At 39.3% G+C, this 72,089-nt stretch overlaps 1 protein-coding gene and 1 long non-coding RNA gene across 2 annotated transcripts; one reads left to right on the plus strand and one right to left on the minus strand.

Moving 5' to 3' along the window:
• Window positions 1-10,598: 10,598 nt before the first annotated feature.
• loxl1 (lysyl oxidase-like 1) lies at window positions 10,599-41,649 on the minus strand. Its single transcript, XM_047362987.1, has 7 exons — window positions 40,141-41,649; window positions 35,209-35,317; window positions 33,054-33,191; window positions 23,797-23,953; window positions 22,864-22,959; window positions 22,406-22,521; window positions 10,599-15,054 (listed from the first exon to the last, which is right to left on the minus strand). The coding sequence occupies exons 1-7, from the start codon at window positions 41,198-41,200 to the stop codon at window positions 15,048-15,050; spliced, it is 1,683 nt and encodes a 560-aa protein (XP_047218943.1). The 5' UTR covers window positions 41,201-41,649; the 3' UTR covers window positions 10,599-15,047.
• Window positions 35,274-36,886, plus strand: LOC124866934. The gene is made up of 3 exons (XR_007037955.1): window positions 35,274-35,396; window positions 35,487-35,643; window positions 36,536-36,886. It is a non-coding gene; the product is annotated as an uncharacterized LOC124866934 (long non-coding RNA).
• Window positions 41,650-72,089: the final 30,440 nt, after the last annotated feature.

Here is a 72,089-nt window from a genome sequence, read left to right on the forward strand (position 1 = left end):
CATTCAAATAAACCTTCTGTCTTTGACCAAAACAGTGTCTATTTATTTTATGCATTCAGGATTCTATTTATTTCACATATTGCCACATTACAACCACAAACTTTGAAGTGATTTACAATTTGATGTGAAAAACAAACACAAAGTAATGCAGTATGTGAAGTGAAAAGAAAAAAGGTAAATAGATGCCCTTATACTTATATCCTTAAATGAAAGTGACAGTTGCCTTCCGTAGTAACCTAATTAGTAAATAGAGTCTATATGTGTGTAATGTAATCTCAGTATGTGTTTCTGTACATGTGTTTTGTGAAGGCCTCAGAGGTTTGTTAGCGAACATTTAGCGATCAAAAAGCCTCTTGAATACCGAGAAACACACAAAGCAGCTCAGGGAGAGGGTTGTGGAGGGACAAAGTCATCGTTTTGCAAGATAGAAGTCTTAAACCTTACCACTCAAATTTCCAGTCAAGTCACAAGTAAAGACATGTAGCTGCAAGTTAAGCCCCAAAGTAGACACATGCAAGCCTGGAGTTAAGTCCAAGCCAAAACATTACATTTCCAGTGTTAAACTAGAAAATTTGACCAAATGTAATTTAAATTCTGAAAAATAATTAATATTTAGCAGAATTTATAAAAAACATACTTAAAAGTTAATTTTGTTTGCCAGAACAATCAGTAAGAGGAAATTAACCTCAAATAGGTTTGTTCCTTGTTTTTACTTTGAATATTAACCAAACTAAGCCCACAGGGAAACATGGTGGTGGCAGCATCAAGCTCAGGCAATACGTTTCTTCAGCAGGAATTGGGAACATGGTCAGCTGATGGGAAGATAGACAGAGATAAATACACTGCTCAAAAAAATAAAGGGAACACTTAAACAACACAATATAACTCCAAGTAAATCAAACTTCTGTGAAATCAAATTGTCCACTTAGGAAGCAACACTGATTGACAATCAATTTCACATGTTGTTGTGCAAATGAAATAGACAACAGGGGGAATTCTTTGGTGATTAGCAAGACACACTCAATAAAGGAGTGGTTCTGCAGGTGGGGACCACAGACCACTTCTCAGTACCTTTGCTTTCTGGCTGATGTTTTGGTCACTTTTGAATGTTGGTGGTGCTTTCACACTCGTGGTAGCATGAGACGGACTCTACAACCCACACAAGTGGCTGAGGTAGTGCAGCTCATCCAGGATGGAACATCAATGTGAGCTGTGGCAAGAAGGTTTGCTGTGTCTGTCAGCGTAGTGTCTAGAACCTGGAGGTGCTACCAGGAGACAGGCCAGTACACCAGGAGATGTGGAGGAGGCTGTAGGAGGGCAACAACCCAGCAGCAGGACCGCTACCTCCGCCTTTGTGCAAGGAGGAACAGGAGGAGCACTGTCAGAGCCCTGCAAAATGACCTCCAGCAGGCCACAAATGTGCATGTGTCTGCACAAACAGTTAGAAACCGACTCCATGAGGATGGTATGAGGGCCCGGCGTCCACAAATGGGGGTTGTGCTCACAGCCCAACATCGTGCAGGACGCTTGGCATTTGCCAGAGAACACCAGGATTGGCAAATTTGCCACTGGCGCCCTGTGCTCTTCACCGATGAAAGCAGGTTCACACTGAGCACATGTGACAGATATGTCAAAGTCTGGAGACACCATGGAGAGCGATCTGCTGCCTGCAACATCCTTCAGAATGACCGGTTTGGCAGTGGGTCAGTAATGGTGTGGGGTGGCATTTCTTTGGAAGACCACACGGCCCTCCATGTGCTCGCCAGAGGTAGCCTGACTGCCATTAGGTACCGAGATGAGATCCTCAGACCCCTTGTGAGACCATATGCTGGTGCGGTTGGCCCTGGGTTCCTCCTAATGCAGGACAATGCTAGACCTCATGTGGCTGGAGTGTGTCAGCAATTCCTGCAAGTGGACTGGCCTGCCCGTTTCCCAGACCTGAATCCGATTCTGCACATCTGGGACATCATGTCTCGCTCCATCCACCAACGTCACGTTGCACCACAGATTGTCCAGAAGTTGGCGGATGCTTTAGTCCAGGTCTGGGAGGAGATCCCTCAGGAGACCATCCATCGTCTCATCAGGAGCATACCCAGGCGTTGTAGGGAGGTCATACAGGTACATGGAGGCCACACACAATACTGAGCCTCATTTTGACTTGTTTTAAGGACATTACATCATAGTTGGATCAGCCTCTAGTGTGTTTTTCCACTTAAATTTCGGGTGTGTCTCCAAATCCAGGCCTCCAATGGTTAATAAATTAGATTTCCATTGATGATTTTTGTGTGATTTTGTGTCAGCACATTCAACTTTGTACAGAACAAAGTATTCAATGAGAATATTTCATTCATTCAGATCTAGGATGTGTTACTTGAGTGTTCCCTTTATTTTTTGAGCAGTGTATAAGGCAATCCTGGAAAGAAAATGGTAAAAGGTTGCAAAAGACTTGAGACTGGGGGAGGTAGTTCACTTTTCAGCAGGTAGATATAAAACATGCAGCCTGAGCAACAATAGAATAGTTTAGATCAAAGGACATCCCTGTTTTAAAATGGTCCGCTCAACATCAAGTTCTAGATTAAATCGAGAATCAGTGGCAAGACTGCAGTAGAAATTAAAGTTCACAGACATGTCCCAAAATGCTTTTGCAGCTGTAACTGCAGTGAAAGGTGGTCCTACAAAATTCTGATTCAGGGGGCAAAGTACAAATGCCCACCACACAGATTTGTATGTCTAAAAAGGTTTCGATAACCATGTATCATTTTTTTCTGCTTCACAATCAGTCACTGTTTTGTGTAAAATCCAGATTAAATAAATTGAAGTCTGTGGTTGTAATTTTACAAAATGTGACAAACACAGAGGTGTATGAACACTTTTTCAAAGCTCTGTATATTGTGCATTTGATTCACTGTGTTGATTTATTACTAGAAGTGAAACATTTGGTAAGTCTGACAAATGTGGTGGGGTCAGCTCTGTGTTTAGGATTTGCCATTTTAAAACAAATGAGCCATCTTCACGTAAATCACAACACATTTTTACACACTATTAAAATATCTCTGACTGTTCTCTGTGTTCTAGATAGTCTTGTCTCTTCTACCTCAACTTTTCACATAAAAATCCATTTTCCTCTCCACATCTTTATGCCTTTAATTAGCAAAGCAGAGCTACAATTACGAGATGAATTACTTGCAGCTTTGATATTGTTGCCACAGAATTTCCTCGCAATGGTCTCTGCAGAAATTAGATCTTGATTCTGGAGGTAGGTTTTTTTTTGGCCATGTCAACACACAGTTTGGTCCACATTCTCTCTTTTCACTTAATGAAGTTACCTTTGCATAAACCCGCTGCAGTGAGGAATTACGCTGTAAAGTAATGCATTTCATCCATGTCTCACTGTTGGAGGCCAACGTTTAAAGTTAAGGGGAAAGTGATCTGAACTTTTAAGAACAGTTTGAAACAAGGTACACTCATGTAAAAACTAATGTTTATTAAAAAACAATGTCACTTTCTTTAAAAAGCATGTTTGATTGCTGCAGACATTGTTTATTAAAAGCTATCCTGAATAATAGAAAACCGCCTCAACACTGGTCAGGTCTGTTAAATAAAGATGTATTCAGCAAAAGCATCTTTAAGCTCTTAAATGCACATTGGAGAGACAAAATACCTCAGAAAGAAAAGTTTGATTAAACACAAGTAAAATTTTTAATTTAAATACAAACACTCTACACATTATGTGACCTGGCAACCAAGTGACCCACATGCTGGCTGTGCCTAAAGTGGGGCAGGGATGGTGAGAATTACTATAGCTGAGTCTAATGTCAAAGTCAGGAATAAAAGGAAGATGTGAAAAATAGAAAGTAAATAAAAAACAATGATATTAGTATTCTCTGGAAGGAACAATAAATTACAGATTGAATATGGATACGATCTTGACAAATGCAGCTGCATCTTGATAAATTGCAATTTTGATGATAATGGGAAAACCCCAAAATTCAATCCTTAAAAACAAATAATTATATGAATTCAATAAAAAAGAATAATCAATACTTGAATGTTTTATTTGGTTATGTTATAGCCTACATGACCATGGGAGAGACTGCTGAGTTTATAGCTGTTTAGCAGAGCAATTGACACTCTCCACATAATCGCTGGCTATTCGTAGATTTCTTTATACAATTATATTACTATAAAATTAAGTTCAAGTAAAAAATGTCTAAGAAAAAAGGCATTTGAGCAATAGGGATAACTGCGACCTTCAGAGGATTGTGAAGCGTTGCCCATTCAAAGGGGAAATTGGGGAAACTGACAGGATGTGGACTGCAGAGTTAATGCGGCAAGAGCTAGCACACACAAATGTCTTCAGGAAATGGGTTATAAATTGACACATTCCCTGTGTTAGGCAACTCCTGAACCAGAGGCAACCTCAGAGGAGTCTGACCTGAGGTGAGGAGAAAAGTACTGACCTGTTGCTAAGTGGTCCAAAGTCCTCTTTTTAGATGAAAGTAACTTGATTTCGAAATCAAGGTCAGGTTTCCACAGTGAGTGATGTTTAGGGGAGTCGTCACCTGAAAAGTTGGTACACCTTGTTTTATATAGTCCAAAGTAAGCACAGTCATCTAACAGGAAATTCTCTGCTGACAAGCTTAATGGAAATGTTGTTTTCATTTTCCAGCAGGACTTGTTTCTTGCTCAAACTGTTTAAATAGCAACGGTATCAGTGAGCTTGATTGGGGATTTCTAAACATAACACTTGTGGGTGAGTTTCATTTTTGAATATAATTAGAGAAAGAATTTTTGCATATGAAATTAATAAAGCATTAAGGTGTCATACTGCAGCAGGTTTGTAGAAAACTTGCAATGGTGGTAATCCTACAGCCAGTAAGGCGAACCTCTCAACCAGTGTAACTTCAAATAGTAACATGGACTTGATTCGGCAAAGAAAACAGCGACAAACTTAAAAACAGTTGTATATGTAGATGTTTACAATATCTCATTATATTCTACAACTATGAATATTCACAGTTTGCTGCTATTAGCCATTTTTTCACTTTCCTACGAACTCACTGGTTTATGCCATCTACCTACTAGAGATAGAGGTACTATTACTGGTAATAATATGACAGAACATCATTCAAGAAAATCTAAACAGTTCTTTTTAATAATAATTAGAAATGTTATCACAGCCCTATATTCACCATAGTTTCCATTGTCTGACCTTTTTATCAATATCATTCAATTGTAATGGCTAAATGGTATCTTTTTAGCTGGAAAATAAGCCAAGGGATGTTCACAATGGAAAACCCCAATTTGTTAATGGCAGGCACTCAAGTAGTAGGTGTCTCCTTGTGTTTTTCAGTTCTCAGCATTGGCAGTGTTACACCGCTGTCTTCCAGTCCTGTGGTTCTTTTGTGTATTCAGTGGTGTATTGTGCCTGAGAATGTTGGAAGATGTAATCAGTCTTGCTTGACTTCACTTAATCTGTTCCCTCAATTAGGTTGCAAGCTTGCAACTTTAGAACGCTTGCTGCTTTTTCATAGCTTTTCTGGTAAAGTCAATGTGGCTTGTTGTTAATGGAAATGCTTGTCTTGGGAATGTGTTTACACCTCTCCTTTCAGATCCTCTGGTTATCGACAATGGGGCATAACGCTTCATTGCCCTAACAAAGTATAAACATTAACATATGGAAAGGATTAGCTGGTGCATGCATTCTAAAATACTATTTTCTTCTTTAAAACCCAATATGTTCTCATATCAAATGCATTTTTTACTGTACTATCTAAAAAAGGATCTGCAAAGCTAATAGGAGGCTTGTGCACCAGACATTATAAGACAATATACACTGCCCAAAGAAGTTATTTGAACAATATGAAAACACATCAAATCTCAACTGGAACAAAAATCATGCTGGAAATCCATAATTACATGGAATGTGTAATGTGTGAGAAACAAATGCCATCATGCCGTCATGTATCTGTGTTTTTGTTTATTTCCTGGTCTGGTCTCTCTTTTCCTTCTGTTTATCACACCTGTTCCTAGTCTTCCCTGATTGTCTGGTCTCGTCTCTCATTGATTCCCCCTGCTGTTCTATTTTGTATATATGCCTTTTTGTTTTTATTGTTTCCTGCTGGATCCTTGTCATAGATGTCCTCGTCTTACCCTCGTCATTGTCCTCTTTCCTGTCTACATCTGGTGGCTCTCTGTTTTGGTCTGGTTTAGTCTTGTAAGTTCCTGGTTTCCCTGGTTTCCCTGCCTGGCTCAGTGAGTAAGGAAATATTAAAATTTGCACTTGGACTGTGGCTCTGTAGGAAGAGTAGTTGTCTTGCAATCGGAAGGTTGTGGCTTCGATTCCAACTTCCTCCTGCTGTATGTTGATGTGCCCCTTGGCAAGGTACTTAACCTCAAGTTGCCTACCGATCTGCATATTGGTGTATGAATGTGTGAGCGTTAGTGAGTGCGATTGGGTGAATGTGGCTCTAGTGTAAAGCGCTTTGAGCAGTCTGTATGACTGGAAAGGTGCTATATAAATTAAGTCCATTTACCATTTAGTCCATTACTTACCTTCATTTGTCATCTCCTGGCATCCTTCTCTGCACTTTGGTCCTGCCATAAACCCAGCTTCACGACAGTAGGATCCAGCACCGAAAAGGACCAAGCAGGGAGGATGGAGCAGGTGTTCGAGAAGGGGCAAGAACTCTTCGGGCAACTTTCGCGCCTCCTGAATGCCAGCAGCTCTCCCTGGCAGAGACTCGAGACTCTTAATCAGCTGTGGGACTGACTGGAGGTGTGGGGAAAAGTTTTCCTTGGTGGTCCGAGGAAGAACCGCTGCCTGGTTCTCCAGGGCTCCGCTGCAGATCTGCACTGCTTCACCAAGGGCTCCAGCAGTTTTTGACACAGCTCTCCTGGGACCCAACGGTTTCTGCACCGCTTGCCAGAGCTCCATCGTGGTTTCAAGCCGTCTGAGCTCCACCGCCTGCTTCTTCATTGCTGTCTTCTGGACCGTCTGCTCTGAGGGCACTTCTGGTCCCGACTGTGTCTTCCAGGACACTGTGCCTGCCCGGAACAACCTCCGGGCTGTCCGCCTGAACTCTGGGTGTGCATGGGACGACCTCCGGGCCATCTGCCTGAACTTTGGGTCTGCAAGTGACGACTTCCGGGTCGCCCGCCCGAATTTGTTTTGGTTTTTGCCCGCCTGGATTTTTGGCCTATGTTTTTGTTTTCTGGCCCAGGCCTTGTTTGTGTTTTGTTTCGGGCCTGTTTTTGTTTTCCTGGCCCTCTTTTGGGTATATTTTATTTTTCTTATCCTGCTGTTCTATTTTTTATATATGCCTTTTTGTTTTCATTGTTCCATGCTGGGTCCTCGTCATAGATGTCCTCGTCTTACCCTCGTCATTGTCCTCGTTCCTGTCTACGTCTGGTGGCTTTCTGTTCTCCCTGTTCTAAGCACAGGACCTACTAGAGGACATCGGGCCATCATGCCACCCTCATAAAATGTGTTTCTAATGGTTTCATCATAGACAATTATGCTAGTGACTTGCTGGAGGTCACTTTGTAGGGCTCTGGCAGTACTCATCCTCTTCCTCCTTGCACAAAGGGGCAGATACCAGTCCATCTGTAGGGTTAAGGACCTCCAAAGGCCCTGTCCAGCCAAAAGGTGTCTGTGGCCTCTACCTGCAAAACTGTTTCTGTTTTTGGGGTTGTCTTATTGTTGCCCCCTTTAGTGCACCTGTTGTTAATTGAACTAGCACCTAAACAGCTGGTACTTATTAACAACCCCCTCTACTACTTAACTGATCAGATTAATAACCCATAAGTTTAACTGACTTGAAATTATACTCTGATTAAACATTGTTCCTCTCATAAATGTGGAGGTTGGAGCTGGACCAAAATTCAGACAGGAACTTAGGAGCCACAAGGTGAGCTGAAAGATGTAATAATAATAAAACAAAAAACTTACAAAGAAAACTTAAATGAACAGACCATGAAACTCAAAACACCGACACAGGCCAATCATGAGAATTCTTTTTATTTTTTTAAGGAGAGTACTTTCTCATTTAGTTTATCTACAGAATGCATCACTCAAAATGTTACTTCAACATATATTTGTCTTGAACTGGATGAGTAACAAAACTGCACAACCAGCAATCTGATTCCTGCAATCAGTGTAGTATAACATGTGGTTTTGTCCATTTGCACTGACAATTCCTCCTGCCGCACGCTGCTGGTTGTTAGAACCTGTCCCTTGATTATCCACTTGCAACAGTTTCTTCCAACCATGCCCATGTTGAAATCAAGAGCACATTGCAAATTCCATATCTCAGCGATTCTGCATGTGTCTGTTGGGTTTTGCGCTGTACACCCCTTGGGGTATTTTCATATGCTCCACTTAGAATCTCTCACTGTTTGGATTCATTTGAGAAATATCCTCTGGCATGTTTTTGAAAATTCCCAATTGCATATTTGTCTGTGCCTTAATCTTTTGTATGTGTGCAACTCAATGACCTTGACAGCCATTATAGGAGCAGCCGCAGTGATCGTCATTACCAAGAGCAAGAACCTAGAACTGAAGCTAAACAACAGAGACTCCTGGTTGGCATTGCTGCCTATAGCCCAATGAGGAATATTGTTATAGTGTTATTTGAATTGCAGCTACAAGAATATATGTAGGAACAAAACAAACAAACAAAGAGAATGTCCCCTTTAAAAACTGCGAAACCTCATATATTTATTGCTTTGTTTTACAGAGAAATCCTGTGGCAATACAATGTATAATTTAGCTTTTCTCCTTTATCAAGCATACAACCTCCTGTCCTATAATTCCAGCACACAGTCTGTTATTCCAATAACAGTGCAATGCAATAGACAAACTATAGTAATACATCATACAAACTAGGACACTATTGAGAGAGCAGCAATGGTTGATTTTGTGTGAACAGCTTGAACAAACAGTTCAAACCAAGAAGAGGCTTGAAACAAATGGGGGACTGGGGTTCTGTTGGGACAGATAGCAAATAAAGAGAACTGTGGAGCAAAACAATCAGATCAAGGGTTCTAATTCCTCTGGGAGGTAGGAAATTCCTGTGTGAGGAATGTCTGTACTGGTCAAATGCCATATTTCACAAGTGAAACTTATTACACTCAGTCCCCAGTTTAGTAGGTAAACTGCTTAGTTAGATGCACTGAAATACAACTGCCATAAGCAATATACCTGCGTGCAGATCATTATGTGCATCCTCCTCCTTTTTTTTGCCATGAAAATAATTATTAAATGTTTCTGGTAAAGTTTTTATTGTTCTTTATTGAAACTTTTTAAAACATTGTTTTGGTATTCTGCAAGTGTCCACATATTTTGCACTATGGAATGTCTATCTATATGTTTATATTAACCCTTTCTTTTTAAATATTTCTTATATTATCACCTACCTGTTGGGGATTCATAGACTGATAATACAGTTCAAGGGAAACAGAACTTTTACTCTGAATATTGGAACAATTTCGGAGCAAATCAGATACCAATATCACCAATATTAGCTACAATAGTATTTTTCTACAGTGCTTATCTCACACACCATAGACCTGGACCTGCCAATAAGCCAAGAAAACTATTGCTTGCAAATATGCAATATAGCTTACACGTCGTCTTCCGCTTATCCAGGAGTGGGTTGCAAGGTTGCAATCCAAGCAGCAGACTTCCCTCTCCCCAGACATCTCCTCCAGCTCCTCTGGGGAAATCCCAAAGCTTTCCCAGGCCATTTGAGAGACATAGTCCCTCCAGGGTGTCCTGAGCCATCCCCAGGGCCTCCTCCCAGTAGGACGTGCTTGGAACATTTCTAGAGGGAGGTGTCCAGGGGGCCGCCGAAACAGATTCCCAAGCCATCTTAACTGACTCCTCTTGATGTGGAGGACCAGCAGCTCTACTTCAGGCTCCCCCGGGATGGCATCCTATCTTTAAGGGAGAGCCCGGGCACCCTGTGAAAGATACTCATTTAAGCTGCATATATCCGGAATCTCGTTTTATCGGTCACGACCCAAGGTTTGTGTCCATAGGTGAGGGTAGGAACAAAAGAACAACCAGGAGATCGGAGGTCTCTGCCTTCAACTGCCATCCAATCCTCTTTGCACCGGTCCCCCTTTGTTCCCCCTGCAGGTGGTGGGCCCACAGGGGGAGCAAAACAATAACGTTCAACTCTTGTTTGGGCATGGCCCGACTGGGTCCCACGAGGAATAACCTGGTCACCAGACGCTCACAGACGAGTTCCGACCCCAGACCTGGCTGCATGATGAGGCCCCGGCAACGCTGTACCAGACGACCTCACATGCCTCATTCTGTTGGTTGTCATGAAAGCTTCTGAACCACTCTTTGTTTTGTAAATTTTTTTTTTTGCCACATGGGGCCCTCCTCTCATGTGGAACCCTGGGAAGAAAGCCAGATTGGCCCAGATCAAATCCAGCATTGGTAGAACGATAGCGGGTATATGGAGTTGCGTGCAGCCAACAATGCTAACATTTACCATGACAAAAAGACAACCTTGGCAAACTTTGTAACTTCCCCCTGTCAAGGTTTGTGTAGCGGAGGACCCCTGAATGCAGACAAGCAGGCAGGATGACGTTAAGTAAAGGTTTAATAAACAAAACTTACTTCAGTGGCAAAACAGAAATGGGCAGGCTGGCAAGACAGGCTTGGCATGAGTAAAGGACATGACATGAATAGAGATGAATGATCCAAAATGTTTCCGCGAGTAATAAACAGAACAGATGTGTATATATGGAGCAAAAACCAGGTGAAACGAGGAGACTGAATGCTAGGTGCAGGTGAACCGAATGAAGATGATTAAAAACAAGAGACAGAAAGTGACTGGAGCAAAACAGAGACTCTTGAATACAAATTTAAACACAACTAGTAAACCATGAAACTAAAGCATAACCGGATCCAAAAAACATAACTTAACAAAACATGAACTAGAAGACAAAAACTAAAGCATGACCAGGAAAATAACAGAAGCATGATTCAAAACCTATCAAGAATAATAATAATAAGAAGAAGAACCCAAAAACACCCACAAATCATGACACCCCGGTTGTCGTTCCACTGAATGTGAGAATCACAGGTCTTTGCATTATGTTTTGTGAGCATATGTTGTGATCTAATAACATCTGATGGGTGGTCAGGGCCCCTTTTGAATTATTATTAAAAATAATTGAGATTTATTGTTGGCACAAAAATATCACATGTCTTTTATTAGTTATTGTTTTTAGGAAACAAATTTTCGACGTAATATTTAGGAGGTTGTTATTACATTGGTTAAACACATTCTTTTCACAAAGTCAGTAACACTTTACAGTGACACTCTTATAACATAGTTCTCTGATTTCTGGGTAACCACAGAGCATTTAGGTGTGTTGTTATGGGATACACTTCAGATGTTCAAATAAATTTACTTTAGCTAACCTGTATGTTGAACCAGTGCCTCACTCACTTGTTGCACCTGCTTAATCCTCTTCAGGGCTGCGGAACTGGGTGGAGGATATGCAACTAGATGTAAAAACATGTAAACTCCACACAAAGGGTCTAAGCCAAGATTTGAACTATTGAGCTTCTACCTGTCTGTGTGAGAACAGTGCTAACCACCAGATCCACCGTACAGCTCTGAAATAGTATGCCGTGCATTAAGCTGTGAGGCATGGGCTTCTGACCAAGCATTCTGCATATTTCAATATAGCACCTAAAGCCTAAGAACTGTTCACAAGCTACCAAATATCAAATCAAAAGTTCTGACCATTTAAAGTACTAAATGAAAGTTCTACAATAACAACGAGTATATCTGCTCTAAATTTAACAACATAGAAAATGTTTACCAAAATGAACAATATCATTTTGCTACATTATTTTATCAGTACATTGATATAAAGCGATTAATTTGAAAAGGCTTTCTTCATAAAAACACAAGCAATTGCATTTGCAAAAGTCAAATTATAAAGATGCTGTTATTTCTCCGCAAACTCAGTTTTACATTTATGTTACAGTTCATTTATACAGAACCATTGAATTATCTTTCAGATAATTACCTCAGCTAACATAATAGGGTTGCTGAACCATAATTGCTTCAGAATGTAAATATTTCTAATAAATGTCAACCACTACAAAAATGTTTGCAGAATAATCTGCCTCTATCTGACAAAATAAGGCCAGCACAGAGAGTAGATTAATGTGCATAATTTTCAAAAGCCAGCAAGGGGCAGCTTCTTTATTTACAGAATAAAACAGAAACTCACATTGAATGAATGGGCGTGAAAAAATGGTCACACTTATCATTATTATTAGATATAGACTATATCTTTAGTTTTAGCCAACCATTTCAAGTCTTCCAGCGGAACAATAGCTTCATTAATGTTTTGCTACACTAAAACGGAAGATATAACACTGTGCTATAAAATGTGATGATTTTATCAGAACCAGTTTGATGGGGAAACAATGTAAAAAGTAACAATTTAAAGTAGATGTAAAGTATGTTTCAGTGATGATTGAAAGTGAAGTTTTTTATTATAATTTGCAATGAAATTGTTTTGTTTTATTGTTCAAGTAATAGAATACATAGCAAAAGTTTTAAGCAATCAGTTGCATCTGTTAGTGTATTGCCACTGCCAAAACACGATGAAAATAATCTGTTTAAATTGGAAAATATGTGTGAAAAGGAATTTTAGATTGTACCGACATCTGTCAGAAGCAAACAACAGCACTTTGGATTTAAACAAGCGAGCTGCGAAGTGCTATACATTGAGTTATTGTTACTGCTATCACTGTACACCGATTCTAGATATAAAAATGTTTTAACTTATTTCAACGTATGGTGCAGAACACAAATAACATGCCACCTATATCAATAGCAGAACTGCAATCTTTTACTTGATTTTAGATTCAAATCTAATTATTGATTAATTATTATGTGATCTCTTTTTTACATTTTTACACATGCTAATTATTCTTTACTGGCTACTTGTTTTTAGAACAAACAATCTATTTTGTTTTAAATTGAAACTGATTAAATGACAAATGATTTGAAGCAACCACGGCACACTCTTTTTATTATTGCGGTTATAGTTGCTATAATTACATATCTATTGTAAAAGTAATCAGATGCCTTGAACTTCTCCATATTTTGTCACATAACACCCACACCTGCTACAGTATTTTACACCTTTTTTATGTGATACACCAACACATGATACATGGTTTTTAAACTGTTTTACACATACAAATCTGAAAAATGTGGAATGCATTTGTATTCAGACTCCTTCAGATACTTTGCTGAACAACCTTTAGCTACATATACAGCTGCAAGTATTTTGGGGTATGACAGCTGTGCACATTTAGATATTGACATTTTTGCCTATTCTTCTTTATTAAATAGCTTAAGTTCAGTCAGATTCACAAAACAATTGTATTTATACTGAGGTTAAATTACACTAAGGTGGACCCTGTTTTCAAATTAGTTTACATCTTAAAGCATGTGATTGCACTGGATTTTTTTTAAGGGTGGCAGATGAAAATGGGCTAAATAGGGGAGACCCATGGTGCACAGGTAGAGCATGCACCCCATTTATGGAGGCTACTATTTCTAAACCCAGCCTGCAAATAAAGTATTACACTTTGTTGCTTACACTTTACAGTTACGCACTATTTTCTGTTGTTCTATCACAAAATCTCAGAAAATGATATGGAAGTTGGGACTTGTAATGCAACAAATCTTTAAGAGGTGTGAATACTTTTGCAAGCCGCTGTAAGCAAGATTTTCTTTTCAGCTTTGAATTTTACCCAAGGATATATGTTACACAACATCTCACATTACTATTAACATAGGTATTACTTCGGTACTTTGTTTTTCTCAAAATGAACAAAATTCAAGTTGTACTCCTTGTTTGTATTTAAATATTGTTGTATTAGGACAAAGCAGTTGATACCAAATAGACCAGGCCTAGACACGTACAGTTTTTAACTTAAAATTGTTTGCATTTGAAAGGTCTTGGAAACGGTGACTCGCTCAACAGGAGAGGTAGGAAGAGGTGACGATCTGCAACTCTGCACTTTCTGCATTATACACATATCTGCATTTGTGTTTTTTTAACAATCAAGAAAAAATATAAAAAAATACCTATTACAGTAACAAATAAAAGTGAATAGGCAAAAAACAATCAGTTACATAAGATTATCACCATCACCAAAATCATGCATTGGTTGAATATCTGTATAAACATTCTTCAAAAGGTATAGATGACCTATCTGCTATCTGACCAGTGTGAAGCACAAACAAATGTGTAAGAATTCATCAAACATACTGCAAGTTTTGTTTTCTGGAGAGCACCCTTTTTGCCAAGAGTCATGTTTTACACAGCCTGTTACGAATAGTCTGTCTTTTCCGGTGGCTAACACTTTGAAATTAACACATACAAATAAAACCTGCTGTCTTCTTTTCACTGTTAACAAAACATTTACCAGTATGTGGCCAGAAAACCACAGGATCACATCATGACCTGCCAAGGTAATTAAGAGAGAATGAAAAACATAAACTGATAAATTGTAGCTCTTCTGAATCACTGGGCATTTCTGTGTGCTGCCACATTGCACAGATGAATGCTTTTGCCTAATTTCATTTGTTAGAATAGATTATAGCTAAAATGAGACTTAACTATGTGGAAATATAGTAAACACCCTTTAAAAGTGAGTGATGTGAACTATCATGGAGCAAAACCAGGCTGGTCACATAGCAATTTGAAATACATACAAGCAGAGTGCTCTTCCCATAAAATGCATGGCTGTGTGGACTGTTATTGCTTTATTAGGATACCAGTGTGTAAAATGTTTTATGTCAAAGTTAAAGTGGGAATGTTTAAACCTCCACATTGTCAAAACTAGTGAAACTTTGATTTGCTGTTCCCCAAACAGCAAACTAAACAGAGACAACAAAATAAAAAAAAATAAAAAAAAAGTTTTAAACAAGCACAATTCAATGGAACAGCAATCAAGGTCACTAAAGCAGCAGTCCTCCTGTGCTGGATCAAGACCTACAAAGGAAAGCATACATTGTAGCACTTGTGTTAGAGTTGTAGTACTCAGGCTCAGTGCAGCATTTCTGTGCAATATGGTGAATAAAGATTCACAAAGATTTTCTTTCTTCAAAATACATAAAGATACAATATAAACCTTTTTAAACACTTTATATTTTCCTCTAATTATTGGTTTACACAATTATAGGATGTTGTATTTCTTCTGAGCCTGTTAAAACTGAACGAGGTGTCTTTCAATTATGAAAAATCTAAATGATTAACGAGTGTCATGTCTGCACAGCTACAAAATGAGCACTTGTTACAAAGTGCAAGATGTGCTTTTTGAAAACGCAAAGATAATGTGTGTCTTTTTATGCAACTAACTTAGAGAACATAAAGGAATTTCTAAGAAAATGGTGTGGTGAAAGTGACTGAAAGTGAGATGTTACAAAAAGAAATAAAAAAATTGCATTCCTGCACAGACAACAATGTATTTTACTCAAATGATGCCTAAAGTTTGATTTTGGAGCCATGGCAAGCTTGCAAAGCCTGAATCAGATGCATGACTGATTTGTGCCACCATATAAATGATTAGCTAAACAGAACACAGATGTTCAAATGCACTTCACAAATGTGGGCATTGTCTTACACAGTATACTGAGAAGGTAAAACAAAACTTACCAAAGGTGTGGTACGATGACAGCCTTCACAGTGTCTTAAATAACTGTGTACCATTGACTTTTTTATTTTTGCAATATCTTCATAATTAAAGCTATACCTGTCAAATGTAGCATTTAGTTCCTACTATTAAAATAGTTTATTTCTGAAGTATTAGATGTGATGATAAAACACGTTTTAGTTTCTTAATCTTCTGATACAGTGATTCCTTTATTGTTTCCTGTCTCCGCTGTTGGAGTGGGCGTTTTGACGAAATAGAGCTTTAAACATGTGAACATGTTGATGATCTGCAGAAGTGGGGAGACAGTAATATCATCTTGATTAAGGCCCAATAATTCCTTTATTGTAGAAATCATAGAATTAAATGAACAAAAAGGAATCCACTGTAAAATGCAGAATATTATAAAATGTTTGTTTATGGACTTGAAAGAACCAGAATTATACCAAAAATATGAAAAAAAAAAACAGTAAAATAAATTCTATATTGGCCATTAGATCTCCCTGTCAGTTTATTGTGACGTGCTCAGCCATGGTTGAGCTCTCTCTCAGACCAACAGCCGTGTGGACAGGCAGAGCGCAGCATGCTGCTAAAACACTTTCCATTAAGAATTGGAATGTTTACAGCAAAGAGCTTAAACTATGAAGCAGGAGAACAACATTCTCTGCAAGGTTTGTCCACACTGGATTGACTGAAACCACAAGAAGACATGTTACAAGCTGAGCATCAACAAGTCATTTAAAACAAGTAAGCTACCCTAGCACTGCAGTAAATTCCCCTTTAGGCTAAAGGCTTTCTGCAGAAGCCAGATGCACATTTACTGAAGACTTTGTCGCCATATGTAGAAACAAAACTGGCAACCATTTTTAAAAGTATTGTTAGAAAAATATATATATTTTTTAATGGTTTCTCATTTACGAAACCGACTCTTCCTTTGCACTTATATATAGGGTTAGGGGTTATGGTTATTTTCAAAGCAAAATTCTAAATAAATAACAAAATTTTAACAAAATTATCTGATATTTGTGTTCCAGACTGTTAAAAGTTGATAAAAAAAAAATTCCTTTGTACTTTTTATGTAAAGGAAAGGTTTCCTTAGATAACATGGAAATCCGGACAAAGTAAAAAACTTAATAGGTTTTTTAAGGAAAAACAAACAACTGAATGTGAAACAAAAAAAATTTTAATTGATTCAGTAGGTCCTATGTAGGGCAGATTTTGTCCATTGCTGCTTGTTTTATGTCCCTGTGTACACTCATTTGTACCTTACCTGTGTTAATGTCTTTGTAGTTTGTCATTTAAATTAAAATTTAGTATTTCAGTGTGGCTAATCAGACTGAGTGTACTGCAAGTCTGAGGTATTAAGGTAATAAATGTAGTGATACAAATTGGCAAAATTACAAATATGAATGAAAATCTGTTTAGAAATGCACTTTTGCTTAATGCACTGTTATATTTATTTCTTTAGGACATAACCTTCTACATAAGGAAATTGTGAAAAAAAGTCCGACTGATTTTATTGTAAAACATTGTGATATTGTGTTTTCACCATACAACCCACCCTTAATTATCTGTTTTTACCTACAAAATTAAAAATCGTAACAGGAGTCTGACTAATCCCCGACAGGTTCTAGATAAACCATTGAAAATATGAGAAAATGAGAGGTATAATGCACTTGGCAAATACTTAATATGTGCACATATCTAACATCAGTTCTGATAAAAGTACAATTCTGATAAGATTTCTTTTAGAAAACAGACATTTTTAAACTGAAAGTTTTGGTTTAACTTCTATTTTATACATCTATAATTCCACACTTGAAAGAAGGTATGCACTCATATGTCAGACCAGGAAGCAGGGTCGTGGTTTAACACCCCTCTCTGCAGCTTCTGTACTGCTACCCACCCATTACCCTGAATAGATTAAAAAATAATGTAAAAGGAGGAAATCATGAAAATCTCATAAAAATAAACACAACTCAGACTGAAAATAAAAATAAAACAATTAAATGTGGCCTACTGAACATAAGATCTCTCTCTTCAAAGACTTTGCTAGTGAGTGACTTGATTTGTGACAATCAGATTGATTTATTTTGCCTCAGAAACCTGGTTGCAGCAAGAGGATTATGTTAATATAAATGAGTCAACTCCTACAAATTATTTAAATTTTCACATTCCTCAAAATATTGGGGGAGGAGGAGGAATAGCAAACATCTTTCAGTCCGACTTATTGATTAGTCCCAGACCAATCAATAACTACAACTCTTTAGAATATTTAATCCTTAGTTTTCCTCATCCAAATTGCAAATCACTTCTGTTTGTTGCTTTGTACCGTCCACCAGGCCCTTACTCTCATTTTTTAGATCAGTTTTCAGACCCTTTATCTGATTTAGTGTTAAATACAGTGACAGCTTAAATATAGCCTTTAATGCTATCTTAGACTCAATTGGCTTTGCTCAAAACATTAACAAACCTACCCACCTTTGTCTTCATTCTCTGGACCTTGTTCTGACATATGGTATTGAGTGTAAAGACATAACAATATTTTCTCATAACCCTCTCCTGTCTGACCATTTTTTAATAACCTTTGAGTTTAAGTTAACCAAGTACTCCACACCTGAAAGAAAATTTCATTATAGTAGATCATTATCAGAAAATGCTGCAACAACCTTTAAAGAATCTGTTCCACATTTAATTTCCTCATCACACAGAAAACCTTATTACAGAAAAAACACAGTGGAGGGAAATCATTTTGTTTCTTCCCCTTCAGAAATTGATTATCTTGTTCATAGTGTTACTTCATCATTGCGTGGTGCATTAGACAATGCAGCCCCCTTGAAAAAGAAAGTAATTATTTATAGGAGGCTGGCCCCCTGGTTTAATTCAGAGCTGCGTATTTTAAGCACAATGTTAAAAAATTGGTGAGAAAATGGCGCTCTACACACCTAGAAGATTCCTACTTAATCTGGAAAAATAGCCTACTGTTGTATAAAAAGACACTTCGCCAGGCCAGAACAGCTTATTTCTCATCATTAATAGATGAGAACAAGAATAATCCTAGGTTTTGCTTTAATACAGTTGCTAAACTTACACAGAGTCATAGCTATGTTGAGCCATCCATTCCCTTAGCTCCCAGCAGTCATGACTTTATGGGATCTTCTTAAATAAAATTGATTCTATTAAAAATAAAATCTTTGACATACTCCCGAAGATGATTACGTCATCCTCAGCAAGTGAGACAACATTGGAAGTAACTGTAGAACCTCTTTGGACAGTTTTGATCCTGTGGAGCTTCCTGTGTTATCAGAAATATTAGCTTAATCTAAACCTTCATCTTGTATGTTAGACACAATCCCGACCAAATAATTTAAGGAACTGATTACCAGCCCCATTTTAGATATGAATAATCTATCCTTAGTAAATGGATATGTGCCACAAGCTTTTAAGGTAGCTGTAATTAAACCTTTACTTAAGAAACCTTCGCTTGATCGAGATGACTTGAAAAAGTACAGACCTATATCCAATCTTCCATTCTTATCTAAAATTCTTGAGAAAATAGTTGCTAATCAAATGTGTGAGCATTTACACAGCAATGACCTGTTTGAAGAGTTTCAGTCAGGCTTCAGAGCTCATCATAGCACTGAAACAGCTCTGCTGAAAGTCACTAATGATATTCTCCTAGCCTCAGATAATGGACTTGTGTCTGTACTGGTTCTGTTAGATCTCAGTGCTGCATTTGATACACTCGATCACAATATTCTCTTAGAAAGTCTGGAATAGTCTGTAGGGATCAGGAGAACAGCGCTAGGCTGGTTTAAATCTTATTTGTCTGACAAGTTCCAGTTTGTTCATGTAAATGATAAATCATCTTCAAACTCCAGGGTTAATTTTGGAATACCACAGGGTTCACTACTTGGGCCAATTCTCTTTACTATATATATGCTTCCAATAGGTCAAATTATCAGGCAGCATAGGATAAATTTTCACTGTTACGCTGATGACACTCAGCTTTACTTATCCATAAATCCTGATGAGCCCAACCAGTTAGATAGACTACAATCAAGTCTTGAAGACATAAAAACTTGGATGACTTTAAATTTTCTGCTTCTAAATTCAGACAAGACAGAAGCTGTCGTCTTTGGACCGGAGTCTTTAAAAAAGAAACTGCTTAGTCACTCACTTAACCTGGATGACATTAAATTGACCTCTGATAATAAAGTAAAAAACCTTGGTGTTATAGGGCTGCACGGTGGCGCAGTTGGTAGCACTGTTGCCTTGCAGCAAGAAGGTCCTGGGTTCAATTCCCAGCCTTGGGTCTTTCTGCATGGAGTTTGCATGTTCTCCCGTGCATGTGTGGGTTCTCACCAGGTACTCTGGCTTCCTCCCACAGTCCAAAGACATGCCTGTTAGGTTAATTGGTCACTCTAAATTGCCCTTAGGTGTATGAATGAGTGTGTGCATGGTTGTTTGTGTGCTGCCCTGTGATGGACTGGCGATCTGTCCAGGGTGTACCCTGCCTCTTGCCCATAGAATGCTGGAGATAGGCACCAGCTCCCCCACGACCCATTATGGAATAAGCGGTAGAAAATGACTGACCTTGGTGTTATTTTTTACCAGGACATGTCATTTAAATCCTATATTAAACAGGTTTCTAGGATTTCCTTCTTTCACCTCCGGAACATTGCCAAAATTAGAAATATCCTGTCGAGGACTGACGCTGAAAAACTAGTCCATGCATTTGTTACTTCAAGACTGGACAATTGTAATCCTTTACTATCAGGATGTCCACAAAATGCAGTTAAAAGCCTTCAGCTGATTCAAAATGCTGCAGCAAGAGTTCTGATGAAAATTAAAAGGAGAGATCATATTTCCCTTACTTTAGCTTCCCTTCATTGGCTCCCTGTTAAATCCAGAATATAATTTAAAATTCTCCTCCTCACATATAAAGCCCTTAATGATTTAACTCCATCATATATCAGAGATCTGATTGTTCCATATGTTCCTAACAGGGCACTTCGTTCTCAGACTGCAGGTTTACTGGTGGTTCCTAGAGTCTCTAGAAGTACAATGGGAGCCAGATCCTTTAGTTATCAGGCTCCTCTCCTGTGGAATCAGCTGCCAGTTTTAGTCCGTGAGGCAGACACCCTGTCTACTTTTAAGGCTAGGCTTAAAACTTTCCTTTTTGATAAAGCTTATAGTAAGAGTGGCTTAGGTTATCCTGAGCTATCTGTGTAGTTATGCTGCTATAGGCTTAGGCTGCTGGAGGACATAATGACCACTCTCACCCTCTTCGTTACATTCTCACACTACTCACCAATTTTGCATTATTTGCTGTTATTTCAGCTTTTAACTTTATGTTCTCTCTCTTTTCTCTTCCTAGAAGCTACACCTGGCCTGACTCTGTGTCTACCTGTGACACCTTTCTGGAGGGGGGCATCATCCAAGCTTCTGCTGGCAACAACTTAATGCTCACCCTCTACCGATGACCCACATGGCCCTGTCTTTCAGTGTTTAACCCTTTCTCTCTCCTTGACCTAGCTACTAACTGAACTTCAAATGTGACTAACTCTATGTGCTCTCTTTCAGACTCTAACCTTGAAAACTGGCTCAGAGTTTATCTGTTTTTTCTTTCTAGATGAAACAACTAAAGGAGCTACATCCATTAACATTTACTTTTCCTTCCCATTAAAAGTACTCCTAGATCAGTGCTTCTGTGTTCTTTTTGTGTCTCTGCTCTGTTCTCTCAAACCCCCAGTCGGTCGTGGCAGATGGCCTCTCACATTGAGCCTGGTTCTGCTGGAGGTTTCTTCCAGTTAAAAAGGGGAGTTTTTCTTCTCCACTGTCGCTACATGCATGCTCAGTATGAGGGATTGCTGCAAAGTCAATGCCAGTGACTGTCCACTGTCTCTACATGCTCATCCAGGAGGAGTGACTGGTACAGGTCTAATCCAATTTGAATAAATAACTGAATCTGACTGCACTGTCCAATGGTTAGGATTAATTGGAATGTATGTACCTGACTTTTGTGAAGTGCCTCGAGACAACATGTGTTGTGAATTGGCACTATATAAATAAACCGAATTGAATATGTCATTTGAAGGTATGTGGCAATACTCTAAGCTTCTGCCTAAAGGATAACATTTTCTCACTGGCAATGTTTAAACTGAACTAGTAAGTCCAGCTTTCACCTTAGACATGCTATGACAAATCGTATCTTAGTCTTTATTGCACACCTAAGAGAGGGTGGCTTGAGTACTTGAACCTTTATAAAGGCTCTTTTCAAGAGGATCTGGGAGTAATTTAGAGTGCAATGATACATTTTCTAATAGTGCTATTTGCAAGTTCATCACCCTTGGAGCCCCTTTTGAGGGAAAATATAAAACTTTGAGAGGCTGTTAATCTTTGTGGGAGAATGAGAGCATAATACATTAAACCATCAAACATTTTAGCCAGGAACCTATTAAGTTCCCTAAGTGTCTCAGAACATTATGAGGCTCCTTGTATAAGGGCATTCAATCTCTGCTCTGTTATACAGATGAGTGTAAATGATTCCACTGGACGAATATTAACTTAATAAAAAAAAAAACAAGCACAAATTTCGATGATGTAACAGTTGCAGTTTAAGGTCTCCCAATTAAAGTTGAATAAAATCTATTGTATTTGTGAAAGCACTCTGTAATATGTTTTACTTACTGTGCTAACTTGCAGTTGTTTGTTGTGACAAATCGTCCGGTGTAGTGAATGTTGCACCTCACTACATTGTTGGTGAAATCCGACTCAAGCACCAAGAATTTGGGATTCACCACAAGCTGGAGAAATAATAAAAATTTTGGAAGTGAAGCAGTTCAGAATAATGTAAAATATCTAAAACAAACAACACATACACAAACAAGACCTGGCACTGCCCTGGAGTACATTTTAACTCCATATTTTTGAGAGGGATACAAAAGATGAATGGACAAACAAACAACACAAGAAGCAAGTAAACTGCAACCTGAGAAACGTCTGTTACCTAAAAGCTGAAAGCTTTATGAAACAGATCTATTTGTTTTGGTGGCCTTGACCTTCTCTCACTCCCATAAAATGCAACCATGCTTACGGTCTACAAACTTCACATGTTCATACACAACCAGTTGTCACTAGACTATCACCTTTAGTATGTAGTTTCCAGGTTTGATGTCGGTGATATCGATCCACTGGCAGTCAATATCAGCATTGTATGTATCGTAACAGCCTGGGCTAAGACCCTGAAGAAGCAGTGGGGAGAACAGAGGCTTGTAAAGAATACTGATTGTAGTGAGCTCCAGAGTTCAAACAAAGTTCTTCTTAAACAAACCCTAAAAACATTTCTTTTTCTACATTTCTCATGTTACAACCACACAGTTCAATGTATTTAAGAGTGATTTTATATTTTTACATCTCATGGAGCATTGTTTTTTCCATCATCTGAAAATGAGAGTATGAGAGTATGGCACAACTAACAAACAACCAAGACATGGTCATCCCCTTAGCTGGCTATTTAATGAAAGCATTAATTTTAGAAGCAAAGTGGCCAGTGGTTATTCTGGTGGAGGTAAAGAGATCCAAAGCTAGGCTGGGAGAATCTGTTGTTAGGACAACCATCAGTTGTGCGCTCTACAAATCTGAGCTATATGGAAGGGTAGCAAGAAGACACCCATTACTGATGCTCTGGTCAGATGAAACCAAAATAATATTTTTGGCCTACAAGTGCTCCCTGTACATGCCTGGGTTCTTTCTGGGTGCTCTGGCTTCCTTTCAGAGTCCAAGAACATGACTTTTAGGTTAATTGGTCTCTCTAAATTGTCATCAAGAATTAGTGTTTGTGTGCATGGTTGTCTGTCATGTGTGTCTTTGTGTCTCCCTGTGATGGACCGGCGAACTGTCAAGGGTGTGCCCTGCCTCTCACCCAATAAACAAAATAAAATAAGCAAAAGTTCAAAAGGTATAAACACTGTTGCATCAAACCATAAAAAAAACATTAAAAAAACACACACATGATTATGGCTCTATATTCACATAAGGCCATTTTCAGCCAATTATTCTACTTTTGTTTGTTACATTACCTGAGTGTGAGAAGTGCAGGCATAGCGCTTTAGGTGACCAAAGTCACAGGTGGAGTCCTCCAGGCAGAAGCTAGCCTTGTGTCCTTCTGCCACTTTACGGCCAGTGCTGACCTCCAGCAAATCATAATGGCTGAACTCATCCATGCTGTGGTAATGTCTGTCAAAACAAGCATAAGAACAAAATATATTGCGAGGGCGAGGCAAGGATTATTATTTTTACTTCACAACAAGAAGATCCTAGTTTCAAAACTGGTGTGTTTCTGTATGGATTTTGTAGGATACCTATGGAATTTCCAGGTTCCTCTGACAGTAGAAAATCAAATATTTGAGGTTATTTGAACATTATACATTGTTGTCTTTTTATATTCCTTTCTCGTCACCCTGTGATGAACTTGCAACCAGTCCAGGGTGTGCCCCACCTATTGTTACAAATTGCTAAAAATAATATCATAAATATTGTGCCCAACATCTTCTTAATCAGCCTCTAAGCTTACCTGTCTTACAGTAACCTATCATGTGTGTCAAAATAACAATTGCAGTCAATTAAGTACTTTTTTTTAAACATACAATTGTAATGACAGCTAATTTCTTTAAATGAAATGCATACAGTTTCAAATGTAACTTTTAGTGGTCACAGTAGATTTATGTTGTATGTATTGAACCTGTTGACCTTAGATGGTAACATCTTTGTAAGCAATGCTGCACCTGAAAAGAACAACATCATGACTGATCAATGCGTACTGGATATTGATAATTGCTTTTATTAAGGTATGGCTGAAGCAAGGAATTACCACCCTAATGGTGCATACATTTTGTTAATTAGGTTGTACCAGTCTGCAAGATCAGAGCTGTCTGTGTGTGGGAATTTATGTGCAAGCATGTGTGTTGCTATTTTCAAGTATGTGCATACACATCTTTGTTTGCATCGGTAAATATGTTTGTACAGACAGGCATGTTGCAGTGTGTTTGTTCGTAAATGCTTGTTTGCACAGCTGTAGGAGCTTAGGAAAGCCTGGATACACAAGGCCACTGATCAACTCAGCTGAACCGTAGTATGAATCATGGCGTTACTCTTGGCGAGACACTGAGTAAATGAGCTGGTCCATTTCAAATCATCTGAAGTGTTAACTGCTGTATGCATTGGTGCTCTCCCAAGTATCAAAGTGACCCCAGGTTGGTTCACACTTTTACAAGCCTGCTGTGCTCATAATTACAGTACTTGGTTGCAAGTGCATATTTGCACAGGGAACGACAATAGTATAATTCAGCAGTGATGGTGAAAGTTTTACTTTTATTCATTGCTTTTGATGATTTTATGCACATCATTGTTAATAGTGGGATGTGTTTTCTGTCCCTTTGATGTGTGTTCATATTAGAATACCATTCCTAAGAATCATAAGAGAAGTCAAGAAAGCCAAGTAATAACAAAATAGATCTAAATGCATTGAGAGCTGAAAGGGCTTTATGGAGCAATGTAAAATATAAAGAGCATTTCTTTTCATTTCAAATATCAACATAAATAAGTCTACCCAACTCTTAATTTTGTGGGGTATTTGTGGGGTTTCTTCAGCATAGATGTAATAAATTAGATCAATATCTGGGCTTTGACTCAGCCCAGGGCTTTCCATTTCTTTGTATTCTTTAGTTGATTGTATGTTGCAAGGTCCAGTTCTACCTCAGCTCACAGTTTTAAAATACATTTACAGACGGTCTAGCATTTTTCTCTGACAGCTTTCCAAATATGGCAGAATTCTTCATGATCTATAATAGTAATTCAATTCAATTCAAAAATACTTTATTAATCCCAAAGGGAAATTAAATGTTGTTGTAGCTCATTATGAGGGTTTCTTCAAAGAGCCGTTGTAGATGCTGATGGCTGTGGGCAGGAAGGATCTTAAGCTGGCCAAGTCCAGCCACAGCAAAGGATCCGTAAACCATGACACTTCCAGGTCTATGCTTCACATTTGGTATGTGTTTCTTCTCCTGAAATAGTGCATTTGGTTTCAACCAAACATTTCATTTCTTCTGGTGTCTAAAAAAATGCATTTAAACATATGTTTCCAAAGAGCATCAATCCATATGTTCTTGTGTTTATGTTCGCTTTGGCAAAATTTACTATTGCAAGGTCTTTTTTAGACAATAAATGTTTCCTCCTTGGACAACTTCTATGACTTAAACTTGGACAGGGTTGCTCTTGCACGTCAATTGTAGCAAGACCCGGCTGTAGGTCCCATGATGACATTCTAGGGCAGAGGTCACGCATTAGTGGACCAGGGTCCGGTTCCGGACCCACGTGCCATCCAATCTGGACCCAACCTGATTTTAAACATTTATATATTACTGCATGTTGTCCAACAGTGTCTAACTTCACTTGCACCACATTTCGTGTTAATATGGTATGGCTCTGCAGAGCATCTGGCCCTGGGCTGCACGTCAGGTAATGAGCTGCTTCAGTCAGGGCTGCTGCTGCTATCCTAACCGCAAAACATTTTCTGAAACATTTTCTGAACCTGCCAATTACAGTGTTCCCTTGCAAATGCCAGTCAAGGCCCATGGTGTCAGGCAGTGGGCACAGGGCCTACTAGAGGATGACAGGCCTTGAGGCCACCTTCATGAAGTCTATTTCTGATGGTTTGGTCATAGACCATTAACACCATTGGCCCACTGGAGGTCACTTTGTAGGGCTCTGGCAGCACTCATCCTGTTCCTCTTGTGCAAAGGAGCATTCTGCTGATGGCTTAAGGACCTCCAATGCCCTGTCCAGTTCTCCTTGAGTAACTTCATGTCTCCTGGAATCTCTCCCATGCTCTTGGCATGTATCGATGTGCCACCCTGGTGGAGCTGGACAGCCTGTGCAACATCTGTAGGGTCCAGATATTGCCTCATGCTACCAATATTGAAATTCACCTAAATCAAATGCAAAACTACTGACAGCATTAACAAAAAAAAAACAAAAAAAAGTGAGGAAAAAAGGTCTGTGGCCTCCACCTGCAAAATCATACCTGTTTTTAGAGTTATCTAATTATTGCCTCTTTAGTGCACCTGTTGTTAATTACATTACCATCAAAGCAGATTACTGTAGCAGATGATTAACAACCCCCTCCTCTTTTTAACTGACCTGATCAATATTCCAGAAGTTTCACAGACTTGATGTTATACTCTCATTAAAAAAAACATCTCATGCCCATTTGCACGAAAATCCTGCATTAACTCCTAACTACTTCTTGACTATATTTTTTTATATTAATTCCCAAACTTCTGTTCAAATACAATAAAAGTTTAAACTAGTACATTTTATTTTCATTTTACTCGGGAGTGTTAACAGCACAAAGATGTGCATCACAATATAAAATGATACTGAAAAAGTATTTTAAGATATTTTACATGTACTTATCATATTAATTTTTCATGTGCTTTGATCATTTAAAACGCAACAAAATGGAAATTTTAAAGCTCATTAGGTTGCAGTGATGGGACCTGATAAATAGATATGACAACAGCAGTGACATGTATTATTGAAATGATTGCTCTTGAAATAAAACTATACTCCTGATCATCATGCTAAAAGTGGTTTATCGTGTAGACTGAGTAGAGATTTAACTGGCCCAATCATTTTGTTGAAAAAAACAAAACAAAAAGCACTTAAATGAACTTAAATTAAATTACTTAAATATTACTCGAAATGAATATTTATTTTACTGCTGTCCAATATTTTGCATAGGTTTTTTTCCATCATGTTGTAACTACTCTGTATTTATAATACATATGATGAAGTGCAGTTGACTTTTACTTTTGTCAGTGAGGTAAGTAGCTCCTACAGTCTCTTACTGTGAAAGAAACTCAGACTGAAAGAATATTGCCTTTTTCGCCTTACTTCATCTCCCAAGTCTGAAAATAGTTATGGTTTTACTGGAAAAGTCATTAAAGATTGTCAGATGACTTTTAAGGGAAAGTGTGTCCATTCCACCAATAGTAGAAGTGAACATTCAAGGACTCATATGTTCTGTGAGACAAGTGACTAAAAAGAACATCCAGGTACAAACTTGCCTAGTGTTATTGGATGCAGAACACTATTGTTTCTTCAGGTCTCGGTGTCTTGGTAATTTATTCTTTTGGCCACTTGTCTCTGTTTACATACAAAACGTCCCAAATCAATCGTTTAGGTTAGTAGTTTTAAATTAGCATAAAGTACTATGAAGGTATTTTACAAAATAATAAATTTTCCTCAAACAAGGGGTGGCCAAGTCCAGTAGTGGAGAGCTACTATCCTGCAACTTTCAGATGCACCCCTTCTTCAACACGCCTGAGTCAAATGAATGGTTTATTAGCAGGTCTCTGCAGAGTTGAAAGACAAGAAATGTAACCATTTTACTTAGGGTTGTTGGAGCTGGGATGCATCTAAAGTTGCAGGACAGTTGCCATTGAGGGTAGTAAATGAGCACATCGATGTCCACTAAAATTGGCAGGCCTGGCATGGAGCGTACTACTTAGAGAAGTAATCAAAATGCCTATGGTAACTCTGAAGGAGCTGTAGAGGTCCACACCTCATGTGTGAGAATCTGTTGACAGGAAAACTATTAATCATGCACTTAACAAATCTGGGCTCTATGCTCTGATTTGCAGTTTGCCACAAGCTGTGTAGGGGACACCACGGATCTTTTGGTCCTACGAGACCAAAATCAAACTTTTTGGCCTACGTGAAAAATGCTATGTTTGATGTAAAACATACACTGTGCATTACCCTGAACACACAATCATCATCGCAACAACACTGGACATACAACCAGAGCTACGACAGCATGTTCATTTGTTACAGTGGACCTATGACATGTATAACCTAAATCCAATTGAGAAAACTACCTGAAAATTCATATTAACAAACATTCTTCATTAACTTTGACAGAGCTTGAACAATTTTGCAAAAAAACAAATTGTCAAAAATCGCAGTCTCTAGATAGTCTGCTGAAAAATCTGGTAGACGCATACTCAAAAGATTTAAAGCTGTAATTGCAGAAAAATATAGTTCTACAGATTATCAACCTTGGATACCTGAACACATATGCATGTTACACTGTTCAGATTTTTTTTCTAAATCTATTGAAGACCTGTTATCATTTTCCTGCCATTTCACAATTATGCAATACTCTGTGCTGGAGAATAATGTAAGATCCCAATAAATTACATTAAAGTTTATGGTTTTAACATGATAAAAAGTTAAAATGTTAAAATGTATGAATACTTTTCAAAGGGCCTCAACATAATGGGAGGCACATGGATATAGTCATTCAAAAATTCTTCTGTGTGTTTGAAGGCCTAAAAGGCCGGGATACATTTGGCATATTGTGTTCTGGGAATTGGAATGAATTTCAAAGGCAGTCTTAAAATTATTATTTTTAACATATGTGGACATTTAAGTGTATGAGAAAGAGAGAGAAACAGACAGAACCGGAGGTGCAAAATGACAAGATGCCTGGATGGGTCCCCAGCTTCCTTGGAATCCTGGAACCCCTTACTGGCTATGTAACCTGCTGAGAATGTAGTGCTGGAAGGACACATTGTATAAAAAGAACGGCTTGTAAACATAATCTACAAAAAAAATCTGGTCTGTATTCATGGTTAGAGGTATTTTCCACTTGTGTTACACCAAACACAAAAGGATGTTTTAAAGGTTTTTCTGACCATAGAAAACAGAGGGAACAAGAATATGTTCCCTGAAATAAGAGCGCAAATTAGATAAACCATAGAGTTCAGGAACAAAAAATAACACATAAAAACTGCCTATACTTTCCACACTTACTCAAATGAGCCATATGCAATACATGAAAATCGTTGTCTTTGTTGTAAAAAAAAGTATTCACAATTCCAACTTTTTACAGCTTTCAATACTCAGGACAGTGCTGCTTCATTCCCTAGTTATGCTACTTCAGTGCAAAAGATTGGGGTGAATACAGTAAAAAGCAACAATGTCAACTACACAGCTTATTTGACAAAAATGTAGGGCAGGAAAGTTTATTGTAAGAATCTGGGCTAGAGCTTTTCTTTGTAACCAAACAGTCTGTCCCAGAAACCCACATCCATACCACCATACTTTAGTAACCTTATGATCTGGTGTGATAGACTGACAGGAAGAAATGGACTGATTTATAATTTTGATCACACAGCCATTGAAATTATTGCCTTTGCTTTCAGTCTCCCGGGAGCCACCGTGTACATGTAGATTGCTGTCAGACAGTGACAACTTTGCCGACCTCCGATCACGCAGTCATTATTTCTTTAAGATGAGAACAATAAATGAGAGCCTGGATCTCACATTAGAGGGTGAATTTTTCAGATGAGATGAAAGTCACTGTTTAATGTATGTAATGTCAGGAAAATATGTCTGCTCTGTGACCAAAATGCTTGAAAAACTGTTTTTTTTGTTATGTTAGCTCAGGACAGAGTAAGGTTTTAAAATCCTGTGCCATGCTTTTAAAACCAAGAGTGTAATCATGGCCTGGTTGTATTTACTGTCCAATTTTAGTTTTTTGAGACTTAAAAAATTCATACCAGGTATTTATGTAAAATTCAACATTGAAATAGATAGGTCTGTTAGAGAGAAAAATATAAAATAAAAAAGCTTCAATAACCTGGTTGCAGCTGCAAGAGTGCACACTAGTAAGGTTATACTGAAGCACATTTTGATTTAACCTGAACATCCAGTCTTGATTTCACATCTGCCATCAATTATAGTGAATATGATGGACCTGATATGAAGTTCAGCTGTCCTAGTAGGAATGTGCTGACATTTGCTCAAAGGACACAGTATAGCTAAAGCCATAGTTTGCAGAGAGGTCAGAAATAACTGAACTAATCTCAATGTACAAAGGTAAAAGTAAAGGAATACAAAACAATGTTACAGCATTATTATACCATGGTACATTACTGGAGAAAATAAGGGACCACAGTCACAAAAAACGGACAGTTTTTCAAAACTGCTTAAACGCATGTCTTGTTACATGATCCCCCTGGTGTTTTTGTCAAAGTAGATGAACTTGAAAACAGCTCCAAATAAGTCAGTCTTGAGCCAAAGCCTTTAGGTGTTTGCTAGAAAGTAGCAGGTAAGCGTGAATTTAATTTTCAAACAAAAGAAAATTGAAGTTTTGGAATGGCATAACCAAAATTAAATCTGACAGAAAGTCTGTGAGGCCACCAGAGGAGGGCAGTGAGGACAAAATATGTCCTCACAATCTGAGGGATTTGGAAAACATTTTAGAGTATGCAAATATTACCAAGCCAAGATGTGGCATGCTGATAGACTCCAATCAAAAAATAAAATAAAAATAAATCTAAAACAAAAACATCATGGTCTGAGGTTTCAAAGTCTCAACACCTGGGATTTAACCAAGATTGCATTCACTTTTGAGAAACAATGAGCTATCACGGTCATGGCAAAAAGAATGCACACCCTCCCTTCATTTTAGGGCTTTACTTATTATTAACTTATTAAGATATAATAAATATAATCTGGTCTTTTCAAGGTTAATTAATTACTTAAATCTAACCCCGAGTATACAAAAACACAAAGCAGATTCCACATTGCCATTATTAAGCAAAGATGTAGCCAAAATGGAAAAGCTGTGTGAGAAAAAATCTAAGTACATCTTCCCTGCTGACAGAATATAAAAGAGAACGTTACATACACATGCTACTAATCAATATCTCTGATCATCAGCTCACTACAAAAGCTGACATTTTGGTTGATTGTTGGTCTGGAGCATAGTAAGTGTGTACAATGGCAAAACAGAAAGACATCAGCGGTGACTTCAGAAAAGCAATTATTACTGGCCATCAATCTGAGAAGGGTAATAAGGCCATTCCCAGACAATTTGAAGTCTGTCAGTGTAGAGATTATTCACAAGTGGAAAACATTTATGACACCTACCAGTCTTAGGACTGAACGTCTCTGCAAATTCACCACCAATCAGAGAGTGTAATGCTCAGGGAAAACAAATTGCAGAACTCTATCTCTGACTCTATACACCCCAGTTGGCATGTTGAATATTACATGTTATGAAAGTAAAATTTGAAAAATAATGAAAGTATTTTTCCTTCCAAACTAGCTAAATATACATAGCTTTTTGGAAGGGTTGCCATAGGAAGGTGTTTGTTCTTTTGAAAGAATGTGACAGCATGATTAAGGTGGGCAAACTTACATCTCAGTGAATCACAAGAAATCATGAAAAATGTCCTTTGGATAGATAGTAGAGCTATTTTGCCATAATGTGCCGCACCTTTGACAAAAGCCAAACAAGTGAGCACAAACACTTTACACTAGCTATCAAGCAAGGTGGTGGAGGGTGATCATTTGGAACTTGCCTTGCAGGCACAGTACCTTGGCCATGAAGTCAATGAATTCTCTGTATACCAAGGTTATTTTTGGGTCAATGTTACACTATCTATCCACCAGCAGAGGCTTGGCTAAAACAGGGTCATAAAAACACACAATGATTGTAAGCAGACCAGCAAATCTATAAAATATTTTTTCAAGGAGAAAGAATAAGATGGCTATAATGTTTGACTCAAAGTCATAAACTTTGTTGAAATGTTGGGGTGGGACCATAAGAAAGTACAAAAACAAAAACCTGCAAAATGTAAAACTATAATTGTAAAACACCTTGTTAAATATGGTTTATTAGGGGCACCCTTTGGCCATAATTTAACACAATCTGCATGAGGGAGAAGAAAAGGAGTGAAATAAAAACATTTGAATAAGTTTACAAATATTTCAAATGCTACAAGATGACATAACTGATATGCTAACTGGCAAATTATGTTGTGACCTGTATAGAAGTAGTTTATGTTGTGATTTAGAATTTAGTTTTGAATGTGTAGGTGATGTACTATAAACATGAGTTAATTGAATTATAACTTGCTGGAACTGAACTTAGAAAGTAGTTCTTAATAAGAGTGAACTTGGGCAATGCAACCTGCAGTGCACAGCAAAAAAATTGCTTGAACAACTAAAGGAAACAAAAAAAAATCTAAATGTACCCTTCAATGTAGATATAATTCATTATCCACCACATTGAAGTTTTGAAATAGAATTATTCAGAGAAATCAAACAACTTTATCTTTTGCAATACATCTTCTAAGTAAAAATAAAAATATCATATTAACAAAAATCTTATAAGCTGCATGGTGAACAGTTCTGTATTACTGCATACATGTAGCTGACTATATCAAGTATGTTATGGACCAGATGAGGTTTAAGGACTTACTGATGACAACTGTGCCATTCCCAGGTATGACGAGGCCTGTTGGGCATGAAGTCAGCCGTGCCTTTATTCTTCACCCTCTGTGGAAATCGTAGCAGTACCCTTACATCATAGTCAGTGGTCTCAGGGCCATAGGCAGAGCTATAGGATAGACACAAGTGTGGAGGGAAATAAATCTGATAAGGGAACATGTCTAACTCCCTACCTGAAGAAAGTCTGCATTTCTGTTTCTCATAAGTAAATTAGTGGACGTAAAACAGTCAGTGCAGAGAGTAGTATCACTACTGAATTATTTATTCGACAGATTACATCTATCTCTTCAAACACACTGTTTTAATATGAGGGGAGAAAACAGAACATTATAAATATTCTGTTGTACAAATCACTGTTTTTTTGTGAGGAAAAGGAGGGATAACCTTGAGTTCACAACCACTGAAGATGTTACCAATTCATCTTCGGACTGTTGTTGTCATTAGAGTGTATGGCAAATTAACGACAGCCCATCTGCGGGTGATTGCAGCAAACGTAGAGACCATATAAAGAACTTTGAGGGATGAGTTTGCTTCTGATAGGAAGAGGGCAAACTGAACAACCAGGGTCAAGACACTTCTATCATTTCAGCAGTGTCCTTAGTGCAGAGGCTGTCAAAAGACCCAGGCCTGGGGCCCCGAGGGGATGCTTTCCACCAATACAGAGACATACAACTAGGGGTAGCCTTCATCCCTAAAAGTAAGGACTTAGTTTATTAATGTTGTGCTCTTTGTTGTTTACTGTTAGTTGTTTTGTTTTGTTTAGCTGAATGGATTTGAATATTATTTACAATTATTTGGTTCACTCATGTCTTTTTGGGTCATGAATTTTAATCAGCTTTTAAGACTTGCAATTCTCTCTGAAAGGTGAATGCCTAATCAAAGTCTATGGTTTCCAAAGTGGAGGCCAGGAGTGCACTGTAAGTCATAACACCCAAGTAGGGGTTTTGGAGACATTTTCCAGAAATTATGTTAAATTAAATTCAAAAATTATCTATGGCTTATACATTTAGGATCACTTGCAAATATGTTTGTTTTAAAAAGACAAGTGTGTCTGAAAACTGTCTGTGTTGCAAAGATGAACATGTTTGTACTTATAAGAGAGCAAGAAGGGAGAATTGCATTTCTTTAGATTAGTCTTGAAACCTAAGTGGCTGCAAATGACTTTACCCTTCACCAATTGGCAACCCTATTTTGCACAAAGGCACAGTTATTTGGTCCTTTTCAACTTCTATTTCAAACTTGTGAACAAGCACCGTTTTACCTAAACTTTTGGGTATCACTTTGTTTTCCTTTGTTGGTGTGTTTCATTGATTGAAGAAGATAAATGGTCATAAAAAGCTCAAACCTCACATAAAATTCAGTTCTTTAAAGTTTCTTTAAAAAGTCAGTTTTTCCTGTTTCTTAACCCAGTGTGAGTTGTAAATAAAATTTGACTTGAATTATTATTTAATTGTTGTCTAAGTGACCTATTACTGATTTAGGTTTTTTTTTTTTGTCTCATAACCACATTTACTTAGAAGACAACTACAAATAGATTATTGAAAATTTCTTTAGATTGTTGGTTGTCTTTGGAGATATAAAACAATAGATGCATGGTAAGTATGAAATGGTTAGAGATGGAAGCACTGATGCAATACTGCCAAAAAAGACATATCTGACAATGTGTTTAAGAAAAAGACACCGCAGTTCCTTAACTAGTAGCTGCACTAAGACAGACCTATGAAACACCAGTGTCGGCATCAAACTGAACAACTTCAGAATATAACTTTATGGCAGCAATACTAAGAAAAGCCATATCTCAGACTGGCTAAAAACAGAAAAAACTGAGACGGGCAAATGAGTGCAGATAATAGCATTGGAAGAATAAAAAAACAACTGTTGTGGACAGAAGGGTCAATGTTTAAAGTGCTAGGATCCAACAGACTAAAAATGTCATCTTAATGTCTTCAGTCAAGCATGGTGGTGGCAGCAATGGGAGATTTGTACACAGCAAAAGGGAGCTTGAGCAAGTTTTTTTTTTTTTTTCTTTTGATTGAAGCAACAGTTTTGATTGAAGCAAAATTAATCAAACTGATCAGGTTACTTGTGTAGTCTGTCATATGAATCTCATCTGGAGTTTGTTTTACCTTGACAGGCATTTTTCCTCTGCAGCACAGCGGAGGGAGTACATGTGGGCTCTTTGGATATATGTCGACGCTTGGACATAGTTCGGATCAGGAACCAGGTCGGGCAAACCTGAAAAAATGAAAAAACTGCTCATCTGACATCATTACACATTCAACACTATGACAGATTATGATCATATCTGCTCAAGGTATTGTATAAGGCAAAAAAGAGTTAGATAGGCTTAAAATAGTGGAAGTTATTTAACCTGTCAAATTTACTTGTGCTATTATCATTCCAGCTATATTCGAAGTGATCCAAATGTCAGCACTGTCAGGTCCTTGTTAGCATGTTGGTCATAATCTTTTATGATCTGTGAAATATGTTGGTGCTGACTGAGGATGTGAAGGGCAAAAACTGAGCAACAGGACCCAATGTTCAAGTCTGGATCAGATCAGGTAGATTCAGACACTAAATATTCAGCTATTCAGGATTTTATCATCACCTTCTTATAAGACACCTTTTTGGTTAAAGCAACTAAATAAGGGTTGCCTATTGAGAGAGAGGCTGTGAGTGCTTTTTATCAGCTCTGTGGTTGCAAAATCAGTCAAACAAAAAACAGGGAAGCAATAAACTCATTCTCAGTTTGCATTTGGCTTACATCGTGTAGCTTCTTATTAGGTGGGATAATTGCCTTAATGCTGCCTTGATAAAAAATGCAACCGTTTCACTGTATTTACAAAAACATATAAAGCATTATTCAATTGCTTTTATTCAAAATAAAAAAAGCAGCACTTATTCCTACTGCTGTTAAAATGATATACACAGTCCTGCCTGGGCCTGCGTGGTGCTTGTGGTCCTGGCCAGTCTGGCGTACCCCCGAGGCTTGGACTGCTGGCATTTGGTCGTGGCTGCAGGGGTTGGGGGGTGCCATGCTTTGGGGGCACAGCATGGTGCTGGTAAATGTATGCTACATAAAGCTGATAAAAAAATCTGAACACACCAACACTTTCTCTGACATGTCAGTAAAATGGCTTTAAACCATAGGAGCAGAATGGAAGAAAATTCTTAAAGTTTTGACAGGATAACTTTTTTAAAAGCTTGGTATATATTAATATTGTTAACCTATACATGCCTAAGTGATAGAGTAGTAGGCTTTAAAAACCAGGCCATGTCAGAGAAAAGGTTGGGAGGCCTTTAGCATTTCCTAAAAAGGTTATGCCAGCAAGATCTCTGACAAGGCTTATCAAACTTCTGTCTTTAACTTACAAAGGCCAGACATGGTTTAATGTGAACTTGTTTAAACCATCAGAAAAAATTAGCTCAGCATTTGTTTAATCTGCTTAACAGAAACAAGCTGAAACACCAGAAAGCATTTGCCTGGCATTTCACACCCAGGTGAGTCTTCCTCCCTTAGCTGCAACTTTAAATGCAGCCTTTTCCACTGCAGGCTCTGTGTAAACTGCCAATCTGACATGTCTATCTGAGGCTGACATATAGGGCAGGAGGAAGCTTCCTGGAGCAGACCATGTAAACACTGTACACCAGTGTGAAAGACTGAGGTTTCCAAGCATCACTCGCAATCCAATTTTTTGTCTCCTCTCCAGAACGCTTGGTTCTCTGTCCTCTGATCTTTTGAAATGTGAAAGTGGGTCTCTTTCAGACATATAAAGTGCATTGAGAAGCCAAAGCTGATTAGCCCTATGGAAAAAAGGGTCTTGCCAGGGTTTTTGGCTAGGATTTCTGTCTTATATGAGCTAAAAAAGAACAGGGATTCTCATTTTTTGCATCCTCGATTTTGGCTACCTCTTCTTAGCTGGTAGCAAATAAAAAATAATATATATTTGACTCAACATTTATACTATGCCATTTCCGTTTTTTTCTCCTTCCAACTTTGGGTAAGGGATACATAGGGTAGTTTCAGTTTTGAGTTTGTGATTTGGGAATTTCTCAATTCTTCATTAGTTATTAGTGATGTGCAAGGGGATAATTTGATTTTGAGTGAAAATTCAATGTTCAAATCCATTAACTGACGATATTGCTCTAACCAGCACATGACAAACATATTATATGGAGAACTTTGAGAATTTTTAGTCAAGCCACAGAAAAACCTTAATGGACATTTTTTGAACATGAGTACATTTTCTAATGAGCAGCCTGCCCCTTAATTTAAAATATTTATTAAAAAATAATAACATACCTTTGTACTTTAAAGCTCCTCCTCCTCCTTTTACTGTGTAATATTCTGTTAAGATGTTTTCAAAACTTTTCCCAGTTACCACCATACTGACATTTTAATTGCAGTACAATCGGACTTGGTCTTTTTCAGTTTGTTATAAAAAACAAGACAAACTATGAAGATAAATAATTAAGTAAAAATGTTCACATCTGTTCTCATGATTGGTTGAAGAGTGTAATTTAATCACGTGTTCCATTTTTACTCAGAAATAAAAATCCCCCATATTCAATTCATAAAATTAATAAAGAGTTGAAATCAGAATTCAAAGTGGGAAGGTTAGATGTGTCTTACAAACCCCAACCTCAAAATCTAATATGGATGCCTTGCATTTAGAAACTTACCCAAAGCGGCAGTAAAAAAAAAAAAAAAAAAAAAAAAAAAAAAAGATTTTTTGCACTTTTGGCAATTTTAATCTGTAAATCATTTATACAAAACTCTATAAAACCTCCCTTAGTGAACATGTAGCTACAGTGTTCAAAAGTACATATTATTGGCATGTATTTCTAATAGTAGTTAGCCTTTTCACTAAACTAAACAATTAGAAAATCCCATTCGTTTTCAAACTCAGAATTCATCAACAGGCAGTTTGGGTTTGATGTCATTTCTAAATCCAGCTTTTGACTTCAGAGGTAAATCAAACTCTGTAGCATATGATTATCCACCAGTGCGCTCCTGGCTCACTGTTGTATGCTACAGTTTCTCCTTTGAGTTACTGAAATGTTACTGAAATAAAACCAAATGTTATTCTTCATACAACTGAAAGGAGCCAAGTAGTACCAGTGGTACTTTTATGACAGTTTTAGAATAAATATAATTGTTGTTTGGTATATAGGGGTATCCAAACAGAGATTGTGTGATTTACAGAAATTACGGTTATGCGCTTTTAGCTTTTCCTGAGCTAAAAGCACATCTTTCGAAAGTTTTTGTTTATTTTTAAAGAATGCAGCCTGCTGTGTTTCTTGTTCATAGCTAAGAAGTAAAAAAAAAAAGGCTGATTTCTTAATAAAATAACATTTTAAGCTGTAAAGATGTGGTGGTTGGGTAAAATTACAAACATTAACAACTTTATGTCCGAGTACTTATCTGTTCCGTTTTCTATTTTATCACTTTGCTCTGTGATCCAATTTTGGTAATGGAAAAATTATTAAGCTGCCTCTCTAAACTAAAAAACAATGTTAAAAAATATTACAGACCCTTGAAATACCCCAAATTACATGCAATTATTATTTAGCATCACAACTCTATCTAGGTGGATGATATTATTTTTTACTTTATCTAATGAAAAAACGAATAGTGGTAAAACCCTAGTAAATACTGTTTACCTCTTGATGTCATTTTTTTATTAAAAGTGTAAAAGTATAGATTACAATAGTTATAATAGCACTGTAAAATATTTGATGTCCTGCTGTGAAGCAGCGCAATAAAGGTCTCTGCTTTTCAACAGCTCTTAACGGCAGAATCTGTATTGCAGTGATTACTGAGAGCACAAAGGTATTTATGCACATCATGGCTTTTTGTGCTGTATGCTAGAAATGGCTCATAGCTATAAAGTGTCTAATGAACCATGGTTGGAAAGCACACAGCACACTAGAGAGGCTGCTGTGCAGGAAAACAGATTACAGTAAGAAACAAAAATGATAAACCTGCATTAAAGAGCTTGAGAATCTCTGTGGAGGTTCCAGTCTCTCCACTCAGTGGATACACAGCCTCCGGCACTCAGAGCTCAAACACCCGTGTTGTTGTTTTTTTTCTAATCTCAAATTTTTTCTCATTTATTAATCTTTACCAATCTCACGAGAAACTTTTTTTATTCCATTAATCAAAAAAGAATCTGACTGGTTGCTTACAAATTTACAGAAACTGTCTGCTTTGTCAAATAAACATGTTAGGATAGCATACTACATGCTTTCACGCTGCATATTTTTCTCTTCCAAGTATGCTAACTAAATATTTATTTGATTTCCTGTAGCTGAAGCAATGGACCCCATGTGTTACAGGGACTTTCCAGTCTCTCCCTCCTTTCAGGGATTAGGGTAGAACTGTTTCTTCCTCCCTTGTTCCCCTTTCTCATGCCCAGAAGTTAGCCACCAACACCCTCTGACACCAGCCCCTGATGAGGTCACAACATCCATTACCAAAATCGAAATGCCTCATGAACCAGTCAACCAGTAACTCCAAACACCCCCTCCAGAAACAGAGTGGTTTTTGTGTCTGTTCGCTACATGTTCACAGGCTTTGCACAACACCTGGTTTCAATAACTTTAATGGCAAGAGAAGATAAGCTTTGTTTTATTTGCAATTGAAAAAAAGAGGCTTTACTTTTAACCAGTTGTTTCATTTTGATTACATCAGATTTCTGACAAAAAATAAAAATAAATGTATCAGAAAAACACAACTGTGCGCTGGCAGGGGTAAAGGTGTGTGTGGTGGGCATTTTACTCCCCTGCGGATTTTGCATGTTTTAAATTTATATGCACAGCAACCACTGAGATCAGATGAGAAATGTTTAATCTTTTTTCCTTCGAGACATAAAAAGACATCATGAACCCTGTTTCTTTAAAAAATATGAAACAAAATGCTTTTGGATTTGATTAAAACATACATGAATAATCAACTGTTACCTACTATCAATACTAGCCCAACGGTGCTTACAAGATCACTTCATGAGAGAAACATTGCTTTAGTTTGTCATGAACTAAATCAAACAATACCATACCTCTTTGGGTTCCTCGATACACATTGCCAACATTGGAACCAGGGTTCTCAGGGGCAGAGTTTGGTGAGGTTCTACTTTGAGGAAAAGGCTGCGAGAAGGGAGGCCGGGGTCTTCCATAGGGAGGAAACTGCTCATATTGTGGGCTTCTGACTGCTGGTTGCCCAGCAGCTCCTTGTCTATCCACCACAACAGGAAGGGCTTGGTTGACATTAGGGACAGGGTTGGCAGGGGGAGATTCTTCGTTGAAGAGGCTGTGGGTATATCTGTGATCCAGACCTTCTACAAATGATGGTTGGGCAGCACTTGAAGGTCCCACTGGATTGGGCCCATAGCCATACGACTGGTAATAATAGTAACCATTTTCAGGAAATTCAGATGGTGAACCTGAGAAGACTGGGCCAAGACCTCCTCCATATCCACCTGCAGTATACCCTTGTCCAGTGCCGTATGTTCCTCCACTGTATCCGGCACCTGAGACAGGCTGGAAAGGTGGCTCATAGTTTCTGACTGTACCCTCTGGAAAACTTCCATCAAAAGGTTGGAAGGGGTGCTGCTGGGGAAATGGGTATTGTGGGTAGGATGGTATATTATATGAAGATGAGGAAAAGGATGAAGTCGATGGACGGCGATGGCTGCTTGATGAACCATGAAACTGGCTAGTTCCTGTGCTGCCTGTAGTTTGTCTCCAGTTATCAGGCACTTGTCCAAAGCCAAAAGGATGCCGGGCCTGCCCACGAACAGTTTCAGAAGATCCCCTTGGTGGAGCCTGTCTACGGAGATTGCCTCCCTGACGTCTGCGTGAAGGTTGAGGATCTGACAAAATGACCCTGGGAACTCTTTCTTGGGTTCCAGCCCCAGCAGGGACATACTCAGCTCCACTGTTCAGCAGGCTAAATACCTGCCCATTGTTTTCCCACTGTATCACCTGTCTCCAAGGGGTAGCAGAACTGTCTTGCTCTTGAACCTGACTCTGGCTTTGCCCCTGAGTTTGTAAAGCAACCTGAGCCTCCCGTGAGCCCATTAGAAAAAACATTACACATACCACAGCAACAGACATCATACTGGCTCACGCAATCCAGAGGTTCACCCCAAAAGAAAAAAAAAACATGTAAAATGGAATGATAAAAAAAACAAATCTAGTCAGCCACCAGCTTAAACTCAAACCACTTGCGGTTCTGTCAATAAAACATGGGTATCCTCTTCCCGTGGGCACAGCTTTGGTGTGCGTGTTGAGACAGATGCTGGGTTGCGAAGTAAGCCTGTGGTTGAGTGCATCTGTTGCTCTTTGCCTGCCAGCAAGAGAGGATCTTGAATTTGTATTCAGAGGCAATAACCCCCAGGGAGTAGAAGTTGGCTTTCGAAAACCCACTGTTAGTGTAATCGTCTGCTGGTGCAATGAGAATATGTCCTGACTTCTTGCCGGTCTACTAGCTCTTCTGTCAGTAGAGTAAGCATCGCTCTCCGCCTTCTTGAAAGAAGTGCCTGTTCACAGCACAACAGCAAGCTTCTATTTGCCTGATTGCTTACAATGGGCTGTGAAAAAACTTTTTTTTCTTTTAAAGGAGAGGTCCCACATGGCCCTAGTGCTAGTGAGGTTTCCTGGCCTGCAACAGCCAAGCTTCCATGAGGTTTCCAAAGTCAACATTACCAACTGCAAAGGCATTCAAATATATTGTAAAACACATCTGACTTTCAATGACTTTTCTCTGGTTGCGTACTTTCCTAAAGTTATCCTAATTTTTCAACAGGCGTTTTTATGTTTTGACTATAGATTTTAGGCATTTGGAAATAGAGCAATGTTTTGACTATGTTAATCTGTCCATTTATAACCAAGAATGTCTTGTCAGAAAGAACAATGAACACAATCCTCACAGTATGTTTAAACCTTTTCCTATAAATTGTATGTAAACCTTTAGTCAGTTTATATGCTGCGTAGAAGTGAGCTACAAGCTGCTAAGAGTATGAAAAAACCCAATTACTCAAACACAGTTCTCTCATTATGTAAATAATTTGTTGGAAAATGTGATTTGGATACTCCACCCAAAGAAATATCAAACCAAGGTAAATTAACAAAGCTTACAAAACTTCCCTTTAACTAAAAACTAACACACGCATAAAGGCACATATGCCCCTGTGCCCCCACCCCCTCTACACACAAATACAGACATTTCTCATTTCCCTTGCTCCTCAATAATATAGGGCTGAAGTACCTGTTTTAATTTTTGCATACATCCAAAGCATTTATATATGTGCAATTGTTAGTGCTAGACAGAAACAAAATTCCTGTTGTTATCAGAGTCAGCAGTCGGTTATTGTGTTTTTCTTGGCATGGCTTGTCAGGGCAGGAGCCACTGTGTGCCACAGAGCAAGGAAAAAGCAACATTCTTTCAGGGCTACACTAGTGAACAAGCATGTACTCTATTTGAGTAAATTAGCATTTTGTCTTGATGGTACAGCATATAACAGAAACTTTCTCATTACAAAGAGACTGCTTTACAAAGAGAAGCTTTATCATCAAAATGTTGGCATGCATCAGGAATCCATCAGTCCAGCCACTAGCAAGGGAAGAGCTGGAACTTTATCTACTGATCTATCAGCTGGATTTTACTAAACAAAAATAGCAGATCTAGAACTATTAAAGTAGAAGACAGAAATAAAACAATGCAGATAAAACTGAATCTAATCTTGTTGTTTATGTAAATGCTAGCACTCGCCCTCAAAACAACTTCTTATAACTTCGGGGCTCAATTTATTTTTTTTATGCAGTTGGTTTTGTGTATTCATTTAGTTTTACTTATTTTGTGCTAAACCACATTATCCTTGAATGCAATGGTTTGATTATTGTCAAAGGATTTATTGTTATAACATTTGCTTATTCTCAATTTTTAACCTTTTGGCACTATCAATTTTCTTTGCTTTCTTTTTGCCTTCAATTTTATTTATTAAATTTTTTTTTAACATTTCCTCTCCGGCAGAGTAGCACTCAGAATTGTTGTCTGAGTGCCAAGAAGAAGCCCAACAAATTTACTATCACCAGTGAAGCATTAAGGCTAACACAATAATGCTCTGTTTGAGATATATGGACCAGCCTGGTGGCCAGTCTTCATTGATTGCACATTGCACCAGTAAGAGCAGAGTGTGAAGGTTCAATTAGCAGGGTAAGAGCACAGTTTTGCTCAAAATATTGAAATGCACACAACATTATGGGTGACATACCAGAGTTTAAAAGAGGACAAATTGTTGGTGCACGTCTTGCTGGTGCATCTGTGACCAAGACAGCAAGTCTTTGTGATGTATCAAGAGCCACGGTATCCAGGGTAATGTCAGCATACCACCAAGAAGGACGAACCACATCCAACAGGATTAACTGTGGACACAAGAGGAAGCTGTCTGAAAGGGATGTTCGGGTGCTAACCCGGATTATATCCAAAAAACATAAAACCACGGCTGCCCAAATCACGGCAGAATTAAATGTGCACCTCAACTCTCCTGTTTCCACCAGAACTGTCCGTTGGGAGCTCCACAGGGTCAATATACACGGCCGGGCTGCTATAGCCAAACCTTTGGTCACTCATGCCAATGCCAAACGTCAGTTTCAATGGTGCAAGGAGCACAAATCTTGGGCTGTGGACAATGTAAAACATGTATTATTCTCTGATGAGTCCACCTCTACTGTTTTCCCCACATCTGGTAGAGTTACGGTGTGGAGAAGCCCCAAAGAAGTGAACCACCCAGACTGTTGCATGCCCAGAGTGAAGCATGGGGGTGGATCAGTGATGGTTTGGGCTGCCATATCATGGCATTCCCGTGGCCCAATACTTGTGCTAGATGGGCGCGTCACTGCCAAGGACTACCAAACCATTCTTGAGAACCATGTGCATCCAGTGGTTCAAACATTGTATCCTGAAGGCGGTGCCGTGCATCAGGATGACAATGCACCAATACACACAGCAAGACTGGTGAAAGATTGGTTTGATGAACATGAAAGTGAAGTTGAACATCTCCCATGGCCTGCACTGTCACCAGATTTAAATATTATTGAGCCACTTTGGGGTGTTTTGGAGAAGCAAGTCAGGAAACGTTTTCCTCCACCAGTATCACGTAGTGACCTGGCCACTATCATGCAAGAAGAATGGCTTAAAATCCCTCTGACCACTGTGCAGGACTTGTATATGTCATTCCTAAGATGAATTGACGCTGTATTGGCCGCAAAAAGAGGCCCTACACCATACTAATAAAGTATTGTGGTCTAAAACCAGGTGTTTCAGTTTCATTGTCCAACCCCTGTACCTGTAGCCTCCACTAATTCTGAGGTCAGATCAGTCAAGTCTGTCAGCATCAGATGTTATAGATAGATAGATAGATAGATAGATAGATAGATAGATAGATAGATAGATAGATAGATAGATAGATAGATAGATAGATAGATAGATAGATAGATAGATAGATAGATAGATAGATAGATAGATAGATAGATAGATAGATAGATAGATAGATAGATAGATAGATAGATAGATAGATAGATAGATAGATAGATAGATAGATAGATAGATAGATAGATAGATAGATAGATAGATAGATAGATAGATAGATAGATAGATAGATAGATAGATAGATAGATAGATAGATAGATAGATAGATAGATAGATAGATAGATAGATAGATAGATAAGAGTGTGCAACTCAAAGCAAAGGATGGCTGTTTTGAAGAATGAAAATAGTTATCTGTTTCACACAGAGGCATGTTTTTGCACAGGGGTGATGAAATGTTCATTTTGACAGCTGTTACAAGAAGATCAAATAAAAAGACCTTATGATTATAAAAAAAACATAATTCTAAATTTGCAGCTCCCATATGTTGCAATACTTGGACTTGTATCATTCACATTTCATACTTCTTCTTTTTTTTTTTAATGTCTACTCAAGCAAAGACAAGTGTGCAAAACAAGAAAAATATTAACAGTAAAGGTTACAGTTGTCAGTCTAGATGGTATGTGTAATGCTGAAATTATGTTTGTAACATCAGTTATGATAATAAACCACTTCCTGATGTTGCCTGAGAATCTGACACGTTCAGCATTTTGTTGTCCTGCAGCTTTCCTTCCCTTCCGTAATCTGCTGGAGAAACATAAAAGATTGCTGTGGCTGCATTTTCAGCTATTTTGCAAATGATTTTTTTGGGTCATGCTGGGGATTTTTATTATCCAATCCAAACATTAAAGAAGACTGTGGATTGTGTTGTTTGGGAGCATTGATTTGATCTGTAATGTAGGTGTTAAAATAGGTCAGTGAAATTGTTTAAACAGTGTTGCAAAAAAGAGGTTTTATTAGGACACTGAAAGTGGGTCTGCAGAGGAATAATACAGCACACCTCCTGTGCACAATCCTCAATGACTTACAACCCAATAGCTTTGAAATAAAAAGCTCATAACGATTTCGCAACCATGCTCAACCACACACTATCTGTAGTTTGACTCTGTAATAACTTTTGACACTCAAGGAGTACATCTGATCCCTATGAGAGGCCCCATGAGACAAAACTTACAATTGCTCTTACATGCTTATATATACTCTCTCACAAACATAACTATTCACCTGTATAAAGACAACCAAACCCTCTCATAAACATTACTGTAATCTCAATTTCTCACACAAACACAACCAAACTCTCTAACAAACACTATCAAACCCTCTTACATATACCACTAAACTCTCTTACAAACACTACCAAACTCTCTTACTTAAACCACCAGACTCTCTTACATATACCACCAAACCTTCTTACATATACCACCAAACTGTCATCTTTATGTTCACCGACTTGACCCACATGCAGAGAACACTGAACACTCAGTAGGCAGAGAAAAAGTTAAATAGTTTATTTTAAGCAAGAAAGGTTAATACAGTCTTCAGAGGGGGCTGAAAAATCTATAGCAGGTTGGCCGGTATTCTTTACCACAATTGGCAAACACTCAGGCGTAGAAGTGCTGGTGGACTGCTCTCTTATACTCCTCCAATCAGATGAAAATAGCGAGCACCTGTTTCCTTCTCACCTCCGGAGCTCCGGCGGTATCTAGTGGTAGGATGGTGTAAACAGCAGGCAAAAAACAAACAGACTACCAGACCCTGACATCATGCCCTCCTCAACGGCGGCCGCCTGGCAGCCCAGAAGAAGAAGAAGAAGAAGAATGAAGAGAAGCAAGATAATCTGCAATCAGAGATGGATCGCAGATAAAAGAGCGGGGAACCCAAAAACGATCCTCTCGCCTGTAGCCTTCCCAGTCGACGAGGTACTGCCAGCCTCTACCCCGCCGACGGGAGTCCACGATCTGCCAGACCGTATAAACCGGGTGTCCCTGGAATTCCCGGGTGGATGGAGGGGGTTTGGCTGGAGGGCATAGCAAACTGGAAAACACAGGCTTCATCTGTGAAACGTGGAAAATGGGATGAATGTGAAAACAGGGGGGAAGACAGAATCTAACTGTGGTGGGGCTGATCACTGATTCGATTTCATATGGCCCAATGAATTTAGGGGAAAGTTTTCTGGACATGGACTTAAAAGGTATGTCGCGGGAGGACAGCCAAACCTTCTGACCGGGTCAATACTGGGGAGCAGGTGTGTGTTGTCTGTCTGCGAACTGCTTGCTCTAACTGGCAGTTCTCAGAAGGGCCCTGATGGTGGCATTCCAAACTCGTTTGATTCGACAAATGTGGTGGTTCACAGAGGAGACAGCTATATGCTTCTCGTCTGCAGGGAACAACGGAGGCTGATAGCCCAGAGAGATCTCAAAGGGAGAGAAACCAGTTGCAGCAGAGACATGAGAATTATGGGAGTATTCTACCCAGGGTAGATAAATACTCCAATCTGAGGGATTGGATGATGTAAACCATCTGAGGGTGGCTTCTAGTTCCTGGTTCATTCTTTCGGTCTGTCCATTAGTTTGGGGGTGGTAACCCAAGGTGAATGATACTTGGGTTTCTAGTGCTAAAAAAAAGTGTTTCCATACCTTGGAGATGAACTGGGGACCGCGGTCAGAGAGGATGTCCAGGGGAATCCCATGTAGTCGGAACACGTGTTTAATGAGCAGCTGGGCCGTTTGAAAGGCAGACGGAAGTCTCTTGAGGGGAATGAGGTGGCAAGTTTTAGAAAAACGGTCGACAATGGTTAGGATGGTGGTCATACCTTCGGATTCCGGAAGCCCGGTGACGAAGTCAAGAGCGATGTGGGACCAGGGGCATTTAGGCTGGAGCAGACCAGCTGGTGGTCGATTGGAAGATTTATTTCTGGCACAAATGGGGCATGTTTTGACATAGCCCTTGACGTCCTCATGCATGGTGGGCCACCAAAACCGTCTAGATATGAGGGCAACAGTGTGACTGATTCCTGGGTGGGCAGAGAGGCACTCGGACATTGGATGGTACAAAGGTGCGGTTAGGTGGTCCAGTCTTGAGATCAGGTTCATTAAACTGAGCTTGGATCACAATGTATGACAAGTTTTTATGATCAGTCCATACCAATACAGGATGCTCTGTCCCCTCTAGCCAATGCCGGCACTCCTCCAAGGCCAGTTTTATGGCGAGCAGTTCTCTGTCTCCCACATCATAGTTTCCCTCGGAACTGGACAGTCTACGGGAAAAGAATGCACAGGGGTGAATCTTATCATCTTTATTGGACTGCTGGGACAACATGGCCCCCACTCCAGTAACTGATGCATCCACTTCAAGGATGAACTGTTTGGTAGAATCAGGATGAATCAAAATGGGCGCTTGAGAGAACTTTTTCTTTAGTGCAGCAAAAGCTTCTTTGGCTTCAGGAGTCCACTGGAACAGAACCTTGGTCGAAGTTAAAGCATTTAAGGGGGGGTGCAGTTTAGCTGTAGTTTCTACTAAACCATGTGTAAAAGTTAGCAAAGCCAAATAAAAGTTCAAGTTGCTTACAAGAGTCGGGAACTGGCCAGTCCAAAACTGCTTTGACTTTTTCCGGGTCTGAGCAAACCTGTCCACCTTCAAGGATGAAACCCAAACAGGTGATGGAAGGTTGGTGAAACTCGCACTTTTCTGCTTTTACAAATAGTTGGTTCTCAAAGAGACGCTGAAGGACCAGATGGACGTGACAGCGGTGATCTGTGATATCTTTGGAATAAATCAGTATGTCGTCAAGTTATACAAAAACAAATACATTTAAGAAGTCACGTAGAATATCGTTTACTATGGCTTGAAACACAGCTGGAGCATTGCTGAGGCCGAAGGGTATTACCAGATATTCGAAGTGGCCTAGAGGGGTCTTGAAGGTGGTTTTCCATTCGTCCCCCTGACGGATCCAAATGAGATGGTAAGCGTTTGGGGAAGATGATGGCAGCCTGGACAGGTTCGAAAGCTGATGACAATAAAGGCAGAGGATATTTATTTGTGATTGTTATTTGATTCAAACCTCTGTAGTCGATGCAGGGACATAGGGATCCATCCTTCCCCACGAAGAAAAAACCTGCGCCCAGTGGGGACGAGGATGGGTGAATGATTCCAGCTGTCAAGGACTCAGATATATATTTCTCCATGGTTTGTCGTTCTGATTGGGAGATGTTATACATTCTACTAGAAGGCAACGGGTTGAGCGGGGCCGGAATGATGAGCACAAAGCTTGCTTGACAAAATCCCTTGATCCTTCCCCCAGCTTACAATGATGAGGTTTCTCTGAGATCTGCTTTCTTACTGAGGTGGAGAAATACGGATGCCGGGCTTGGAGGTGAAGCACGTTGGAGGATGGACAGGATTCGCCTGATCTTAGCTCCAGGAGGAGGGGAGAATGAGCAGCAGCTAGCTGGGAATGGAATCCAGAATCTTCTCTTGAAATCTTGAGATTTGACGATCAGTTCAAAACGAGGAATCAGCTGAACCGAACCGGACTGGAGCGGAGCCTAGAGAGGAAGACAGAAGCAAGGAAGGTTACTATAGTCTTCAGAAGGGGCTGAAAAATCTGTGGCAGGATGGCCAGTATTCGTTACCACAATTGGCAAACACAGGCGTAGAAGCGCTGGCAGACTGCTCTCTTATACTCCTCCAATCAAATGAAAATAGCGAGCACCTGTTTCCATCTCACCTCTGGAGCTCCGGCGGCATCTAGTGGTAGGATGGTGTAAACAGCAGGCAAAAAACTAACAGACTACCAGACCCTGACACAAACTCTCTTGCATATAAAACCAAACCTTCTTACATATACCACCAAACTCTCTTACATATACCACCAAACTCTTACATATACCACCAAACTCTCAACTGTCAACTTTCACTGTTTTAGCAAAGGAAGTTGCTTTGGTTAAACAGGAAGACTGTTTAAATTGTCTTCTTGGTCAGCAACTTTTAAAAATAATCACGTGCCCATTGACGCTGCTAAATTTGTGCTATGGAAAGTTTGGGCATCATCACTTTGTTTATGCTTTGATTTTTTGTGTTCCTTATTTTGCTTGTTTTTCAAAATCGTTTTTTTTTCATCAGTGTAAGTGGTAATGAAGATGATGAAGATTAATCTTTTTTACTAATGCAATGAGGTGTGTTCATACATTTTAAGAGAAACTGAAGGCATGGGAGTGTCTGGACATGACAGTACAATCATGTAGGATTAATCTATGAGCTTAGAGGGTGTGCACAAACAGTCTCAGTTTTTCTCTTAATATCCCAGGAATTAGAAGAGAGTGCCAATCAACAAGTGTTAGATGTTCTTGAAGGTCTCTGCATATGTTTTTGGTCAGTTATAAATTTGTATGAACAAGATCTATGCAAATGAGGCAAAGGGACCTGCTTTTTTCAAAAGTGCCGCCTTTATTAAGAACTGGTCTTTCTGGTTGCCCCAGGTACAACATACAATGTGGTCAAATAACCTACTGTTTATCATTTGGGAATGAGCTGGCAAAGAATGGCTGCATGCTATGGAATAAACAGAAGAACATTGTACAGGCACAGGCAGGAACTTGAAATAGGACCAATAACCTATTCAGCAATGTCTGATGAGGCCTTGGCTGGTATTGTCAGGGAGATTCTTCAAACTACTCCAAATGTAGGGGAAATATATTTATTAGGAGGCCTTTGATCACGCAACATTAGAATTCAGCTCTGGCATGAGACATTGCCTGCAACATCTGGATCCAATTGGAAGGGCTTTCCGCCATCACCACACAATTCGCAGAAGAATCTACAATGTTCAAACTCCATATCAATTATGGTGAGTTTGTTCTTAATACTGTGCATTAAATAAATTACTTTTTAGCACAGGTGCTTGTAGAATACTCCACAATCCTCTGTGGCTATGAATCGCATGAAAAGACATAAATTGAAGTATGGTAATTTATTTTGATTTCAATGTTTTTTGTTAGCATAATACAATTTAGAAATATTTTTTTGTTGCAGAAATCAATCACTTGATCAAGAATTACGTAAACACATAAAGGGCTTTAGTCTGAAGTCCTCAAACTTGGGCAAGAAGGCTTAAATATTAATTACAGCTTTGTTCCCTACCGGCACATTGATGGAAACCATAAACTGGTAAGGTGGAGAATGGTTTTCCATGGATGCATTGATGGCTTCAGTCAGACAATCATACAGGTCCTTCTCAAAATATTAGCATATTGTGATAAAGTTCATTATTTTCCATAATGTAATGATGAAAATTTAACATTTATATATTTTAGATTCATTGCACACTAACTGAAATATTTCAGGTCTTTTATTGTCTTAATATGGTTGATTTTGGCATACAGTTCATGAAAACCCAAAATTTCTATCTCACATAATTAGCATATCATTAAAAGGGTCTCTAAACGAGCTATGAACCTAATCATCTGAATCAACGAGTTAACTCTAAACACCTGCAAAAGATTCCTAAGGCCTTAAAAACTCCCAGCCTGGTTCATCACTCAAAACCCCAATCATGGGTAAGACTGCCGACCTGACTGCTGTCCAGAAGGCCACTATTGACACCCTCAAGCAAGAGGGTAAGACACAGAAAGACATTTCTGAATGAATAGGCTGTTCCCAGAGTGCTGTATCAAGGCACCTCAGTGGGAAATCTGTGGGAAGGAAAAAGTGTGGCAGAAAACGCTGCACAACGAGAAGAGGTGACCGGACCCTGAGGAAGATTGTGGAGAAGGGCCGATTCCAGACCTTGGGGGACCTGCGGAAGCAGTGGACTGAGTCTGGAGTAGAAACATCCAGAGCCACCGTGCACAGGCGTGTGCAGGAAATGGACTACAGGTGCCGCATTCCCCAGGTCAAGCCACTTTTGAACCAGAAACAGCGGCAGAAGCGCTTGACCTGGGCTACAGAGAAGCAGCACTGGACTGTTGCTCAGTGGTCCAAAGTACTTTTTTCAGATGAAAGCAAATTCTGCATGTCATTCGGAAATCAAGGTGCCAGAGTCTGGAGGAAGACTGGGGAGAAGAAAATGCCAAAATGCCAGAAGTCCAGTGTCAAGTACCCACAGTCAGTGATGGTCTGGGGTGCCGTGTCAGCTGCTGGTGTTGGTCCACTGTGTTTTATCAAGGGCAGGGTCAATGCAGCTAGCTATCAGGAGATTTTGGAGCACTTCATGCTTCCATCTGCTGAAAAGCTTTATGGGGATGAAGATTTCATTTTTCAGCACGACCTGGCACCTGCTCACAGTGCCAAATCCACTGGTAAATTGTTTACTGACCATGGTATCACTGTGCTCAATTTGCCTGCCAACTCTCCTGACCTGAACCCCATAGAGAATCTGTGGGATATTGTGAAGAGAACGTTGAGAGACTCAAGACCCAACACTCTGGATGAGCTAAAGGCCGCTATCGAAGCATCCTGGGCCTCCATAAGACCTCAGCAGTGCCACAGCCTGATTGCCTCCATGCCACGCCACATTGAAGCAGTCATTTCTGCAATAGGATTCCCGACCAAGTATTGAGTGCATAACTGTACATGATTATTTGAAGGTTGACGTTTTTTGTATTAAAAACACTTTTCTTTTATTGGTCGGATGAAATATGCTAATTTTGTGAGATAGGAATTTTGGGTTTTCATGAGCTGTATGCCAAAATCATCCGTGTTAAGACAATAAAGGATCTGAAATATTTCAGTTAGTGTGCAATGAATCTAAAATATATGAATGTTAAATTTTCATCATGACATTATGGAAAATAATGAACTTTATCACAATATGCTAATATTTTGAGAAGGACCTGTACATTTGCAATGTCTTGACAACAACAGGGCATCCAGTGTGCTACAACTGTTCCATACTGGGGTCCAGAGCTTTGGACTTCCCTGGAGAGTATGATGTAATCATGGCATGGAAAACACAGATGTTGCTCGGAATATAATTGAGAGAAGAGGTTTGAACAGTGGCAGCGTCATTACTGGACGCAGTGTGCATAATCAGAGGATAGGACGCCTGTGGGCAGAGATGAACAGAGTAGTCTCATACCACTTCAGCAAACTCTTCACCTTTATGAAAAATGAGGGAATACTACAATTCCACAATCGAACTTCATCTGTTTTGTCTCCACTTCATCTACTTGCCAAGGCTACAAAGGGCTACTGCAGAGGTCTGCAATCAATGGAATAACCATGGTTTATCTACCCAGGGAGGACAAATCCTTATCCAACTGTGGCAGGGAGGAGTTCTTACCACTGCCTGTTCTGGTGCAATTCAAGACATTTTTGGTGGAAATGACATGACTGAAATGAATGTAGAAATCCCTTCACATTCAGAGACTGAAAACAATATTGTTGTTCCTGTTTAATGTTAATTCAACACTCAGTAACCTAATTCAGTGCGATATTGATCCTCTAAGGGAAGATGGCAACCATGGTATTGAACTGTTTTTAGACCTGTTACATTTTTTTGAACACTTTTGCAACAGTTATAACGTGAAAGTGCACTGAATCTTAGAAATGTCTACATGTGTATAGAATACATTTGTTTACAAAAACAAAATGCAAGAAAAAAGTTGTTGGGTTTATTTACAAATTGTTCACCCACTATTACTTTGAGCTGTTCCACTTTTAAACTTTTCTTTGTTAGATGTGGTGGAAATGTTTTAATTTACTAATACAACAGTTTCATAAACATTTTCAACTAACTTGTGTGGTGAATAATGTAGTAGAAAAACATTCAACACAGTCTACAGATGTGAACTTCAAATTCCAGTATTTGATCAGAATCCAAGCACCTAAAAAAAGAGGTAGCTCATAATTAAACTGCTTTTCTTGAGCAACAAAGAGAGTGACAATAAAATATGCAAACAGCTCAGCACCAGCATCATTGTTTTAGTTTGTGAATTAGTTGTTTAGTGACAACCCACAATTTCTGCATTACTTTTGTTGCTTCCCACAGAAGACAGTCGGATGTTGACAAGTTGATCCATTATTTCCGAAGTTAGGCCGGGTGGTTCATGACACATTAAGGGTTTAAAACCTTCTGGGTACATTGAGATTGTGTCCAGTACACCAAGTGTCTTCAGCCCATCCTTGAATCTGTCACAAAGATATAAATGAGGGGAAATAACACATCCTTTTAATTGGATTGAAAATCATATCATTAATCTGACCTGAGGTAAAATAATAATCTTAAGCAATCAAAAGTATAAAGAAAAAAAAAAACAAAAAAACAATGACTTTAGTCTGCAATGTTAACCCCATATGGACGGGTTGCACTAATGAGCCTCATAACTTTTCTGGTCTAAATACAGCCAAGGTAATTTATGTATATTCCAAATGTTAGTTGATTCATATGCCTTTCATATGACATTCTTTGTTTGGGAGTGTGAACTAAACATGGTCCATGTAAAACAAAGGATGCACTGGGAAGACTGCATATTATTTATTTGATGAACTAAGTAAATTGTCCCAATATGAGATAGGTTGTGCAGTAAAAAAAATATTTATATATGCTTACTAATCTCTTCTACAACTGATATGTAAGAACATGTGACCAAAATTCCAAAAGTTATTTCTAATTTTGGGTTAGAAGCTTTTTTAGAGAGACTAGGCAATTAAGGAATGAAATTGAGTAATATTAGTATTAATTGGTAATATGTATGATTTGAGTAGAATTGTGGAAATTGTGGGACTGCACAGTGGCGCAGTACATAGCACTGTTGCATTGGAGTGAAAAGGTTCAACTCCTGACCGGAGGTCTTTCTGAATGGAGTTTGCATGTTCTCCCCTTGCATACGTACGTTCTCTCCAAGTACTCCGGCTTTCTCCCACAGTCCAAAAACCATGACTGTTATGTTAATTGGTCTCTCTAAATTGCCCTTGAATGGGTGTGTACATGGTCGTCCTATGTGTCTCTGTGTTGCCCTGCAATGGACTGGTGACCTGTCCAGGGTGTACCCCGCCTCTCGCCCATAGAACGCTGGAGATAGGCATCAGCCGCCTCCGCGACCCTGTAAGGAAGAAGCGGGTGTAGAAAATAGATGGATGGATGTAAAAATTGTAAAGTATGTGCATGTATTTCAATTTTAAAACATTGAATGAAAATGATTACTTTAGACTATGAACAAAGTATGAATTATGACACTACAATTACATACCCTAATACAATATTTTTCTTTATAACAACATTTCAATGACAACACAATTGTTATTCAAAAACATGTAGATCAGTTTCTAACACTTTTCTTATTGTACACATTGGGGTTAGCAGCAACAGGGATTGTGAAATCAGGTGACTTTCCACCAATTAGCTGCACTTCAAACAATAGTTCAACAAAGAAACAATCAGTTTTACACAGGGCTAGGTTGATTTGATAGCTTTTTTCCTTGATTTATAAACTCACCTTTCAAAATTACATTTTGCAATTTCTGTGACTACCATCGCTCCGCCGTTGTCTATACCTGCCTATCCTTGCTGGATTGCAGCCGGATGGAGCCTATATCCTGCAGGCAGTTGGCAAAGAGGAGGGATACTATATATAGGTACACCAAATGCTTTGGTTACCTGAATGACAAAAAAAAAAAAAAAGAAAAATACTGTATTCAGCAAAGTTATTAAGGGCTTTTATTTATTTATTTTTTTTAACATTCAAATCCCTAATAAGCTTATTTTTCAGTTGAACTGTAATATATCACATTATCACATCTTTTAAATCACAAAGAAAATGCCATTTTATGAGGGCATTGTTAGGTCCACTGTAGATAAGCTGATGAGCACACTGGTATAAAGGTTAACTTTTTTAGACAAAGCAAACACCATACACAGATAACTTTGTATACTGCAATTTGGAAACATAAATAGATCTTTGACTAGTCTTAAGTGTTGGGACCCACAGCCATGAGTTACAACAGGAAATTGGACTTTGCAGGAATACGGACTTTGCTGGAACTTTCAAAATAAATTGCATTTACCTACTTCTGGCACAACTTAGGAATTGGGGTAACAGCGGACTTCCCATGATGCCACTGCCCGTATAAACCCCCCACCTTTCCAATTGTCCGATCTCTTCCACACCGGTGATCATCAGGATAGGAGGGGAACAGCGCGCTAATGTCTCTTTGCTAGCAAAAAGACATAAACTCTTCAAAGTGGATCCAAAGGTGTCATACGATCATCAATCATATGCGCTAAGTTAAGTACTGATTAATTACTGTTGAAAGAATCCGGTATTCATTCATAAAAGGGGTAAATTAAGGTATAAGCATTGCTTACTCTCTCTGAGGCCAGCAGAAGCAAACAGTCCCAGAGAAGTCCCCCATAGAGACTGTGTCTCTACAAGAATATAGAAGACTAATGAGCTATGTACAATATAAACAAGTTGATCAAAGATGGTTGAAAACCATGACCGAAAGAATGATGCAATATTACCATGTTTGAGAACCAAGGAATATCTCGAAGAATCTGGGAATGAAGCTAAGTTAGTCTTGGAACTAACTTAAGAAATAATTGGTATACCTTTAAACCACCATTCACAATGCAAGACCAGATAAAAAATTTTTTTAAATAAAATAATATTGTAAAGAATGATTTACTGAATAAAACCAACCTTCTTGATGACCAATTCTCAACGGTGTTTAATTAGCTGCCTTTATTTATTAAAATAATATTTAAAGAAATATTATTAAAGAATTCATAAAGTAAGATTTAAGGAAATATTATTTTGAATAGGACGCAAATCTTTGGATAAATGGGTCTTAATGGTGTTTATTTAGTTATCAGGTTTAGAAAAATAACATTTAGGGAAATATTATCTCCTAGATTGAAAACTAACAACCTTTTGGGTAAATGACTTTTAGCTGACTCTTAGTAGGCAAGCCTGTGTTCTTAGCTGTTAGCGGTTGGAGCTAATAAATGAAGCTCATAGCTCATCATCAGAATCAAACACATACCTTTAACGTACCACTAATAAAAGGGTTGAAATGCATAAGTGTGGACTGCGTGTTATGGCCAATCTTCTGTTTTCAAAATCACCCTTTAAATAAAGTTTGTCTTAACTTTAAAAACACAAACACAGAGCACATAAACTGAGCACATGTGCTGAACAGATAATCTGCTAGCAGTAAGATGGCTGAGATTTCAACACAAACAAAACCAAACATCATAAAACGAAAAATGTTTTGATTATTTCATTCTAAACTACTTCTCTCTGCCCAAAACACTACGTCTTGAGCCGTGCTGACGAAAAGCTGTCCAGGGCAACAAAGTCGAGGAAAGCATCCACACTGAACAAAGGGTTAACTTGCAGCTAACCTCCGTAGCTTTGGGGTGGGGCAGCTCGTTCTGCCGGACCAAACTGTACGTTATTGCTGTAGCCATGGTGATGTCCCATTGTCCTTCCTTCAGACCGGGAAAACCGCTACACTCAGCGTTGTAGAGACAGGGTCTCTGCTGGGAACTCTCTGGAACACCGTTTGCTTCTGTAGACCTCAGAGAGAAAGTCAACCCATGCTTGCACCTTATTTACCCCATTCATGATTGAATGTCGGATACACAAACTGCACTTCAATCCTACTGAACTTGGTGCATATGATCGCGTAATTGTATGACACTCTTGGATGCAGTTTGAAGAGTTATGTGTGTTTGCCAGCAAAGAGACATTAGCGTGCATGGTGCTGGTGCGGAGTTTTTATTCATACAGTGACGTCACAGGACGTCCGCTGTTACTCCTGTTCCTGGGTGTGCTGGAAGGTTAATGCAATTTATTTGAAAGTTCCAGAAAAGTTGTTACTGGCCTTTAATGTTGTAACCCAACATATAAGAAACCTACAGAAATAACAGCAACATTGAGAAAGTCACAAAATTGTTGTACAAAAAAGTGATGAATCATATCTGCTTGTTACCAATTTTACATGTACATTTTTTGTATACAGTTAAGACCAGAATATACTTCTGGTATATTTACCTTCATTCAACCAACAAAATACGTTTCCGATTGGAAGTCAGACAAGCATCTCTTAAAAGATAATAAAACAATGCAAAAGGAGTATCGATCTTGCTACCAAAAATAGCTGTTTTTCACATTTTACATTTTAATAAAACCAATCAAGCCTTACAGAAATCACACCTTCCTTGTAATTGCTGACCAGCTTGTTACATACTTCCACTGTTATTTTGACACTTTATCTTTGTTGATGGGTGATCTTTGGTGATGGGCTCCAAGTCTATTATTAGATTACTTTAAACCTAAACCTGCCAGGGGTTTTAAATAATTATATCTAATGAAAAAAGCAAGATTTCTCAGTTGATCTAATGAACTGGAAATCAGAGGGCAAGGACTGGTAAGGGAGGGTGAAAGCAAATTGCAAACAGATACACTGCTCTGACAGAGGCTGGATCCCAACATTTTGGAGAATGATTTTTTGATTGATTGTCTGGTTGAAATGTGGGTTCACATCAATCTCAAAACATAACAGAGGAATCGAACCAGACTAAGGACCCAGTGACTGGACCCAAAGTCATTACTCTTTTTGAGTACTTTTGATGTCGAAAAAACGTTAGTTAACCCCAACCTCCTGAAGACCATGTAATCGGCTCTCATTTTTTTCTTCAGCGTCAGAGCACTATAACTAATTTGGAGCAAGAAGAATGGTTAGCAGTAGCACCATCCACTTTGCCCACCATGTCAGAAAGGCTACATTATGAGTTATGACTTGAATGCCAACATTGCGGAGGGGTTTGAGTGTCCCAATGATCCTAGGAGCTACAGGTCCTTCTCAAAATATTAGCATATTGTGATAAAGTTAATTATTTTCCATAATGTCATGATGAAAATTTAACATTCATATATTTTAGATTCATTGCACACTAACTGAAATATTTCAGGTCTTTTATTGTCTTAATACGGATGATTTTGGCATACAGCTCATAAAAACCCAAAATTCCTATCTCACAAAATTAGCATATCATTAAAAGGGTCTCTAAACGAGCTATGAACCTAATCATCTGAATCAACGAGTTAACTCTAAACACCTGCCAAAGATTCCAGAGGCCTTTAAAACTCCCAGCCTGGTTCATCACTCAAAACCCCAATCATGGGTAAGACTGCCGACCTGACTGCTGTCCAGAAGGCCACAATTGATACCCTCAAGCAAGAGGGTAAGACACAGAAAGAAATTTCTGAACGAATAGGCTGTTCCCAGAGTGCTGTATCAAGGCACCTCAGTGGGAAGTCTGTGGGAAGGAAAAAGTGTGGCAGAAAACACTGCACAATGAGAAGAGGTGACCGGACCCTGAGGAAGATTGTGGAGAAGGGCCGATTCCAGACCTTGGGGGATAAAGTTGTGATAAAGTTAATTATTTTCCATAATGTCATGATGAAAATTTAACATTCATATATTTTAGATTCATTGCACACTAACTGAAATATTTCAGGTCTTTTATTGTCTTAATACAGATGATTGTGGCATACAGCTCATGAAAACCCAAAATTCCTATCTCACAAAATTAGCATATTTCATCCGACCAATAAAAGAAAAGTGTTTTTAATACAAAAAACGTCAACCTTCAAATAATCATGTACAGTTATGCACTCAATACTTGGTCGGGAATCCTTTGGCAGAAATGACTGCTTCAATGCGGCATGGCATGGAGGCAATCAGCCTGTGGCACTGCTGAGGTCTTATGGAGGCCCAGGATGCTTCGATAGCAGCCTTTAGCTCATCCAGAGTGTTGGGTCTTGAGTCTCTCAACGTTCTCTTCACAATATCCCACAGATTCTCTATGGGGTTCAGGTCAGGAGAGTTGGCAGGCCAATTGAGCACAGTGATACCATGGTCAGTAAACCATTTACCAGTGGTTTTGGCACTGTGAGCAGGTGCCAGGTCGTGCTGAAAAATGAAATCTTCATCTCCATAAAGCTTTTCAGCAGATGGAAGCATGAAGTGCTCCAAAATCTCCTGATAGCTAGCAGCATTGACCCTGCCCTTAATAAAACACAGTGGACCAACACCAGCAGCTGACACGGCACCCCAGACCATCACTGACTGTGGGTACTTGACACTGGACTTCTGGCATTTTGGCATTTCTTTCTCCCCAGTCTTCCTCCAGACTCTGGCACCTTGATTTCCGAATGACATGCAGAATTTGCTTTCATCCGAAAAAAGTACTTTGGACCACTGAGCAACAGTCCAGTGCTGCTTCTCTGTAGCCCAGGTCAAAAGTGGCTTGACCTGGGGAATGCGGCACCTGTAGCCCATTTCCTGCACACGCCTGTGCACGGTGGCTCTGGATGTTTCTACTCCAGACTCAGTCCACTGCTTCCGCAGGTCCCCCAAGGTCTGGAATCGGCCCTTCTCCACAATCTTCCTCAGGGTCCGGTCACCTCTTCTCATTGTGCAGTGTTTTCTGCCACACTTTTTCCTTCCCACAGACTTCCCACTGAGGTGCCTTGATACAGCACTCTGGGAACAGCCTATTCGTTCAGAAATTTCTTTCTGTGTCTTACCCTCTTGCTTGAGGGTATCAATTGTGGCCTTCTGGACAGCAGTCAGGTCGGCAGTCTTACCCATGATTGGGGTTTTGAGTGATGAACCAGGCTGGGAGTTTTAAAGGCCTCTGGAATCTTTGGCAGGTGTTTAGAGTTAACTCGTTGATTCAGATGATTAGGTTCATAGCTCGTTTAGAGACCCTTTTAATGATATGCTAATTTTGTGAGATAGGAATTTTGGGTTTTTATGAGCTGTATGCCAAAATCATCCGTATTAAGACAATAAAAGACCTGAAATATTTCAGTTAGTGTGCAATGAATCTAAAATATATGAATGTTAAATTTTCATCATGACATTATGGAAAATAATGAACTTTATCACAATATGCTAATATTTTGAGAAGGACCTGTATGTTGTCAGGGGCTTTATGCCCCTGGTAGGGTCACCCAAGGTAAACAGGTCCTAGGTGAGGGATCAGACAAACGCAGCTCACAGACCCCTTATGATGATTGCCAAAAATTGACAGTGTTCCCTCGCCTGGACGCGGTTCACCAGGGACCCACTCTGGAGCCAGGCCTGGAGGTGGGGGATGCTGGCGACCGCCTGGTGGCCGAGCTTTCACCCATGGAGTGTGACTGGGCACAGCCTGAAGAGGAGATGTGGGTCCCGCTTCCGATGGGCTCACCACCGGTGGGAGGGGCCAAAGGGGTCGGTGCAATGTGTTATGGGTGGCGGCTGAAGGCGGAGACCTTGGCGGTCTGATCTTTGGCTGCAGAAGCTGGCTCTTGGGACGTAGAATGCCACCTCTATGGTGGGTGTTGGAGAGCGCCCCTCTGGGAGATTCCCTTGTTCAGCTGGCGGACTTCAATGCTCATGTTGGCAATGACAGTGACACCTGGAGGGGTGTGGTTGGGAGGAATGTCCCTCCTGTTCTGAACCTGAGTGGTGTTTTCTTATTGGACTTCTGTGTTCATCATGGATTGTCCATAACTAACACCATGTTCAAGCATAAGGGTGCCCATATGTCCTCTTGGCACCAGGACACCCTAGGCCACAGTTTGATGATCGACTTTGTTATTGTGTTATCTGATCTACAGCCGCAAGTCTTAGACACTCAGGTGAAGAGGGGAGCGGTGCTTTCCACTGACCACTACCTGGTGGTGAGCTGGCTCCGATGGTGGGGGACGATGCCGGTCAGACCTGGAAGACCCAAAACAATCTTGAGCATCTGCTGGGAATGCCTGGCGGAGTCTCCTGTGAGGCGGAGCTTCAACTCCCACCTCCAGGAGAGCTTTAAACATGTTCCGGGGGAGGTGGGGAACATTGAGTCCGAGTGGGCCATGTTCCGCGCCTCCATTGCCGAGGTGGCTTACCGGAGCTGTGGTTGCAAGGTTGTTGGTGCCTGTTGGGGCGACAATCCTTGAACCTGCTGGTGGACACTGGTGGTGAGGGATGCTGTTAGGCTGAAGAAGGAGTCATATTGGGTCTTTTTAGGCCTGTGGGACTCCAGAAGCAGCTGATTGGTAATGGCAGTTGAAGCGGCATGTGGCTCGGGTGGTTGCTGAGGATAAAAACTCGTGTGTGGCAGGATTTCGGAGAGGCCATGGAAATCTTCTCTTCCGTACGGCTTCGGGGGCAGTTCTGGTCTACCATCCGCTGGGGGGGGGGGCAGCCCACCAACTCTTTCTGCAGACGGAGGAGAAACAACAGAGGCTCTCTATCTTCTCTCCGCTAAAAGGGGAATTCCCCACGGTGGACCTCTACCCTAAATGTAGTGTTAGATGCCTTTGATCGGACGATTCCACCTCTGAGGCGGAAACTTGCAGCGCACCTACTCCACCACTCTGGAAGATGCCCATGCTCAGGGCTTCCTAATGTCAGCAACCACCCAACTTCCAAATATGAGCCCCTCTGCCCACCTTGACCTCCACCCAACCACAGCTGCTGCAGCATTGCAGAAGTCGGCAGCAGGAAGACTCCTTGTCCAACCCTCCATAGGAGGCATGGTGGAGGTTTACAAATGACTGGTTGGGGGAGGTGTTTGTAAAATGTTAATTGTTTTGTAATAAAACATGAATTGTTTTCTAAGAGCAAGGTTCCTGAAAATACAGACTCAGCTAGATCAGATGATCCTGCTGTAATCTCCTCACACACATTATCCACACAAGGTGAGACAAGAACTTTTAAAGACTTTTAAAAGGCTTAATGATATCATGGTTTTTCCAAGCATTCCATTCTGCCTCTCCATTTCTCCAACACAAATATGAGCCCACAAGCATACCTCATGCTGCTCGTATGGAGCCAACCTTTAACTTTCCCTCTCCTGTTCTCCCCACCTGTCAATGGGCATGAACACATATGATGTGCAGCGGGAGCCCTCTCTGAAATGGTGCTTCACTGATCCGCCTGCTCAGTATGCACAGTTTCTCTGGCGGAGTCCGAGCCTAAACTCCCTGCTAAGGCTGATCTGCAGCCATTTTCGAACAGAGGCCCCATGCATTTCTCTGTGAGATTCCACGGCGGGAAATGGTGGCAAGAGCTCTACACTGGCTCATGTTCATGAGATAATGCGCACCCCCTCTCAGAGCACTGTTCAGAGTAGCAGTGCTATGCTCCCTGGAAAGATGGATGGACATACTGATCGGCAAAGGTTATGTTGGAATAATTGAATATAGATTTATCTTATATTTTCTCCTATTCTTTAACTTGACTATTTGATCTCATAACCTTTCATGATGTTTGTGTGAGTAAAGGATGTGTGAGTTGTCTGCAGGCAAAGGTCATAAATGAAGCTTGGAAGGAAGCAGTCCAGTTGAGGAGGTCATAAAAATGAAGGCTGATTACACTCAACAAAAGGCACAACTGGCCCTGGAAGTTGAAAGGGGACTGTGAAAATGTGTTGTTAATGTATAAAGCTGTTTACGATGCAGCTGTTGTTTCCCATCCTTTAGAGAACAATGTTTTTGTAAATAGGGACCCCCAAAGATAATAAAAGAGAGGTGTGGGCAGATGTTGTTCAGAGCGGTGCGAGATCTTTAACTGAGCACATCTTGACCGTTTCTTCTCGCAGCGAGTAAAATAAACTAATACTTTGTCTCTCTTTTCTTTTTGTGTTGTTATAAGTATTGTAGGTTGTTTAAACCTGACATTAATTTGGTCCTTCGAGAGCCGGATTCCAACTACGCCTGATGATTCCAGCTGGGATCTGACGGCTGACGGAACTCTGAGAGAGAGGAGAGGACAAAGTGGAGAGTTGAATCTGGATTTAAAACAAAAGTGTGACGAATGACTGAGGGTCATTGCGTGAAGTAAACAAACCATGTGAATCCTAGGCACTAACAGGTAACAGCAGTGCGCCGGAGTCCTGCTTAAAGTGTTAGGGATAATACTGAAAATTCCGAGGTTATAGGGCACGACAGAGTCTTCTTAAGTATTAAGAAAGTAATACTAAAATTCCGTGTTTCCAGAACGGCGGAGTCCTTTGAGTGTTAAGAAGTATTTTAAAAGAACAACAGAAAATACTAAGAAAAATCCGCATGGTGGAGGTTTACAAATGACTGGTTGGGGGAGGTGTTTGTAAAATGTTAATTGTTTTGTAATAAAACATGAATTGTTTTCTAAGAGCAAGGTTCCTGAAAATACAGACTCAGCTAGATCAGATGATCCTGCTGTAATCTCCTCACACACATTATCCACACAAGGTGAGACAAGAACTTTTAAAGACGTTTAAAAGGCTTAATGATATCATGGTTTTTCCAAGCATTCCATTCTGCCTCTCCATTTCTCCAACACAAATATGAGCCCACAAGCATACCTCATGCTGCTCGTATGGAGCCAACCTTTAACTTTCCCTCTCCTGTTCTCCCCACCTGTCAGTGGGCATGAACACATATGATGTGCAGTGGGAGCCCTCTCTGAAATGTGTGCATGTGAGAAATAAATGGAGGATTTAAACCACTAGGTTTTGCCTCATACCAAAGCAGTGGGATTGAAAGTGACTAACTTTTGTGGATGCAAAGGCAAGATTTCTCCACTCGGAAGAGTCTAAGTGAGAATTACCACAAAAGGAGATTTTTCTGTCACCCTACTGAGCAGAATAATCCAGTATTTAGAATACCCTAGGTATTTATATGCTGGACCAAATTTAAATAAAAGAAATGGGAAAAGGGTGATTTAATTACACTAAAATGAATAATAATGTAAAGATTGGAAATTTATGGAAGCACAGGATCAAATTAAAATATTAAAATTTTAATATTTAGATAAATGGATAACCACATATCATTATGATGGTAGTTTAAACTCTAAAAAATTAGGTGATCTATAGGATGCAATAATTAAAAGTACATTAAAAGTAAACGTCATTTAAGAAAAATGGACAAAGAAGGTTATGAGGATGTAGATTATTGCTTAAAAGTAACTAACAAGAGAGAGATGTGATGCAGGAGACAAGAATGGACGTTTTTGTGGAAAGCAGAAAAGGTCAGAGGGCTAAGAAGTAATTTTTGATGGACTTGCAAAGTGGAATAGCAGGACAGAAGAAGAGGAGTAAAAAGAGTAGGTGGAAAGTTTTTGTTTTGTACCAAAGATCTGATGAGGTTCGACAGGATTGGATGGGCTAAAATGAGTCCCTTTGGTGAATAAATCCATCCCCACCATACCTCATGTATGTTTTATTTGTGTTTATTTTTTATTATTATTGTTTTGAGACGCTGAAAGCTGTTGATACAGTTTGTCATGGAGGTTCATGGCATGACATGGGTTTTTTTTTCTGTGTAACCTTAGAAAATATTTTACTCTTTTTAATAGCCAGAGTGAAACAAAAAGAGGAATAACCTTTTGAAGAATATAGGATTAGACTGACAAAAGTGTTTAAAATACATAGTGGTCAACAAGAAGATGAAGACAAGCAAGGAGCTTATTGACAGCAGTTAAAAAATGCACTACATGCTGGTTCCAGGGATGCAATTAATACCTGGGTGAGGAGACATTTTATAGGGTTCCCCACAGCAAATCTAGAAGACTATGTAAATCATGCCCTTCATGCGGAAAAAGTTATGAAGGATAAAAACAAAAAAAAAGTAGGTAACACCTTTTTTCAGCAAGAAGAAGTAGAAGATGAGCAGATTTATTATCAAAGCAATAGAGGAAGAGGGAAATTTAGATACAAGGGACAAAACCGCAGGGGTCAGAGAGGGGGAGTGAGTAGAGGAAGTTACAGACAATATACCTCAGGGTGTTGGTGTTGTGGGACAGAAGGACATATGGCCAGAGACTGTCCTGAATGGAGAAATAATGACTCAGCATGACTAGGACAGATAACAAGTAAAATTGTTCCTAGTACCTCAGACACCGATAAAAACAAAAAACAAAAAACACAGGGGCAGGATATCCTCCAAAATTTCCAGGACCTTCTCTCCCTAGATACCATAAAACCTGAAGTTACCTTACTGTTGAATGGAAAAGCAATCACTTTTCTTTGTGATACTGGAGCATGCAGGACCACCTGTAGAGAAACAATCCCAAATTCCCGACTTAGTGATCAGCAAATAAGAGTAAGGGCAGCTAGTGGGAAATTGACACAAGTCTGTGAGTCTGAACCAGTTTAGATAAGAGATCTCAATGGACAGTCATGCCAGCTATCTATTCTAATGTTCCCTGAGTGTCCGGTGAATCTATTGGGATGACATGGACTACTACATCTGGGGTTAGCATTAATTCCAACCTCAGAAGGACATATTGTAGTAAAGAGAAAAGCAGAACTCAGCCAAGGAGATTATTTAGTGTTAAAAGGAATGGGACCACCATATTACCACTATTCACTGGATGTTCCAAATAAGCCACCCCTAGACATAGGGAAAGCTTTATTAACAGAAGGAAGAAATGTCATTACTCGACTACAAGATCAAATGACACCAGATGATCTACATATTACCATGTGGTATAAAAATACTCCTGGACAGGATAAAATTTATGAAGAAGCATTAACTAAAGTAACCCCTACCAAAGTCATGGTAACTTATGTTTATACAGATAGGAAGAGTACGTCAGTTGCTGAAGTAGTGTTAGAGGAACACACTAGGAAGCTCTGCAACATGTGTTCACCTCCACAAATATCTTTATTCAAGGATAAAGAACTCAAGTGGCATTATATGGGAAGAATAGTGTAGAGGGGAAAAGATGCCACAGACTGGTTTGTAACAACAATGAATACAGAAATCAGTGCATCCACAGGATTAATTAGAAAATTATTATTTTGGACAGTGACAGTGCAGGAAGGGATACATTTGCATACAAAACAATAATGAGAAATATTCCTTACTGAACAGGAGGAACAGTTTTTGAATGAAGTCCCTGATAAGTTATTGTCAAAAGACCCTATTGATGTGGGTTTAGTAAAAGGATCATTACCTGTTCAAATTAGAGCAAAAACAGAATACAGGCCCAGAGTAAAACAATACCCTTTGAAATATGATGCTCGTGAAGGAATAAAACCAGTAATAAAGGATTTAATAACTGCAGGGGTGATAATAAAATGCAAGGACTCACCATGTAACACCCCCATTTTTCCAGTTAAAAAACAAGCTCCATCAACAGGATGGCGCATGGTACAAGACTTACAGGCAGTTAATAATGCAGTTGTTCAGAGAGCACCATGTGTTCCTGATCCTTATACATTATTAAATTCCCTAAGACCAGATGCTAGAATATTTACTGTAGTTGATATAAGCAATGCATTTTTCTCTGTACCTATAGATAAAGATAGTCAGTTCTGGTTTGCATTCACCTTTGAGGGACAAAGATATACTTATACCAGACTACCTCAAGGTTACTGTGAAAGTCCAACTATATACTCTCAGGTAATGAGTGCAAGTATGGCCAAGTTTTACCCTCCAGGAGGTAGTCAGAGTTGATTATATGTTGATGATGTGCTATTAGCCTCTCCTGATGAGGAGACTTGTAAAAATTACACAATAGCAATTTTAAAACATTTAGCAGAAGAGGGACACGAAGTTAGTAAAAGAAACTTCAGTTATGTAAAAATTAGGTTAAATACCTAGGCCACAATCTTAGCGCAGGGGGACGCACAATTGTAGAAGAAAGAAAGACTGCAATATTACAAGTTCCAAAACCAGTAACAAAAAAGCAAATGATGTCCTTCCTTGGACTAACTAATTATTGTAGAAACTGGGTGCCAAATTATGCAGAAATAGTAGCTCCATTAAACAAATTAATGTATGAGGAAGAGCTGAAACTGACGTCTGAACTGAAATGGAGTGTAGAAGCTGAAGAAGCATTTATCAACATAAAACAAGTTCTAGTTTCCAGTACTGCTTTAGCATTACCAGACTATAGTAAACCGTTTGTTCAGATGGTAGATTGCAAGGGACATTTTATGACTTCAGTTCTGGTTCAACAACATGGAGATAAAATGAAAGCAATAGCCTATTTCTTTTCAAAACTAGATAGTGTTGCGTGTGTGCAACCATATTATGTGAAAGCTGTAATTGCAGCCTAAAATGACAGTTGCAGTGCTATAATAGTGTTGTTTCACCTTTTAACCTTAAGAATTTCCCATGCAGTTTCAGCATTAATACTGCAGAATTAGAAAAAAAAAAAAAAAAGAAGAAAGAAAAAATTAGAAGTGATTTGCAGGATCACGAAATAGTTTATGTGAATGATTTCTCTAAAAAGATGAGAGGGAGAAGACACAAACAGGATATGCATTGGTGACAATGGATATAGTGTTAGAAAAGATGCAACAACAAAGCTCACTACAGGAGATAGCAATGTGGAAAAAAATGGAGCTGCATTAAAAGATGAAAACTATATACGACCAGATAATAAACCCGTCCTACGATAGAACCTATAAATGGAAGCAATATTTGAGCCATCGTGTTACATAATGTCTCAACAGGGGGGAATAGTAGGACAGATATATTAATATTATATAACATATTGATTAAATTCTAAATTCTTATTAAAAAACATTTTTGTAAAACATGTTTAGCATGTGTAAAACATTATCCACAAGGGAAGTTAAGACCACGAAGGGGACAATTTTCAAAACTAAGATACCCTTTTCAAACAATTCATATGGATTTTATGGAGTTAAACTACAGTGAAGGGAAAAAGTTCTGTTTAGTCATTATAGATGCATTTTCTAAACGGATAGAACTATTTCCAACTAAACATTACAAGCACCTCAGGGCTAACACCCTATGAAACGTTATTTGGAAGACCATACAGACTACCACAGTTCAAAAATCAGTGGGAGTTAGATGAAGAAGCTAACCTAGCTGATTATATGAGGAGTATGTTAGAAAAACAACAGAAACAAAATCAAACTGATGAGAAATGTTCTATTTCCCATCAGGAAGACCAACTAGTGAAACCAGGAGACTGGGTGTTAATAAGGAGTGTAAAAAAGAAACATTGGTATTTCACCTAAGTGAGAGGATCCATATTAGTTATTATTAACCACTGCAAGGGCAGTAAAATAGCTGAGAGATCAACCTGGATTCACCTTACACATTGTTGTCATCATTTCGGTTGAAAGCTCTGCCAGGGGAAATGATTTATAGACTGATAATAGGGTGGACCCAGACATTTAGAGGCTGGAGAGACCCGAAAGTCAGTGAAGACAATTAAGACACTGGAACCATTAAGAGGAGTAAAAAATTCAGCCAAAATGAAATCTAGATGGATGAGCAATGCATTCCGATGCTGGGTGGTTATAATGTTTTATTTTTCTGGTATTTCTGAAAACCAGTCAAGATCAATTAGAATGCAACAACATCTGCTATGAGTCATATTAAACAAGTAGCGTTAAGTCAAGGTAGGCAAGATAACCTAACTATGTGCACTAAACAAACTTCTTATACTTATGGTATTCAAGTGTGCGTGAAATCTAAAACCATAGCTGTGGTGCTGATCCCACTCATTAGCTTTACCAAACGAGGAAGGAAAGGACAGGATTATAGAAGTTATAAATGGTGCTTAACTAATGATAGAAGAGACACCTCATGGTCCATGATGGTAGCTGATGAAGGAAATAATTGGACACCAGAGTGGTGCACCACTGCTTATGCTAGTCATCAAAAGAAGTTGTTTAAGGTCCATAAAGCTGATAATGCAATCCAGGTAACAGAGCGAAGAGAGTAAAAATTATGTTAGGAAAGTTAACCACAGATGACTAAGTTCCAGGTTATTACTGGAGTATCAGGAACAAATAATAACTGGTTATTGATGGTAGAGCAAGCTGCTAACATGACTAAAAGAGATTGTGTTGTGTGTTTGGGTCCCAGGCCTTTATTACAAGTAATTCCAGCTTTGATAACACAACCCTGTGTGATAGAAGTAATGAATCAAAATAATCCTAATGAAATGTGTCAACACTGGGATTCTGTTTTTCCTGTAACCACAGCAGATAAGAACAAACCAGTATTCCATAAACGAGTCACCACTGGAAACTATACATGTATAAATATGACAGAGAGAGGCAATAAATTGGGGAATCTCACTGCAGGATGGTGTACTACAACTGTAAAGGTGAATAAGTGTTTTAAACCAGTCTCTACAGGAGACATTTGGTGGTGGTGTAATGACGACAGGTTGTTTGATTGATCACCTTCAAAAGTAACAGGACTCTGTGCTTAATTACTTTATGGTTATATCCTATGTTAGTAGATGAAGTAACAGATGGACTATTTAGTGTTAAATCCACATGATTGGCGTGATAGAAAGTGCAGAGAAGTAGCTTGGCAGACTGAGGGAGACTCTACATACATAGATGCTACAGATGAATATAAATTAACTGATCAAGTAGCTGCAGGATTTGAGTCAAGTATCTGTTGGTGATGTACGTTGAACAGAAACGTAGACATGATCAATTATATCCATTACAATGTACAAAAACTAGGAAATTGGACACAAAGCGGGTTTGAACTGTCCATGACCGATTGGCTTCAACTTCCCTGATGGCATTCCAGAATAGAATTGCTTTGGACATGTTGTTAGCTGAAAAAGGAGGAGTTCAATTCAATTCAATTCAATTCAAAGATACTTTATTGATCCCCGAGGGGAAATTAGAATTCCAGTACAACCCATCCAAACATACATCATGACACAAGACAATGGGGGGACGGGTCACCGAGGCTTTGCTGCCCACTCACAGGCGCTGCCCTTGCTAGATGAGAAAAGAGGCCACATTAGGTAAGTAGAGGGAACAAAAAAAATCATATTTCACACTTTATCCTTAGCAGGATACAGTTTGAGATTGCAAAAAACCTCAGCACAAAGAAGCAACAAATTTACAAAACAACATCTTCCCTGGAACGGTGAAGGTGGTGTGAGGAGTGCAAATGCTTATCTTGAGCATGTGTGTGTGTGCAAGTGAGTGTGTGCAAGTAAGTCCATGAAGCACTGTCACAGAGGCCATTGTCCTTGATGGTTCGTTAGAATGTACATCAACCGGCCACAAAGTTCTGAGCAGGTCCACAGGTGTCCTCAGGGAAGGGAGGGGGCAGAGGGAGCAGAGCGTCATGTTTACATAACTTCCAGGAGAGGTTGAAGATAGCCAGCCATCAAGGCCGCGCAGGGGAGCCAGATTCAGAAAAACAATAATTATTTGGGTTAGGCTGACTCTTAATTTTCCGACAGCCTTGAGAGTCTCACTGGTGCTTCTCAAAGGCAAATCCAAACAGCCAAATTCCTGGTCTTTCTGCCAGATCCGAGCGAACAACTTTCGCCAAGATTTATCCCATTTCACCCCTGAGTCCAGGAACCGCAACCTGCCTGCGATCCTGTGTAAGGATCACATCCAGTCTGCGATTCAGCTCACGTAACACAGTTTGTGCTATTTTCGGAGAAACATTTTGCACATTCACACCTAACAACACTGCTGCTGGCTGATGGCAGCCTAACGAAAGCCATAGAAGGTTTGAGATCTCTAAATGGCAAAATGAAAGAGCATTCTGGAGTAGACACCTCGATGTAGGACTCCTGGCTGGATATGTTTGGGGAGTATAAAATTTTAGTATGTAGATGAGGATGTGACGGACCACTTTTCTGGCCTGGCCTGTATCCAGATCCATTTCTATATGATTCTGTGATTTAAATGTCAGTAAGTACCTCTGAGTATAATTGTCCTTGTACTCATGAAAATAATCTTACAGTTTAAAAAATCTGACAGAAGTGGCTGTTAAGTGATATGAGAATATGAGCAAATATAAGATATACAGGGGGGAAATGTTGGAATAATTGAATATAGATTTATCTTATATTTTCTCCTATTCTTTAACTTGACTATTTGATCTCATAACCTTTCATGATGTGTGTGTGAGTAAAGGATGTGTGAGTTGTCTGCAGGCAAAGGTCATAAATGAAGCTTGGAAGGAAGCAGTCCAGTTGAGGAGGTCATAAAAATGAAGGCTGATTACACTCAACAAAAGGCACAACTGGCCCTGGAAGTTGAAAGGGGACTGTGAAAATGTGTTGTTAATGTATAAAGCTGTTTATGACCTGTTTACGATGCAGCTGTTGTTTCCCATCCTTTAGAGAACAATGTTTTTGTAAATAGGGACCCCCAAAGATAATAAAAGAGAGGTGTGGGCAGATGCTGTTCAGAGCGGTGCGAGATCTGTAACTGAGCACATCTTGACCGTTTCTCCTCGCAGCGAGTAAAAGAAACTAATACTTTGTCTCTCTTTTCTTTTTGTGTTGTTATAAGTATTGTAGGTTGTTTAAACCTGACAGGTTACATGCTGCAGTTCCTGTCATTGTCCTATCTTTTACAGGGATGGTGGAAACAGTTCTGCCATCTTCAGAGCAGAACTCTGCTCTCCAGTCAGAACTGCTAGAACTGGCAAACATTTTATTTCCCTTTATTTTTCTGGTTCCTACGAGAAAGGAAGAAACAAGACCCATTCTCTATCTGTCCCTGTTCAAAAAATCGATCAATGAGAGACAATTCCACATGCTGGGAATACAGCAGGTGCTGGAACATGTTTAGCAGAGCAACTGGTTTACCTCCATAGATCTGAAAGACGCATATTTTCACAT

Source organism: Girardinichthys multiradiatus, chromosome 4 (genome assembly GCF_021462225.1).
Source record: "Girardinichthys multiradiatus isolate DD_20200921_A chromosome 4, DD_fGirMul_XY1, whole genome shotgun sequence".
Taxonomy (NCBI): Eukaryota; Metazoa; Chordata; class Actinopteri; order Cyprinodontiformes; family Goodeidae; genus Girardinichthys; species Girardinichthys multiradiatus.

Excerpts from the sequence above, each read along its gene's own strand:
- loxl1 (XM_047362987.1), bottom strand. The coding sequence starts at position 41,200 with ATGATGTCTGTTGCTGTGGTATGTGTAATGTTTTTTCTAATGGGCTCA. Across the intron at positions 35,318-40,140 it reads GTATCGAGGAACCCAAAGAG|GTTTGCCCGACCTGGTTCCT; the intron begins GTATGGTATTGT and ends TCATTTTTTCAG. Across the intron at positions 23,954-33,053 it reads GAATGGCACAGTTGTCATCA|ACATTACCACAGCATGGATG; the intron begins GTAAGTCCTTAA and ends TTGTTTTGACAG.